The sequence below is a fragment of the Phalacrocorax carbo genome, chromosome 2 (genome assembly GCF_963921805.1).
Source record: "Phalacrocorax carbo chromosome 2, bPhaCar2.1, whole genome shotgun sequence".
Lineage (NCBI taxonomy): Eukaryota > Metazoa > Chordata > Aves > Suliformes > Phalacrocoracidae > Phalacrocorax > Phalacrocorax carbo.
In genome coordinates, this window is record NC_087514.1 from 2,115,197 (window position 1) to 2,185,490 (window position 70,294).

The 70,294-nt window shown below is 47.5% G+C and overlaps 3 protein-coding genes across 3 annotated transcripts; all 3 read left to right on the forward strand.

Moving 5' to 3' along the window:
* The first annotated feature begins 561 nt into the window (after positions 1–561).
* On the forward strand, positions 562–5,520 carry LOC104050085 (lymphocyte antigen 6E-like). Its single transcript, XM_009510887.2, has 3 exons — positions 562–653; positions 4,405–4,524; positions 5,309–5,520. Exons 1-3 carry the CDS (start codon positions 602–604, stop codon positions 5,518–5,520), a joined length of 384 nt encoding a protein of 127 aa, XP_009509182.1. The 5' UTR covers positions 562–601.
* Positions 5,521–19,174: 13,654 nt separating this feature from the next.
* LOC104044407 (lymphocyte antigen 6E) lies at positions 19,175–25,521 on the forward strand. The gene is made up of 3 exons (XM_064441992.1): positions 19,175–19,327; positions 23,444–23,563; positions 24,697–25,521. The coding sequence occupies exons 1-3, from the start codon at positions 19,276–19,278 to the stop codon at positions 24,903–24,905; spliced, it is 381 nt and encodes a 126-aa protein (XP_064298062.1). The 5' UTR covers positions 19,175–19,275; the 3' UTR covers positions 24,906–25,521.
* Positions 25,522–42,797: 17,276 nt separating this feature from the next.
* Positions 42,798–50,497, forward strand: LOC104048853 (ly6/PLAUR domain-containing protein 2). The gene is made up of 3 exons (XM_009509425.2): positions 42,798–42,941; positions 49,080–49,199; positions 50,067–50,497. Exons 1-3 carry the CDS (start codon positions 42,890–42,892, stop codon positions 50,276–50,278), a joined length of 384 nt encoding a protein of 127 aa, XP_009507720.1. The 5' UTR covers positions 42,798–42,889; the 3' UTR covers positions 50,279–50,497.
* Positions 50,498–70,294: the final 19,797 nt, after the last annotated feature.

The following is a 70,294-nucleotide window of genomic DNA, read 5'->3' on the forward strand; positions in this document are numbered from 1 at the left end:
ACAGAGGGATTAACTACAGGTAATGGAAAACTGATAAAGAAATGAAGACTGACATGAAAAATTGAGGAAAATCTTCTGTTTAACTAACCATTAGCTAATTTCATTTCGTTAAAATACACTGATTTTATTGGAGGTAAGCCAGTGCAGGCCAGTTGAGAGTCTGATTTTCTAGTACTGTGGAATACTTAATGAAAATTAATGGTATCAACCCTGGTACATCACACGCTGAGTATCCAAAGGGATTAGTAAAATGCACTGCTAGGAATATCCTCCTGTGCCTCCAGGCTCTGCTATTTCATCAGCTGCTGCTTCTGCTGGGAGGAAGGAAAGGAAAAAACTCAGAGGAGAGCAGATCCTCATTTCCCATCACTCATACAACCAGAAGAGCAGGAAATGTGTTGCTAAAAGGTCTTTTCCCCAAGGTGCCAGCCTGTTCCATGGGCTCCAGCATGGAGAACTCCCACATGCACATTACACACCCTTGGGTTGATTTCATGTCCACCCGCGAGCCATCTGGAACCTGTAAAACTGCTGCCATTCAAAAGGTATATAACCTGCTCTCCAAACATCTTCCCAGTCTGGCTGAGAGGATCTGGTGGAGATGAAGGCTGCTTTAGTCACCTTGCTGGCTGCTGTCCTGTGTGTGGAGCAAGGTGAGCCTCTAATACTGCTACTAGTTAAGATAAGGGTTATAGAGAAGATAGTGAAAACTTTTCACGTGGCAAAAATTTAGAGGGCTGTCACCAACTTTGCAGCATCGCAATGCTGCAGCCATGTTGCCACCAACTTCCTTTGCACCTTGATTAATGATTTTCTGCAGAAATAAGATCCTGATAAACTAATTCTTCTTCCCAGCAGGCAATACTGAGTGATAGAGCTCTAAATGTATGGCACTGGATGCCAGGCTATATCGATGCAGTGGTCTATAGGATCTACCCAAAGGATGGAAGCTGGAAGTGCCAGAAAGCATAACAAAACACACTTTTTATCCATATCAGCTTTTGAGTGTTTTACAGACTTTTTTGTACTGCTGCTTCCTCCATTGTAGCAAGCCATGTAATTTGCCATGTGTCTTGCTTCCTAGGAAATCCACCAGTGAGAATTTTTATAGATTAAATCAGAGGCTGAGGTAAAAGAGCTTTTCTGTGCATATGTCATGTTAGAGGCATCCGTCTCCCAAAGGGAGGTCTGAGGTACTCTGAACGTGTGTCCTTCTTCTGGGACTGATATACATGTGTTGCTACATCGCTACTTGCACATAGAAATAATGACCAGATTGCCAATATTTCTTCCACGCCTGATGGTTTCCCAGAAACCATGATATATATCTAGCAGGGGTTGAGAAAGAGGCATCTAATTAATTCTTGTTCTCTGATGTATCAACTCCCTACTCCTACATTTTCTGGACAGATGGTTCTGCAGCATGCCTGGAAGATCAGAAGCTTTGGCCAGTTTTGGGGAAGGAAAAAGAGTGTTCGGTTCTAAAAACCAGAAATTTTTTTGTGCCCATAATTCCTGAATGCAGTGATACAACGTGGACAGGGGAGAGTAATTATCAAAGTCAATGTCCTCAGTGTTACCCAGGGTGAAGTGAAAAGCTAATAGAGATCCAAGACTCTGATAGCACGCATTCATGGTGGGATACCTAATTGCTGTAGTAGGCTCATGATATTTTATATTGGCATCAGCTTCCAAACGGACTTAAGGGCAGCCTTTCATACAGCTCCTTTCTGTAGCCCAGCCTAGATCAGAGAAGGCTAGTGATTCTAATATCAAGGCTTTCAAATTGAAGAGTAAGAGATGACAGCTTTCTGGCCTAATACAGGGACAGAGGAATACCTGGAGATAACTGTTATTTGATCCTTCTCATGGATCTGGGGTCCCATTCAAGACCCTGATAAGCAAGTTTTGATCAAAACTGTTGATCTCTCAGCCCACCAAAGAGGGTCTTGTTGCCATTTGCATCCATGAACTCACTGTTGCAGGTATACTATGTCCAGAAGAAGTCTTAAAAGGTCATGATCCTTTTTTCTGCTCCAGTGCTGGGCCAAACGAGGAAAATGTTTGTCTAATGTGTCGTTGAAAGTTTTCAACCAAAAAGGTTCCACAGCTTGGAACTGCTCAGATTCTCATCCTTTTAGAAAGCTAGTCTTAATATCTCTTAACATCTCTTTTTGTACAGTTCTCCTGTGTTTTCACAACGGATGTGTAGAACAGTTTATTGTTTTCTTCTTTGCAGATTCTTTTTGATTGCATGAAGAAGGTTACTGTGTCTTTCCTCAGCATTTTCTCAGTTTTAATAAACTAACTAAATGCTTCCAACCTTTTCTACAAGGTCATATTTTCACGATCTCTGACCATTTCTCCTCCCTCTCCTCTGGTCTCTTCAAATGCTTTGCATATTTTTTGAAGTGCCACATACAGATTTGGTCATTGGTGTTCCAGCTGAGGCCTTGCCAGAGTGTAAATGCCACTTTGTATATCTTGCACATGACATTGCTGCCTGTGTTGCTTTGGGTGACGTTTGTTTTTATCACTGTAGTGTGACATGGTTGACTCCTGATGTTTACACAGCAGTCCTTAATTGTAACTCAACCAGTAGTTCCTCATCCTACATTTAAGTGGCTACTTTTTATCTTAGTGTAATATATTTCTCTTTACTAAGCTGCATCCATTCTTTTTTTAATTCTTTTTTTACATCCATCTGTCAAAATCACTTAGAACTCCACTTACAGTGTGTTTTCAGCTATTTTGTCCTTGGCATCATCTGAAAATGTGATGTGCATCCTCTACCCCATCCCTACTGTCACTAGTGATGATACTGTATAGACCTGAGCCCACAGCAGAGCTCTGGAGAACCTTATGAGCAGTTCCATTGCTCCAATTGGTTTGACCAATAATCATTGTGAACTACCCTGGGAGGGGGTGGGGGGGTGGGTTGTCATGTCTGGCTTTGCACCCATTCTGTTGCATTTTCACTAGCTTGTGTTTCCTGGGCTTGCTCATAACAATGTCATTCAAGATTGTGCCAAAAATTTTGGTAAAACCTTATTGCATTTCCTCTACCCTGTACATGAAAATTCAACTTTTTTTTTAGTGATGAACAAAGCAAAAAAGCTACACAGTGTTACGGCTCTCTCAGCATCAACAGTTGGTAACTTCTTGCTTCCCTTCCGTTCCCTTCCCCTTCCTTCCCCTTCCATCAGGAACTTCTCATTTAATGGCCCCTCTGACCTACACTGCCCTTCCACTTTCTTACTGCCAACTTCTTATCGGACAAAACTGCCCTCACAGGAACGTGTCCTCTAGTCGCTTTCTGCCCTTTCCATACTGACAGACTGTCCCTAGACTTTTATCAGGAACTTAGCAAGCATTCTGTGCTGTGTTTGCTTCCCTTTCCAAAAATAGCCGTGTTTGTTTTTAGAGTAACCCATCCCCTCACCTACACACGAAAACACATACTTTGCTCAGGGTGGCTTTGCAAGCTCAGAACCCATCCACTACCATAAAACCTATATATCAATTAATCTGCCTAGCTGGGGAGCGTTCTGCAGAGAATTTGGTGTGGTTTCTCATCCACACTGTGGTTTTGCTCTTCTTCCTTTTTTATCATAACTTTACAGAGGCTTTCCAGAGGTCTACCTACCACCTTCTGATTTTGAAGGCAAGCGGTGTATTCTAGACAGACAAGACAGCTCATCGCTGCCTGCCCTTCCTGCCAGTCATCTTCTCTATCTGTATCGTAAATGTATGAATTTTCCCACCAAATCTGTGTTTACCAGTTAAACCATACTTTTGGTTAAGACTTCCCATTCATTCTCTATCTGTCAGTAGTATGCAGAAGTTGGACAGAGAATCTGACTACTCTCATCAGGCTTCCTAGGACTGAGGTTAGGCCAGTTCAGTTAGTGGCTTTTGACCACGAGAAAGAATATGTGACAGTAGCATCTGAGACAATGAAAGAGAAGTAGGACACTGGGCATTGTCCACATCCTCAAAATGCTCCAGACATCCTCAAATTCTCCCTTGCAAGTCCTGCCTAGGCTTGCTCAGGAGAGGTGGCTGAGCAGTAGTTGGCAATTCACATGGCAGAGCTCTCAGGACAGAGAAGCTATTGCTCAGCAATAATCTCCATCATAAAAGACCCCAAATCCTTGAATTCCACTCACATCTACTGCTGCCAGAGATTGCAAACAGATCGATAACACTTCGCAGTCTGAGACATATGAGACAGAGAGGGATTTAACACTGCTGCCACGGGTCAAGGGATAAAGAAAGACACTGGTCCTTCACACACAAGCATTCATCAGGCTATAACTAAGAAAATGGAGATATCTGGATTGTAGGTATTGTGGTTCCTAAACCGTGTAATGTGCTTTTTCTTCCCCCCTTTTTTCCTCCCAGCTTTCTCATTTATGTGCTATGTTTGCCAAGAACAGGAGACCAACAAAAACTGTTTGACCATTTCCATGTGCACAAAGGAAGACAAATACTGCGTGACTGTCCGTAACAACGTCGGAACAAGTATGTTTCTGAACATGTTTGTGCTGTAGAAGAGCAGTCCCAAGAATGGGATTTCATCCCGGGCGCAGCCACGTATGGAAACAATAGTCCTGATCACGGAAACACTGACCTTGTGGCTCTTGTGGTCACTGCAGTGTTGATACGTGCTTGATGTTGTTACCAGGAGTTAGGGAGGTGCTGAAGGTGCATCTATAAGCACCAGAGACTGAACTCAGGCTTGGGGCTGTGTGCACTGCTTCATGGTTAGCTCCCCCCAGCTTTGCACTGACCGCCCCAGCTAGTTCTTGCTATGGTAATACTCAGTCCCCGGGGCTGTCTTCAAAAGTGTTTGGGCAAAACTGTGCCATGGCTGACCTCCCCGGCTGTGCACAATCCTCAGGTCTGTCCTTGGGGCTGTGCACGCTCAAACACCTCCGTGCGCTCTCAGACCAAATCTCAGGTCACACAATACATGCCCTCTAGTTTTATGCTGTAGGAAAAGTGTCCTGGTGGAAAGCAACCCAGCCTAAGCATTGCTTCAGGCAGCTTGAACTGAAAGCCACCCACACATGCTAATTCCACTTGAGGGACAGATGAAACATGGAGCCCAGAGAACACCAGCATCATGTTGCACCAGTGTGGACATGGCCAAACTGTTAGTAGTCCTGAGCAGAGGACAGATTTGCCTCAGGGACTAGTCCCTGGTCACCTTTTATTCACCAATGCAGATTTAGTCATGGAAACATCTTAAGAGCGATTCTTACATTCTACTCTTTCTTTTTTTTTTCCCCTTCTCCTGCATTAGAGCCCAACAAGCCCAAATATGTCATCTCTAAGATGTGTTCTCCAACGTGTCCAGCAACAAGTCAGCAAAAAAACCAAACCTCTCAGAGGGTTTCTTGCTGTGAGAAACCATTATGCAATGTGAATGGAGTCAGCAGCAAGCAGAGCAGCTCTGGAGTGATGTCCCTGGCTGTCCTAGCCAGCATCACTTACATCTTTGCATCTGGACTGTGACAGCTTAGAAAAAACTCCCCATGATGGCATTGTTGTTGAAATAAAAGTATGTTGCTCTGGGATAATTACTGCTCTCAGAGTTGTGCTTTGTTGCTGAGCTTCCCCTGGGATTTTTGAGAGAGTCTAAGTAAGTTAGGTGCTGAACTCCCATTGATTTCCTAAGCCTACTTGAATCCTAAGTGTCCCCAGACATTCAAGTCACCTAAGAAAACACATAAAAGACAGCCCTTTTGACATATTTGGGCTTCAAATTGTTACAACTCTGAAGAGATCCCTGAATATATATTTTTGTCTCTTTGAGTTTCAAAGCACTGTGAGGAATAACAACCCACCCTGCCTGAAACGCAGGTAATAGCTCAATAGTTATGTCAGCGCAGAGGGGATGTCCAGTATCTTCTGTTCGCAGTAAGTTGGTTATCACACATCACATCAGTCAAGCAGGTCACAAACAAGTAAGCAGAGGTAAAGCTTATTTCTGGCATGTTTTGGACATTCCTCCAGCCTCAGTGGAGAACAATTTCTGGCTCCTCTGGCTCTTTGCTCCTGAAGGGGTATCACATTTTGGAATGAGCATCCTTTATCGCCCAGCTCTGATGTGTTGGCTGAGCTCGGGGAAAAGGAGAGGAGCAAATGTGACTGAGAGAGGAAGGGCAGCAGCAGGGTACCGGCGGGGGGACAGGAGGGAGGAGGGAAGAGCGGGGCAGCATAGTAAGCACTGCGTTGGGAATTGCCTGCACACTGCCTCCTTATGGACCTGGTCCAGCTGGAAAAGAAGATGTCCCCATATCTATTTCCCTCTTTTTTTGCAGGGCCAAACCAACCTGACAGCTGTTGCCAACTCCAGTCATTTAGAGATTGTGAGATGGTTTCTACAAAACCATATTCCTGGCATAGAAACGATTGATTATGCTGGGCTTTGTTTGGTTTTGCAATCCAGGCACTCTGTTCCCTCCTCTCCCTGCGCGAGCTGCAGCTGAGGGGAGACAGAAAAGCACTGTAGGAGGCCTGGGGGTGTCTACAGAGAAGAAGAAGGGCAGGCAGCCAGAGACTAAAACAAACAGCCCCGAGCTTCTTGGTCACAGCTCCTGCTGCAAGCTCACTTTTCTGGAAAACAAAAAAAAAAAACCCAAAAAACAAAAAGAAGAGGAAGAGTTGGCAGCATCACTAGCTCAGCTGTGTTCTGGGGGAAACCAGAGCTCATCCAAACAATTCAAGGGGGTTTTTGTTTTTGTTTTTGTTTTTGGATGAGATGTTGTATTTGATGGCTAAATGACATCTTCGGTTTGTCTGAAGCATTGCCTTGGAAATCTGCTGTGTTTTGGTTGCACATGTGGAAGGATGCACGTTTTTGAGATGTCTCACACTTGCCTGGATGACAAAGCGACTTGTTTCCCAAGGGGACGATCAGCCAAAGATGCCTCATCAACCTCATGGTTTGTACTGTGAACTCTGAAGCCCAGGGCCTGGTTTTAAACATTTTGTTTAATGTACAGGAAGGAAACAGAGGAAATGGAGGTGACGCCCCAGTGCTGGGCAACGACAAGAAGATGCTAACGCCCATTGATCTGAGCCTACTGGTGAGCCATGCCCGGGGATGACAGATGTCAAGAGGACCAAATGTGAACTTGCCAGCAGAACGTAGAATCACAGAATCATTAAGGTTGTAAAAGACCTCTAGGATCATCAAGTCCAACCATCAGCCTAACACTACCAGGTCTCCTAAACCATGCCCTGAAGTGCCGCATCTGCACGTCTTTTAAATGCTGTCAATTTTCTCTCACCAAAGACTACCAAAAGGGGAAGGAAAACTATGATGGAAAAGGGGAAGGGAAAGACTTTTTAAACCAAAAGGGAGGAAGAGATGTCCAGCTGCTAAGGGCAGGGGCTGGCAGCACTGGTAGGGGCTGTGGTGGCCGTGTTGTGTCCCAGTGCCACAAGCACATGCTTGACAAATACCCCACGCAGAGGGAAAATGCTTCTTCCCTGCAATACATCGTGTGCTTTTAAAAAACTCTAGGAAAGTTGGGCTCCGGGCCAAAGCTATTACTGTCTTTACCACCAGGCAAGTTGGCACAGGAAAGGGGAAGCAGAAGGAGCAATTTATACCTCAACCAGTTTCACTGGAATTGAGAAGGCAAAGACCTGGTGGGTGAGACCAGCTGGCAGGGAGGGAACGAGTCAAGGGTTGAGACAGGTCCACTGAGGCTGGTGGCATGTGGAGGACTGAGATGGGCAGAGAGAAGGAGGGAGAACAAACCTCATCCAGACCTTTTTTTAGAGCAGGGTCTGGAGGCAGAAGTGCTCCAAGTGGGCTCAGAGCCCAGCTGAGCCCAGCTGCCACTACTGAGGACTCCCTTTTGTGGCATTCCACTTCTGCACTGGGATCCCCGGCAACTGGACGCTCTTAAAAAAGCTGCTCGCTTCTGCTTACAGGGACTTTCTCCAGCCACCAGATTTCTGCATGCATCGTGCCTCCTTGCAGTCCCTTATTGCCTTCCTAGCTCTTCCTCTCCTCTTCACCATGCCAGTTTAAGTGCTGCCAGCTGACAGCACCCAAACAGGTATTGCCTCCAACAAGATAAAATGGATAGAGGTGTCCCTAGGTCTCTTTTCTTTTCTTGAATTTTCTCGATGCTAGAGCACCTGATCGTACCAGGATTATGCTAATTTATCCTTTGTAGGTGATGTGCCTTAATGTTTTCACTGTGTTTAAAAGGATTTACTGGTTGCATTGCCAGTCATACTACCACCCAGCTGGTTCCTGGACTGAAAGCCCACAGTCATGAATGAGGAGCTGAAGGTCTCAGAAAAGTGAGTAAGGGGATAGGATTTGTGAATGGACTTTGTCAGAGCTGATTCTCTGAGTGGGAAATCACTGAAACTCTTTCAAATAAAGAAGGAAGAGGGATACATAAAAGCTGTCCTTCTTGGTTGGGGATAAGAAATGGGACACATGTTGGTCTGGCTAATGGCAAAGTCATAGATCCCTTTCCACACCAGTACCTGCCTTCCCTGGGCTGGAGGAAGGTGCAGGTAGAAGATCAGGGCTCCTGTGGCCCAGGACAGCCAAGTCTCCTCTTCCTCCATGGGAAGAATCAGTCACATTTGGCTTTTCAAACGAAGCTGCAGTGTGATGTTTGGTTGGTGGCATTCTGCAGGCTTAACTGTGCTTGCTGGGAGAAGACACCCAGGTGATGCTTGGAGGTGCCCCTTCAGTGTAGAATTTGTTTTGCAATCTCACAACTTTGAGCTGCACACCCAGAGTCAGGAGATGCGGTTTTGTTTCCAGCCTGCAGTATCTGCAGAGTAAAAGGGAAGACAGGTGTGGAGACACTAACCACATCTAACACAAGAGCACCAGAGCTGTTTTGCTGCTGCAGATGTTCATGAGATTAACACAGATTAGCCAACTAACACATCAAAAGCAGGAATATTAAAATGCAGCAGGGCACAGGTCTAAGTAAATAAAAGGTGGTGTTTTCAATATGAATATGCACATCAGCGAGGGATATCAGCCAAAATAAGTGGTGTCCAGGCACAGAGGCATTGGGAAAAGAAATCTTTGGCATCTATCACAGCTACCAAACCCAGCCTGTTTCACCTGCTCCTATTTCTTCACAATAGGGAACTCTGGGTATTTCAGAAGACTGGATACCACCAAACTGAGGGTCCATCGTTATAAAGGGGGTGGGGGTGAGGCTTTGGGGCCACACAGAGGAGTCAACCCAGACCCTAGTCTTGGAAAAAGCTCTGAAATAAGTCTTCAAACGATTTGCCATGGTGTAGGGGCTATCAAAGTGATGGGGATGAACAGCAAGAGCTTTGTGACAGATGGGTGTTATTCCCACCTGTGACAAGACGACAAAATCTATAGTTAGGGTGAAAGTGGTACCTGTCACATAGCTTAGTGTTAATAAAGCTTTTGGCACCTTATCACATGACAGTCTCATAAGCAAACTAAGAAAATACAGTCTAGCTAAAATCATGAGCAAATAACTGTCAACAGTCTGCTGTCAAACTTGAATCATCTATTAAACAGGATCCTCTGTGGCTTGCCTTGTCTCTGGTATGATGCAATATTTTAATTACTGGTTTGAATGACAGATTAGAGAATAAATTCATGGAGCTTGCAGCTGACAAACTGGGAGCATCTGCAAATAGGCGAATTCTGTGTGACCCCAATAAATCTAAGCAATAGTCTGAGAAAGAAGATGCAATTTAGGAAGGACAAGCACAAAACTCTACAGGTAGTGTGGACCTATCATCTGTACACATACAAGATGAGGAAATCTCCCTTGCAGCTATCTGGCAGAAAAAGAAGTTCTAGTAAGTGTTATAACAGATCACAAGTTGAACATGTGACAAACTTACGGAAAAAAATTATGAAAAAGAAGGTGACCTTGTTGGAACTTTGCAGTCCATTGAAAAGTCTTACATTTTGCACTGAGAAGTGTAAACTGGTGTGATGGGATAAGATCCTTCCAGTTTCTTCTCCAAAAGAATTGTGTGGGCTGCTCCATTCTCCCTACTTCTTGCTTTAGGTTTCACATAGCAGCAAAGTAGCTTCTAGATAGTACCAAAGAGGTTTCCTAGCATCTAACAGATAGTGAAGAGTTGGAGATTCTTGCTGGGAGAACTGCCTCCAGCATCAGCAGCTTGAGCATCATTATCAAGATGCATCAAAGCATGATAGAAAAATACTGTCCTCAGCATCTCATTGGTGTCTTCAATGGGGCTGGAGAATGAACTCAGTTGCCTCTCCTGATCCTCTCTGTCTCCTTTCTGTCATTCCCAGGTACGTGTTGTGGGTGCTAGTTCCCCTCACTAGAGCAGTATTGTGGGACCTTAGAGACCATCTAGTTCCAATACCCCTGCCATGGGCAGGGATACCTGCCACTAGATCAGGTTGATCAAAGCCAAATATACAGCAATGTAGCAATGTCTAGCAGCAAAGGTGACCCAAAGATCCACTGACATCATGTAGGACTTTTACTCCAAAGGATGTTCAACTCCCAGAACACCCTCAGGTTTCCACAGGGTTCCACCAGGGGTTCCACTATGGTGCCATGGGACGTTAAAGATATAAAGCTACTGGAGAGTGTCCAGAGGAGGCCATGGAGTTGGGGAAGGGTTTAGAGGGGAAACTGTATAAGAAGAAGGTAAAGTCCCTTGGTTTGTTCAGTCTGGAGCAGAGGAGGCCGAGGGCAGCCTCATGGTGCTCTGCAGCTCCCTCCCGAGGGGCGGAGGAGGGGCAGGGCTGGTCTCTTCTCTCTGGTGACCAACGCCAGGCCCCGAGGGAACGGCAGGGAGATGGGCCAGGGGAGGGTTAGGCTGGGCATTAGGGAAAGGTTCTTCCCCCAGAGGGTGGTGGAGCCCTGGAACAGGCTCCCCAGGGAGGCATCACGGCACCAGCCTGGCGATATTCCAGAAGCACTTGGACAAGGCCCTCAGAGACCTGGTGTGGATTTGGGGTGTCCTGTGCAGGGACAGGAGCTGGGCTCGATGGTCCTTGTGGGTCCCTTCCAGCTCAGGACATTCTATGATTCCCAGGATCTCAGTCACCAGTAAAAGCAATAGATATGCTGAGCCAGTCAGCGGAGAGACAGCTCTGCATAGTATGAATGACATATGGTTTTCTCCTCTTTCAGCTGATTTCTCACCTAGGCAAATCCCTAAACACCATACAAAGCACCACCATCATGCATGGGGGTGACAGGGGTTCAATCTTCCTTGTTCCAGGATGGCCAGGAAACACACACGGGCTGTGTCCAGTGCTCATCTGGGACCTCCTTCCAGCTCCAGGGCCTTCTCCAGCATTAGAAGTTGATCAGTAACTAGATAACATGCAGACTTTGCTCCTGGGAACAAGAAACTCTTTTTTGCAGTCTACAGGAAATTAGTGTAATAAAACTCACTGCGAGGTCTTCTGGGAGAAGAAAGCAATTTTATAATACAAAATCTCTAAGCGAGTTGAATTTGCCCTCTCACATTCATCCTCACAGATTTAATTTCATCACTGTCTTACAAGCACCAACATGTGTGTGCCAAGATCTGGCCAGTGTCACTTCTATGCCACAGGTAGCCAAGAGATTACAGCTATGCAGCTCTGAGGTGCATCATGCTCTGAGGTTCTTGGCAGAGCACCACAAACTGATTTTGGACTTGCCTTTTAGAGTCGTTTGAGAGAGGATGCTGTTTTGGCTCCTTTTCCCTTTTATTTTGGCCTTCTTAGGTGAAATTCCTGAATCTCCCACTTAATTTTCTTTATTTGGTTGGTTTCTATTTTTTTTTCTCCCACAATGTTTTTCATCCTCTGGAGACTCTTATCTAATGTCAGTTTGTTCCTCCTCTTCATTTGAATGTAATCAGAAACAGGGTGCTCTAGAGCAGTCAGTACATGCCTTTCCTTGTAACCCTTGCTCTGCTGTTTCTTCTAGGTGCTTTCACACACTTGCACATTCCCACTCCTATGTCTTTGTGGTTTAACACCAGCCAGTGACTAAGCACCACACAGCACCTCACTCACCCCCCTCATCCCCACCCTGGTGGGATGCGGGAGAGAATCAGAAAAGTGAGAAAACTCATGGGTTGAGATAAAGACAGTTTAAGAGGTAAAGCAAAAGCCGCGTGTGCAAGCAAAGCAAAACAAGGAATTCATTCCCTCCTTCCCATGGGCAGGCAGGTGCTCAGCCATCCCCAGGAAAGCAGGGCTCCATCAGGCATAACAGTGACCCAGGGAGACAAACGCCATCACTCTGAATGTCCCCCACTTCCTCCTCCCTCCCTCAGCTTTATATGCTGAGCGTGACCGTCATACGGTATGGAATATCCCTGGGGTCAGGTGGGGTCAGCTGTCCCAGCCGTGTCCCCTCCCAACCCCTTGTGCACCCCCAGCCCACTCGCTGGTGGGGTGGGGTGAGAAGCAGAAAAAGCCTTGAATCTGTGTAAGCCCTGCTCAGCAATAGCGACAACATCCCTGTATTCTCAACACTGTTTCCAGCACAAACCCAAACCACAGCCCCGCACTAGCTACTGTGAAGAAATTTAACTACCCCAGCCAAAACCAGCACAGTCTTTCATACCAAACTCAACAATTCTGCTACATATCTCCACAAGCTCAGCAACTTGCCTACAGCTTCAACATAGTTTGTGCAGCCTCCCCGGAGCCTGGTGATTTCCGTATTTAGAGAGGCACATTTTTGGTGGAAAGGATGGGGAAGGGCCTGAAATTCCTTTTTCCTCCCCACAAAAACCAGGTGATGAGGTCCCTGCTGTGGGAGGGGAGATACCCCCAGGCACAGGAATCTTTGCAAGTCACTGCAGAACCTGCAGATGGTTGAAAAAAGGCCAGGACTGGAAACAAGGCTACACCATGAGTCCAAAGCTCACCTAGGAGACGGAGATCAGACTGGAGATGGACGTACCTACTACGTAGGTCAAGGACCATGCAGAGACAGGGTCACAAGGCCAGAAACAGAGCTGGAGACAAACCACCTACAACATGGGTCCAAGGTCCATCCACGAGACGGTTGGAGACAGTCCTACCTACAGCATAGTCCTGGCTAAGGCTTGGGCTTAAATGTGTGCTCAGGGTATGAGAGCATGAGCTCATTTGTATGGGAGTCAGTTTATAATGCTGGAGCACTCTAGAGCAACTCTTTCTTCAGCAGTAGCGTGGTCGATCCAGACATGGACGTATCTTCCAGCACATTTCAAGCAGCCTGGAGAGATCACAGCAGCAATCAGAGCTTAACTTTTTGCCTGAGTAATGACCCCTGCTTAAAGCTTCACAATTATTTTCCTGTCAAAAGCCGAGAATAAACAAGCAGGACAGGGTGAGTCACGCAGGCTCTGGAAGAAGGAGGTGTGAGAATACCAATTTCTCTAATACTGACTGAGCATGCACCAGCCAGTGAACCACTTTCACTTTAGCAGCCCTGGGAGAGATGGAAAATGGAAACATTGACATCAATCATAGAAGAAAATTCATAAATAACAGCCTGACTGTTACGGCGGTTGTGGTTTAAGTGGGTGGATGAAGGTCCTACCCCAGTAGATACTGCAGCCCAAAGATGTACCTAGTTAGGGACCCACATTTTGAGGAATCTTGGTAGCTAACTGAGAACCACCTCAGGTCTGTCCACGTGAGCTGCAGCAGAGAGTGGCCTGTCAGCATGACGGAGGACAGTGACCTGTTTGGTACTGTAGACAGCAAGAAGGCTCAAAGATGCACCTGTGGCTTGGTTCACCCATGAAAAACCTGTGTCTGGAGCATCCTTGGATGATCCAAGAATGTTCCTGAAGGTCTTCTGGGTGACTCTGACCCAGAGCAACCAAATGGGGCTTCAGGAAGGAAAACGCCCAGGGGTGGGATGACGGGGAAGGGCTGGCATATGAAGTCAGGTGGAGCAGGATGGTATGAGCAGGAGTCCTGGGGGTGGTGCATCATGGCTCCAGTGCTCTTTGCAGTGTAGGAGGCTATGCCAGTACCTGGGGCAGTGAGGGCCTTCATGCCATGGCTGAGTTGCAGCAGGCTGCTCGGGGTGAAGATACTTGCCTATCTGAGAGGAAACACACCTTGCAGCAGGGATGGAGATCTTGGGCTCCTGCTTTTTCAGGCTAGACAGGAGATCATGTCCTCTCAGTCCTCTGCTCTGCACAACTGATACTCCACACTTTACAGTGAGATAGCTGTGGCAGGTCAGACAGGACTCTTCCACAGAACAGTTCCTATCCTCTCCAGCAGAAGTCCGAACACTTCACATCTCCAGAGAACAACGTAACTATTGAAAAGAAAGTATTTTGTCCCCTTCCTGTGGCATCTACGCAAGGTATTTTCAGCAGGTTTTGCTCCGCAAATCAACTGTGTTCCACTAACTGGGGAAAAACCTAATTTGCAAACTCAGCTGGCGTTTAGATGCCTCACAAGACACCCACGTGCACAGCCCTGGCAAGGCTCAGGAAGTCTCACCCAAGCCCTGAAACCAAAATGTTACAGTGAAGGAAACTTTCCACATGCCACCTGGCTCCAAAGAAGCGGAGAAAGCTTTTAGTGGGCCCATGTTCCAAGTTCAAACTCCTAAAGCGCCAATTCAGCACCGAAGCCTTGCAGGCCTCGTAACTCCATCCATCTCTGCTAACCTGCTCCCTTGACCCTTGAAAGGAGCCGCCATAGTCTTACTTTCCTGACTTAAAGCCTAGCCAGTCCTCCCCGGCATACAAACCTTGAAATATTGTCTCTAGCACCGGTCTGCTTTTTGATTCAGCTGCTTCCTTATCTGCTTTTCTCTTAAGCATGTTTTTGTACTTGTGTCCACCATTCCACAGCACAGACCACATTCCTGCTGCTGGGCTCCACCCCTGCTGCCTTTCTTACTTCCATCCTCTTCTTCTGAAGACACACTTTTCTGCCTCGCATTCACGGCATGAAGTTAATGGTTCAACGAAGCTGCCCAACAACCCCCAAACTTGCAAAAGGCTGGATCATTCAGTGCAGTGTTCTGCTGCGCATTGCTCTGATACCGAAAGCCCTGCCATCAGGCAGTTGCTGTGTTGAGCTCTGCAGTCTGCTCTCCCACACCACAGCCTTGGTAAGGAGGTGGGAGACATGGACTTAGACTGGCAAGGGCATCCTTACCTGGCACATATTCCACCATAGCAAATTGGTCCCCAGTTGCTCTGCCCAACTCTTCCGTTTGCAGCATCCCGTAATTAATGCTGTCCCTGCCCAGCCATTTCAGTAGTATTAGCATGACTCCAGCTCGAGATCCCATGGTGAGTTGTGTCCTGTGTCACTCTTAGGTCCTCTCTCTTCCTCCACAGCAGCACATGGGGCCTATCCAGGTAACACTGGAACTGATAATGTTAAATTTGTATGGGGAGGAAATGAGAAAGCTGTAGGCCCTTGTACACTTCTCTTGGGGATCACAGAATCACAGACTGGTGGGGGTTGGAAGGGACCTCTGGAGCTCACCCCGTCCCACCCCCTGCTGGAGCAGGCACCCCCAGAGCAGGGGCACAGGGCCACGTCCAGGCGGGGGGTGAATGTCTCCAGGGAAGGGACCCCACAGCCTCTCTGGGCAGCCTGTGCCCCTGCTCTGGCACCCTCAAGGTAAAGCAGTTTTTCCTCATGTTTAAGTGGAACTTCCTGCATTCCAACTTGTGCCCATTGCCCCTTGTCCTGTCATCGGCTACTATTAAAAAGAGTCCAGTCCCATCGTCCTGACACCCACCCTTTAGATATTCATAGATATTGATGAGATCCCCCCTCAGTCTTCTCTTCTCCAGGCTGAACAAACCCACGTCTCTCAGCCTTTCCTCATAAGGGAGATGCTCCAGCCCCTGATGCCCTTGGCAGCTCTGCGCTGGCCTTGCTCCAGCAGTTCCCTGCCCTTCTTGAACTGCGGGGGCCCAGAACTGGCCACAACACTCCAGATGTGGCCTCTCTAGGGCAGAGTAGAGGGGGAGGATAACCTCCCTCGCCCTGCTGGCCACGCTCCTTTTAATGCACCCCAGGATACCGTTGGCCTTCTTGGCCACAAGGGCCCGGTGCTGGCTCAGGGTCAGCTTGTTGTCCACAAGCGCTCCCAGGCCCTTTGCAGCAGAGCTGCTTTCCAGTCAACTACCTGGAAAGAAAAACATTCTGTGCCTGCAACCCCCCACTTCCCTTTTCTCTCCCATGGCTCATTTTTAGTTGTCATTGCCAGTTATTCAAGCAAGAACTAATTGCAAGAAGTGTGTTTCTGTGGCCTAATATCTTCCACTGGAGTGGGCTGCTGGGACTGTTTCATTCTCTGGTTTACAAATCAAATGCTAAAAAAACTGGGAAGTTTCAGCTTTGTGGTAGCCGGAGCAACCGTAATTCAGATACTCTCACAAGACCTCTGTCTCATACAGACCAAGTTCAGGTTCTGCCCGAAAGAGTCGGTCTGGCTTTTTGTGGCATACATGTGAGCAATCTCATAGCATTTATCTCTGCTTTGGGGTGCAGCACCTGAGATTTAATTTGTGAGTATCAGGAAGGCATAGCATGTTCCTTCAGCTCTCCTGTTCCTTCTGTGTCTGGTACACTCCCCTCACTAAATCTGGCAAGGGATGTCAAGCATAACAAGGAGAGCTTCTTCAAATACACCAGCAGTAAAAGAAAGACTGGGGAAACTGTGGGCCCGCTGCTGAACGATGTGGGTGTCCTGGTGACACAGGATGCAGAGAAGGCAGAGTTATTGAATGCCTTCTTTGCTTCAGTCTTTACTGCCAAGGTTGGCCCTCAGGCATCCCAGCCCCCAGAGGTAAGAGAAAATCTGGAGAAATGAAGACTTACCATCGGTTGGGAAGGATTGGGTCAGAGATCACCTATGCAAACTGCATCCTCACAAATCCACGGGCCCCGATGGGATGCACCCACGAGTGCTGAGGGAGCTGGCGGGTGCTGTTGCCAAGCCAATCTCCAACACCTTTGAAAGGTCATGGAGGACAGGAGAGGTGCCCGAGGACTGCAGGGTCGCCAGTGTCACTCCAGGCTTCAAAAAGGGCAAGAAGGAGGACCTGGGAAACTATAGGCCAGTCAGCCTCACCTCCATCCTTGGAAAGGTGGTGGAGCAGTTCATCCTGGAGGTCATCTCCAGGCATGTAGAGGACAAGAAGGTTATCAGAAGTAGTCAACATGGATTCATCAAGGGGAGAGAAAAGCTTGACCAACCTGATAGCCTTCTATGATGGCGTGACTGGCTGGCTATGATGGTGTGACAAAGGGAGAGCAGTGGATGTTGCCTGTCTTGATTTCAGTAAGGCATTTGACACTGTCTCCCCTAACATCCCCACGGACAAGCTAAGGAAGTGTGGGTTAGGTGAGAGGACAGCGAGGGGGTTTAAGACCTGGCCGAAAGGCAGATCACAGAGGGACCTTGCAGGTGCAAGGTCCTGCCCAAGGGGAGGAACAACCCACGCACCAGCACAGGCTGGGGGCTGAACTACTGGAAAGCGGCTCTGCTGAGAAGGCCCTGGGAGTGCTGGTGGACAACAAGCTGACCCTGAGCCAGCACTGTGCCCTTGTGGCCAAGAAGGCCAATGGCATCCTTGGGTGCATGAAAAGGAGTGTGGCCAGCAGGGTGAGGGACGTCATCCTCCCCCTCTGCTCTGCCCTAGTGGAGCCACATCTGTAGTACTGTGTCCAGTTCTGGGCCCCCGCAGTTCAAGAAGGACAGGGAACTGCTTGAGCAAGTCCAGTGCAGAGCTGCCAAGATGATCAGGGGACTGGAGCACCTCTCTTATGAGGAAAGGCTGAGAGACGTGGGTTTGTTCAGCCTGGAGAAGAGAAGACTGAAGGAGGATCTTATCAATGCTTACAAACACCTAAAGGGTGGGTGTCAAGAGTTTGGGACTGGAATCTTTTCAGTGGTGCCCAATGACAGGACAAGGGTCAACGGGCACAAGTTGGAATGCAGGAAGTTCCACTTAAACATGAGGAAAAACTGCTTTACCTTGAGGGTGCCAGAGCAGGGGCACAGGCTGCCCAGAGAGGCTGTGGGGTCCCTTCCCTGGAGACATTCACCCCCCACCTGGACGCAGCCCTGTGCCCCTGCTCTGGGGGTGCCTGCTCCAGCAGGGGGTTGGAAGAGATGATCTCCACAGGTGCCTTCCTACCCCCACGATTATGTGATTCTGTGACTCTAAATATTCTGACAAGGCAGGAGCTGGAATTTCTTCTGACAGATACATTTGCCAGGAAATGCTGATTCTGCAGAATTAAACCCATCTGTGGCTACACAGTTTGTCAAACCTGCTTGTTTCATGCTGGCTCACCAGCCATCTCCTCCATTCCCAGGCTTCCTTGACAGCCAACTTCACATGGTTCCTCCCCCAATGCCTTCCCTGCTTATCATTTCCTAGACAACTTAGCTATTCCTGTGAGGCCTACTGAACCTGGGACACTCCAACAAACCTTGCTGGCAGACTGCCCTAAACTCTGAAGACTCATCTTGCCAAGCAGCCCAGGCTGACCCATGGCACCCCAGCCGCTCAGCCTTTTACCTTCAAGCTTCCCAATCTTGTATGTCTAATCCCCTTTAGGTAAACAGCTCAGGAAATTGGTGCCCTACATGCTTGGGTCTTGCATGCAGGGGGCTTGTGCATGCAGGGGGTCTTACATGCAGCAGATCCATGCATGAAGGGAGCCCTGCACACTGGGGCTGGCACATGCAGGGCATGTGTGCATACAGGGTGTGCGTGTGTGAATGTATGGAGGGGGTGGGTGTGTGCTCAGGGAATCTGTGAACGAAGATGCATGGAGGAGGGGAGGGAGACATGAACTCAGCAGGCCCTCGTGGGTGAAGGGAATCACAGATGCAGGTGGTTGCACTTAAAGAGGGCTGTATGGGAGTGGGGTCCGGCATGCAGGGAGCCCTCCTGCTGTCTCTTCCCTTAGGGAAATAGAGGGGACCAGAAAGGGGGATGGAAAAAGCCTTTGGGGCAGGGCCAGGGGAGAGCTGGCCCTGCTCCCGCAGGTCTCCTCGCTCCTCAGCAGGCCACGCGTTGACGCGCCGAGACGCAAACCCCCGCTTCCCGGCCCCCGCTCTCCGGAGCGGAGAACCGAAACTAGGCGGTGCCGGGGAGGCGGTGGGGGAAGGCGGCGCGCGGCGCGGGCCGGCCCGCTGGGCGGGGCGGGTGGCCTTTCCCCACCCCCGGCGCTCGGCCCTGCCGCCAGCCCTGCGCGCAGCCCGGCAGCCCTGCGCATCTCGCTGGCCCCGCTGTCGCACCATGAAGGCGCTCCTGTTCGCTGTGCTGGCTGCGGTGCTGTGCGTGGAGAGAGGTAAGGGGGGGCGATCCCCCCTCCTCCCGGCCACCATCACCTCTCCCCGAGGGTCCCCCCAGTCTCTCCCCCCGGCCCTGGGTTTGGGAGTAAATTCGGGAGGTGGTGGTGCTGCGTCTTTCGGGGTGGGCTCTGGAAGTTGGAGGTTTGCAGGGGGGTGGGGTGAGGGTTGCAGAGGGGCTGGGGAGACAGAGCTGAGCCGTGCCGGGGTTTGGCGGGGAGGTGGAGGGGTGTCTTTCCAAGACCTGCCTCACAGCAGTGTCCCTCTTGAAGCAGGAACTTCAGGGCTTCTGCCCTTGTGTGTACAGGTGTGCATCTTCAGCTGTCCATCTAGATATTTTGGAGCTTTTTCCAGTTGCAGCTCGAACAAAGAGCAGGGCCGGCTCCGCTCCCCCATACGGCGCAGCGAGCCGGGATAACGGCGCCGAGACGGGCTGAGATGCAGCTGAGGGGAAGGAGGATGGAGGGGAGATGGAGCCCAGCCCTGGCAATGGCTGATAGAGCAAAGTCTGGGCAGAGCCACTTGTGATCCTGGCTCCTGCTGCCCCCCCAGGATCCTTCGGGGCAGGCTACAGTGGCCAGCGTGTAGGGAGGTGACCCCCAAGGGACCATGCCCTGTGGAGCAGATCTTGGGGCTGCCGTTGAAGCTGGGGAGGATACCTGCGCTTCCTGTTGCTGGGTATTAAACTGCAAGTTGTTGAAGTCGCAGGGTCTGCAATCCCCGCCTTCCCGACGACTCCATTTCTGACTATCCGAACTCCACGGGGCTGTGCAAAACCCCATATTGTTTCCATATGTCGATGCTTGGAGAAGCCAAACAAAGAGCAAACAGGAGAGTTCTGGGCCCTCTGAGCCCCTCCTTAGGAAACATGGGCCCTCCTTGTCTCCTCAGGACACCGGTGAGAAGAAACTAGTTGTTTGCTACCCTTCCTGAGCCCCCCTCCCAGTGGGGTCTGGGAAGCAACTGGCAGTTCAAGCATGGGTCTCCGTCAGAACCCAGCTGGCATGTGTTCAGTTCCAGCTGGGAGGATGGGCTGTCTAGGCCAAGGCAGAAAGGGGTTTCACTTTCCCCCCCCCCCAACTAGAAAAAGAAAAAAAGCTGAAAGCTTTAAAGTAAGTTCTTAGCAGGGCAAAAGAGTTTGTTGCAGGTAGCTTTATCCTTAAACGCTTCCAGCACATCCAAGAAGTCTTTTGCAGAAAAGCTTTACCCCCTGCTCAAAGTGCCCTGAAGATCTGGCATGTGGTGTAAAAGGGTATTGTTGAAGAGCAATGGAAAAGGAAAGAGCGTTTGGCATAGAGACCGAATGGAAGAGCTGCCGAAGCAACAGCATTTTTCACTGGCGCTGCTGAGCTTCAGAGCGGGCTTTTAAAGGCTTTTTTCTTTTTCTTTTTCCTCCATAGTGCTCTTTGCAAGAATAGATTCAACCTCTTATCTGAGGAATTCCCCCAAATGATCCACTCTGTTTTGGGAGCTCTTTGTTCCTCAGAAGAGCTGAGCAGCAAGCAAACAAACACGTAAATTCTTTCCGCGGAAGAACTCTGCATTTTGAACTCTGCATTTTCTAGTTGGTGAAAATGAGGCTTCCCTGTTGCATTGTTCAGTCTTGGGCTTTTTTTTTTTCTTCTATTTATTATTTTGGTAGCCTTGAGTGCCAACTCTTTGGTCTGTCTCCAGCTGCGTAAAATAATTCTGCACCCATCTTGTGCCTTTTGTCTAAAACACTCAGCCTGCTTGCCCTCTTCACTCTGCAGTGATTTAGTTATGTGTCTGCTGGGGCAGAAAGTAGCACTAGTTATGGCTGCATATTTCCTCTCTTAAACTATGTTGAAAGACATGCCTCTCCTGGAAAAAATTTAGTCTATATTCAGACAAAGGATGGTATGTAGGTGTGAAAAAGAGAAACATGGGGACAGGTAGGAGGTGCTGTGATAAGAGCATAGATTTAGTCATGTGGCAGAGAATTTAATGCCTAAAGGCACTTTTATGTGCGCGTACAAATATTTCTGATGTGTTTCTATCTGGAACCTCTAAGCCTTAATGAATAGCGCTGCACCAGTCGACTCGTGCATTCACCATAGTGAGCAGGTGCATATGGAGACATATGTTCTACCATAATGCCCACAGGAAGCCTATAATCCACTTCATTCCTGGTTGCAGATGGTTCCTGTGAAATGGCGTGAGTCAGTTTGCCTCCTCGCTTTGCCCTTAGGGTGGTTGCAAGGAGGAGGGTTTGGGAGAGGTCACCTAAGACTTGAGAGCAGAAGCATGCTGGGGTCAAGGGAGCAGGAGAGAGCTGGGCTTCATTCTGAGGTCCCAGGCTGAGTTTTGGCCAATGGGGCCAAAAATGCCACCCATGGAAATTTTCTGAGGGCTCAGCAAGGGATGATGACAGCCTGTAGGGTCAATGGCTGGCTCCGTCCTCCTCCCTCTCTCCTAGATCCAGAAGCAAGGTCCACTGATGAATCTCTCCTGGGGTTTTTTGACTCAACTGGTGGCCCTGTAATCCTGGGTGCTGTGTGTAGGTTGTGGCTTCTGCGTTGGCATGCTCAGATAACTCTGTTTTGTTGCAAGGATCGTTGTCAGACTGGTGATGGTTGCAGAGTGTATGAGACAGTCCAGGAAATTCTTGCTTAGGGGATTGTGGTGTTGGCTTTGTCTCCAAAGCAGAGTCATCTCACAGTCCTGATGTGACATTCAGGATTTCCCACTAACCCACTTTAATCCTTTTCCCTGAGATTATAGTTTTGTTTTCTTCCCCTGCCTTGGCCATGGCTGCTCAAAAGTAAATTGTCAGAGCACAATTGTTATTTTATCTCAATTTCCCTGTAAAAAGCTTTTATTTTCCTGAGAGAAACAGGACTGAGAAGAACCTCAGGAGGTCATGCAGTCCCATGGCAAAGTAGGACAGCTGATGACCAATATTTGTCCAACTTGTTCTTCTGAATACTCCGTGACAGGGACTGCTGAGCCTCAGCAAGCTCTCCCAGGGCTTCACGGACTTCCCTTCGCTAGGAAGTGGTGGTGTGGGGCTGAAAGAGTTAGGAGGAGGAATGATGCTGCCTTGCACTTCCCATCCTGAATCAGCCCCTGCTCCATTTTGCATCCTGTAAACACAGGAGAGAAAGGCAGCGCCTCATGGAAGGTCTTGCCTTCTGAGTGCTCAAAAAATCAGAGCCTATGAAACATTAGGAGCAGACCTGATCTGTCTGCATATGTAGGTCAACAATTGCAGTGTGGATGTGATGTTTTTGTTTGTGAAATACAGAGAAGATCATTTGTCCACTGCAAAGTGCATATGTCCCTGCTGAGTCAACGGTCCAGGCTCCTTCTGCAATCATTTCCCACCACTGAATGCTATTTTTCCAATCTTTCCTTGTTCTTGGGCAGATCTGAAGGATGAGGGATGGGAGCTAACTGGTGCAGTCCATTCTGCTGGTATAGGGTAGACCATTTTAAGGGACCTGCCATGGAGGAAGGCATGTTGTTTTTGCTATCTTCCTGCTCCACATTAAAAAGGTTGGTTGTGTATGCTGCTTTCATAGTGCTATGACTCCTTGGGTAGGACTTGCAGGTCTCGCTGCTGTGATGGGCTTGCTCTAGCTGAGAAGCTGTTTCTACCATTTGTGCTAGCTCAAGTGTAGCCTGAGCTTTGTGCCCTCCTGCCAAAGGCAGGTCACAGAAAGTTTGAATCCATGGTCAGGCCTGGAGCATTTCCCATCAAATGTCCACAGTAGCTGAGCTAAATAAATCTAAATCTACGGCTTCGGACTGTAGACCTGAACTTTTCTCTGTTATTTAGTTTCTAGTTGGCAGCTGGAGCTTGAACCCACTCTTGGTGCAAAGAGGAGCATGCAATAAAGTGCCAGGCTGACCTGTGGTTGTATTGAGGCTTTAGCTGACAGCTGATCCTGCCAAGAGCTCAAAACGTAGCACTTATGCTTGAACCCTTTACTTGGGCAATTTTGGGGGGCAAAAGCCTATTGCAGATCGATACAGATGGAATAGCAAACGTGTCTGCGGCCAGATGTGGTCCATGCCATGTGTCAGAGATGGGGACCGCCAAGCGGGGAGGTCTCCTCACCAGCCCCTAACTGAGCTGTGCCTTTCCCTTGCAGCCCACACGCTCATCTGCTTTTCGTGCTCGGATGCATCCTCCAACTGGGCCTGCCTGAAGCCTGTCAAGTGTGGGGACAATGAAAAGCACTGTGTGACGACGTATGTCGGAGTGGGAATCGGTGAGTGGTGACAGGACCTTCTTCTGCCCCTCTTGGCTGCTCTCCTGGGTCACCTGCTGAGCTGCAGGAAGGCTTTCCTTCCTTTGGCTGGAAAAAGGGGAAAGTTCTGCTTAGCAGCTGAGTGTCAGACCATCCCAAGGGAATTTTATGAGGGATGTGGTGCCAAATGGAGTCACGTTAAAGCCCATGTGCCTGCATCGACGCTGTGAGTCCGAGGGGAATTTTGGCGTGGGGGTGGGGAGGTTGCTGATGAATAAGTGAAAGCGTGGAGGGTGCTGCAGGCTTCCTTTGTAGGAAAGCTCCAGGGTTGCCCTTCGTGCTTTTGTCCTGTGTTCTGGTTGTCCATCCCTGAGCCCCTCCGTGGATGAGGTGGGATTCCTGGGAAGGGAGGTTTGCAGGTTTCCTCCCTAAGTGCCAGGAAAAATCTGGGGGGCGGGGTCTGTACTTCGTGGCTGCAGCTCCTAAGGAAGCAGGCTGCTCTGGCAGGTCTCCTGGCACCGTTGCAGACACCAGAACCCAGCCTGGCTTGCCTTGCTCTCCCTTGCCGGAGGGAGGAGTGTTGCCTGCTTGAGTTGCACGGTCCGTAACGTGGGCAGGTCGTGCATGCACAAATGGAGGCCCGGAGGTTTTATAATCCTGTTTTCTTAGCACAGTGCTAGTGTTTTCATATTTCCTGCTGCTAAATGTGTGCCGTGCCTCTCTCACAGCTGATGCTCAAAATGCAGCCTCCACTCATGAGTGCCTCCCTGGTGCTCTGTGTGCCCTGTGCTCCCTGTCTCGCTCAAGGAGTCCCAGGGTCAAGCTTGAGTAGGATTTTTAAGATTCTCCACTGGAGCCATAGCGGGGAACTTTGGCTGACAGCCTAGGAGGGGTGTCCCTGGGGTGTTGCATGGTCTTTAGAGGCTGTGTGGGAGGTTGTCGTGGGTGTTCCTTGAGATATGTGGGCTGGCTGAGATTGCTGTTGCAGCCTGACGCCGAGAAGGACTTCATCCTCTTTGTTCCACCAGTGGTGCTTTTGCTATTTCAGTGCTGTTATTTCCTTTGCAGGACAGGTGATCAGAAAGCCAAGAAATATTATAAACCTGTCTCCTTTTTGCTTTTCCTCCTTTCCTCCTGCCCCAATCTCAATTCAGGTGGCAGGTCTGGCCAGTCCATCTCCAAAGGATGCTCTCCCATTTGCCCCAGTGCCGGGATTAACCTCGGCATAGCGGCTGCCTCCGTTTACTGCTGCGACTCCTTCCTCTGCAACATCAGCGGTTCCAGCAACGTGAAAGCCAGCTATGCGGTCCTGGCCTTGGGGGTCCTCGTTAGCTTCATCTACGTCCTCAGGGCTCGCGAGTGATGGGGCTGGCCAAGGAAGAGCCGTCTTCCATGGGCTGTCACAGGTCTAATTAGCCAATATCTTCTCTGTCGCTGTCTGCAAGGAGATCCTCTACTTCTCAGCAGGCTTCCAAGGTGGTTGTTTCCCAGACTTTATGCTCTTCCAGCATTGGAGACCTGGGCGGTTTGGCCAAGCTGTTCTCCTGTGGACATACCCCACTGCATTCTCACACCTCCTTGTCAAAGGTGGATTGTTTTGGAAGGGTTTCTGCTTTTATACCTAATACCTCCCACCCCTCGTTTCTAAGGTTGGTTAAAACAAGGCTGGGACTCGCCGAGAACCGATTAACCCCAGATACCACGCCACCCGGTCAAGTGTTCAGACGTTCCTGCCTCTCACCTCCATGGAGGTGCCTGGCATCGGTGTGCCCCCAGCACATGGGCGGTCCGGGCATTGGGAATGCATGACCCAAAGGGAGACACATTCCTGGCCCCTGCAGCTGCAGTCTCTTTTTATAAAATCATTTTGTTTCTTCTGATCCTGGGCTGACTTTTCTGGAAAACAAATGACGTGTACCTTGTCCCTCCAAGCTCTGTAAGTGCCAGACCTGAATAAACATGCTCCTGTTGTTACCTGAGATGGGACGTGTGCTGTGTGTGTTTCCTTGCTTCAGACAGAGAGATTAGAAACGCTCTTAGAAGAAACCCAAATATTATGCCTGGCACAAGGTCCTTTTACCCTCTCAAGCAGCTTTTGAGTGCTTCTTCTCAGCGTTCCTTCCAGTTCACCTCTGAGCAGCAAGTCCATCTTCTCCCCATCCCTGTCCTTTCTGACAAACGCCCATGGGCCAGCTTGTTTCACCTCTCTTGGGAATTGCGTTTTCCAGGTGCATTTTAATGAAAAATGCCAGTTATTGGGGTCTGAGTCAACCCCGTTACTCTAATGAAGCAAACACACTGGGAACAGGACCTCTAAAAATTAGCCTGCATGTTTCAAAGACTTCATGCCTCGATGTCCCCACTTTGGACTTGTGATGGTGATAGACAATAACATCAGTACCTAAATGTTCCAGGGCAACAAGTCTGTTTGCAAAATTTAGTGAAGTCAGAGGCAAGAATGTCAATACTCGGATCTCTAGGTTCAACGTGCAATACCTGGCTGATGGTGCACATGGACTGCAGAAGGTGACTTCACCACCAAACCTGCCATTCCTGCTGTCCTTCAAATCCCAGGATCTTCCCAGGTCTTTTGGCAGCATTGCTTCTGGAAGTTCCCGGCCATCCCATGGGAGACATGTCCTCCTGCTATCTCTGCATCCTGCTGGTTTCCTACCTGCTTTGCCTACCTGCGGACCTGGTAGATACAAAACAAGTCAAAATTGAGCCTTAAGCTGTCAGGTGAAAGCTTGCTGTCACTTCCATTAACTGATCAGAGGTACACTGGGCTTTTTTTCTTTTCTAGGAGCAAAAACCAGGTGCAGCATTGGCACTCTTTAGCCATGCCCTCCATGTACGTGGTTCTGTTTTGTGTCACCAAACAAAAGCCACTCAAGCTACACGTACTATACAGTCATACCTCTATCCCCATGTAAATGAGTGATAAACAACTTCTTTTGAAAGGTGGTGTGCAGATGTACAGAAATATTTGCAACAAAAGCGGTTACATGTTTTTTCCTCCTCCTTCTCCCCATCTTTTAATTAAAATGACACAGATGCTAATGACAGCCTTTACAACAGGAGGAACTGGTCGTTGGGACATGACCCGCAATTAGGTGATGAGTTTGGTGAGAATGCAACCTTTGTCTCCTTGCTCCTCAGATGTGCCTTCCCTTGGTTAATGCATCCTCCCTCGCCTGCTGGGACCTGCTGGGACCACAGGGCTCGAGGTGCACCACGAAACTCTGCTATGCATGTATAGCACAGGGAAAATTGGGGGAAAAAAATATTAGAAATGGGGTAAATACTCCCTAGCTTCCCTGTGCCTGAGCCTGCCTCCCAAGAGGGTTAGAAACCTTGTTTGCAGGGTTAATTTGTTCCTCGCCACTTGCTGTGAGTAGATGTTTTAGTGAGACCAAGGCGGCACCCAGAGTACTCTACCTTGCAAGTGATGGGGCTGTAACTCTTTTCTGGCCACCTGGTAAAAGGTGTCTTGGTTTTGGACTCCATTACCCCTCACAACACCTCTGCTGTGAGCAAAAAAGCTAAACTTAAAAGCCATCAGCATAACTGTGTCCTAATGCCCGTTCTTGCCTTTGCAAGGCTCTGGAGGACGCTGCACCGGGCAATGCCACGGGCTAAGGCTGTGAGCAGGGTCATGAGACCGGGTCTCCTCCTCCGACGGCCATCTCCTTCCTGTCTCTGCGTTTCAGAGTTTGCTCATGCCGAGGACTCAGTTATGCAAGGGAGCAAGGGCTGGCAGGCAGAACGTTCAGCAGGCTACTTACCCTATACAAATAACAAGTTATATTAATGGTATTGCCAGGGGACAGATCTGAAGGTCACTTTGCACGTGTTCTTGAGCCTATAGATGATTAATAAATTGCGTATGGAGGTATGTTTTTTCCTCTTCGCTCTCTTCTTGTCTTTCTGTCCCCCTCGTGCTATATTCCTATATGCTTAGGATATGGAAGAAGAGATATTTGCAGTTTTTCCTTTCAAATGCATGTGACAAAGATCTCTTTGATAGATATATGTGTATTTGAGAGAGAGGGAGGGTATGACAGCTTGTCAAATGCAAGAGATGTTATTCAACAGTTTAATCCCAAGCATCATATGATCAGTTCTGCCAGCTCTCACAATTTCTGGTCTTACTATAGAGGGGGTTTTTTTGCCCCCAAGTCCCCAGCACCAGAAATCTTGTGAGAACCCCAGATGTAGTAAAGCCCAGGAGTGAAAGGCCTGAAAATGTGCAGCTGTAGTAATTAAAAACATTAATAATACGAAGAAAATAAATAGCAAGAACCCAGCATTTATAGAACATTAAAAGTGGTGGCTTGTTAACTCAAATGCCTGATTTGGAACTTGAGGGCCACAGTAAAACAGCCCTTAAGTGCTTTGAATGTGTTTACTTGGACTGTGGAATTAGAGATTGAAATCTCAGCAGAAAACTCACATCTTCATCTTTTCTGACGAGACGAGAGGTTACGAGGGAAGGCAGCTTTGCTCCGTGCAAGTATAAAATGTCCTGGAACAGTTTTCACTGGAAAATAGGAAGAGCTTAAGTCAAATACCTGCCCATTTTGGAGCACGCTAATGAGAAAATGGTTTCTGTGCTTCCGTCCTGGAAATGGCTGTATTTCAATGGCAGCTGCTGCCATCTACCACTCTACCACTACGCCAACGTCGCAAGGGCTCTCATTTTTGGGTGTTGTTGATACATGCTCAAAGCTTACTGCAGCACCAGCCCTTTCCACCCAGCTTCACTGGGTTTGCTGTTTGCTGAAAAGGAGGACTTAAAGATGAACGAAGTTCTTCCAACTGTTTTTGAGATTTATTTTTTTTTTTTGCAAAAGGGTAAGATTTCTTCATGTGGAAAACACAAACCTGATGTGACGCCCTTGCACAAACAGCCAGAACAAATAAGGGCAGTTGCTTAATCATGACTCAAAGGATCCACATCGTTATTCAAACAATGTCCTTGCTTGGTGTTAATTTACTCAAGTTATGTCTTATTTGTCCCAGAGACACTATTTGGTGGGCCGTGGTCCCACCGCCCCTGTAGGAAGCCTGGTAGCTCTGGTCCGGGTGGCTGTGCCTCCATGCTGGAATGAGGTATAGGCATCCATGCTCTCCTGTCCCTGGGAAAGGCAGATGTGGTGCACATCTGGATGCTTGGAGGCTTAGGGACCAATCACAAGCCCCTTGTTCCTGTAATCCCAGTGCTTTTGCACCCTGAAGCTGGGCTGTGCTTTCACTGTCCTCCCCAGTGGTGAGGTGCTGCGGGTCTCAGCTGTTTGGGATGAAGATGGCTCTGAATCCTTCCTTGATCTTGGAGGAGTTATTTCGCCCCTGGAAAGCTGCTGTCTGAGTATGAAACTGGAATGAGGATAGACACACCCCATTTTCCATTTTGAGAGTGTCCATGGTGCACAGGGAAGGGAAGCCCTGGGTCGGTCCTGCCATCTACTGGCTTTTTCCAGACCTGGTAGAGATGCTTTGAAGCCCAGATCCCAAAAGTCAGAGAGGAACCATTAACACATGAAATCGTGAGTAGGGAGCCAAGGGTGGGGTACCTTTAACCAGATAATTGCATGCAAAGAAGAGAATCAGAAGCATCAGAGGCAGATTGAATATTTTAACTTGACCAGCTTTGCTCTGAGAGTGTAAATTGAGAAATGAAAGGCTTAACAGGCTTCCCAGAACCAACGTTTTCCAGGGGAACAATTTTTCCAACCCAAACCCTACCCTTTCATCAAAACTGAAACAATTCATGAAAATATAATAAGGCCCATAAAGTGTGGCAGAAAAAATATTGACACATTTTATTTCAGCTTTGTTGGATGATCTCATTTCACTGAGGCGGTTACACTGAAATGTTGCTTTTACTAATACATATATGTGAGATTTGTAATTGTGTACTACCTTTATTGTAATGGTATAAGCAGAATAAAGAAACATTGATTCCTTTAAATATATTAACATAAGTGTAGAGTATGTTACATATTGTTTCTTATACTCCAATAAAAATATATGGAATTAATAAAAAAGGTACACTTGGAACAAAATTTTTGGATGGTTTTGCAGCTATTACAGGTATTACCTCTTGCTTTGTGTGAAAAGAAAGTGATTGGGTTGGATTCAAACCCCAGGGCTGGGGTTGCAGGCCGGTCAAAAGGAGGACAGACATAAGGCTGAGCCTACAGACTATAGGGAAGGATAAATCTATACATGCCATCTTAAGGCCATTGGAGTCTCATCCTCATGACGAATAAAGAACAGGGATTGTCTTTGCCTTCAATAGTTGTGCTCATAAATATCATTGACTTGCCCGTGACCCTACTGGGAATGGAGATGGGATTTGTCCTTTGAGCCTGTGCTCTTTCTTGTTGGAGAGGGCGGCTATTTTGGGCACATAATGGCCCCTGTGTGGGTGTCTATGGGCAGCTGCTCCTCTTCCCAAGCTCCCTGGCGCTGCAGTGCTGCAGGGGTTGCTCTGGCCCCTCTCCTGCCCGCAGACAGATGCACGCATGGACACACAGATATGGGGGCTGGTTGCTCTGGAGCCTTCCCCCTGCTCTTCTGAACCAGGGAGGGTTCATGCTGCTTTGCAAAGATGAGTCATTCTGATTCTTGTTTAAAGCTTTATTATTTTGGGGAGCCCAGTTGGATCCCGTAGGAAAAGGAGATTATGTTCCCTGGGGAATGTAAGACAAATGCAGAGTAATGGCAATGGGCTCTCAGGAGTTTCTTAGGAACAGCCACAGGCTGTTTGAAACAAACACTTAAAAGTATCTTTCCTTTTCTCTGGGTAACCCCAACCTGGACTGTCTTCTTCCAGGTAAAGGCTCTTCTCCACTGCTCTCCCTCCTTGCAATCGGTATTTTGCAGCTTCGCCTACAAGTGTTTTTGGGTCAGAAGAGCGTTGACAGGGAGTATTTTCAGGACAGGAGGGCACTGCACAGCAGGTGGGGCAGAAGAAACCTACCCCTAGGAGGCTACACCACCACCCAGCCTAGTGGTCTCATCCTTTCTGTTCACATTGCCTCACTCATGCTCCTGCTACTCCATGGGGACCTGTCTGTCTCTAGACAGGCTCAGGATGGGCTCTCCCACATTTCAGGTGTTCAGAAAGTTCAGGGAAATGGTGTCATTTCTTCACATCTAAAAGGGGACATGATTAATGTTTTGACCCAGGGATAATAGGGCTGCTTCCTTTGTTAAGGTCTATATTTCCAGGCGAGCCTTGTTAAGATATGTAGTAATACCAAATACCTGAGAGTATTTCTAGAAACAAAACAACAGGGGCTATTGCCGGTGTTTCTGTTTCAGTTGGCACTGCAGATGTTTCTCACTGTCATCCCGAGGTCATGGAGATTGTCTCAGGGTAGGAGACACCATGTGCTAGCAAATGGGTCTGAAGCAGAAGAATTCCTGCCTCCATAATCCCTGCCCTTTTCTGTCCCTCTGGACATGCCTTCATTCTAGCCATGGCAAACACAGGTTTTAGAGGAAGGAATAGCTGTGGGGCTGGAGGGGAGTCTCCAGGAAACCGGGTTCATTTGCTAGTTTTCACATGGAGGAGTCAAGAAAAGCGTTTAGGTATATAGTTTGCAAGGGAAAATTTGGTGCTAAAGGAAGAGAGAACAAATTACTGAGTCAAGAGCTCCACCTTCCTGCCAGAGCTAAACCTCTCCACTTTCTTTCCCTGTGGTTCCTTCTCCTCCCAGTTCATGGGTATTGAGATCCACATGAAAGGCCATGGGGGAGGGGAGCAAGGGGGAAGATAGAACCACCAGGCCACAGTGCTGACCTGAGCAGCAGCCTGGATGGGAGGAGGCTAGAAAGATGGGAGGTGCTTTGCATGGCTGTGGGAACATGCACCAATCTTTCTGCTTATCATCTCCCAATAAAAAGAGATTTAAAGCGATGCACAATGTCCCCTGGTCTCCTTGGGTTTGGTGCTCTGGCCCTTCCTGTGACACAGAGACACTTCGCCATCCGAGCTGCCATTAAGGTAATAGCTCTCGTTCTTCGCGTAGGAAGAGTTAAGGTGGCACATCTAAAATGTTACACGTTCAGCATCAAACCCGTGGGGGAAGATGTGTGAGTATCGTGCCTTGCTCTCCTTCTCCATGCCAATTAAGACACACAACAACTGGGTGTATTGTATTTCACACAGATTCTTGTCGTGCCCGCATCGCCAAGAGCAATGTCATGGCTTGTAGTCCCTGAGCGCCAGGTGCTCCTGGCTGTGAGTCTGTCTTCTCATTGCTAAAATTGCGGGGCTGCAGTCATCCATTCTCACATGAGAGTCTTGGTTTCTCACAAGGACACCCTCCCGAGCTCAGACCGGTTAAACCTGCTGGTTGCAGAGCGGCACCCATTTAATATCGCTGTCCAAACTATTAGAGGAAAGATGACAAAAACCAAGTATGAGCACTCAAAAGAAGTGGGGCGGTGGCACCTTGTGTGTGACAACTTTGCAGCGCTCAGGTTCTTCATAAGGGCAAGGTGCAGCTACTCATTGCATGTTGGAGTTCTGCTCATGGATTATTCAAAGCAGCTTAGACAGACTGAAATTTTCACTCTCTTTTGTTTTCACATGGATGTATCTTATCCTAAAGCTGATTGAAACCAAACGGTTATGAAACCTGAATTTTGGAAACGGTGGCAATTAAAACCTACCAAAGTAGTCCTAAAAATGCCTTCCTTGGGAAATAGGCTGGGACGAGGCATCTGCATTTTCTTCTCTTGTCGGAAGGTGGCAGTGACAGGTCCCAGATCTGCTAGTGCCCTCTCAGTAAGATGTCCTGGTATGGGTGTGTTGATGAATCAGGACCATAAACCCCATTTTGCTAAGGAACATGATGCAGAAAGAAGTTTATCTGGAGCTTGGAGATGAGGAAGTAGTGCATTAGCTCAGCATGCTCTTCACTGTATCCCAAGCATGGAGACACCACAGACTTTCTGGTCTCCTGTTGCAGTTTTTTAACACTTGCATGGAGCAATATTTTTCCTTAGATCTGACAGTATTTCACTTCCTGCACTTTGTGGTCTATGGGTGTCCTCAGGGAGAGCCCAGCTCAGCCTTCTCTTTGCCTCTTTTTTGTCAGATGCTGTTAGACCCCCTGAGCCCTCTCTTAGCCTGTTTTCCAGGTTCAACAAACCCAGCTCTCTGATAACCCCTCATGGTGCCTATGGCCAAGCCAAAGCACAATGGCAAACAAGGAAGAACTTGCTGGGGGTGTGAAGTCTGGGGGAAGTCTTGGCTTCGGTGACCATAAGGTGGTGGAGATCAAGATCCTGAGAGAGGGGAACAAGACAAAAAGCAGCATCATAACCCTGGAGTCAGCATGGATTCACAAAGGGAAAATTATGCTTGATAGCCTTCAGTGATGAAGTGACTGGTTTGGTGGATGATGTGAGAGAAGCGGATGTTGTTTATCTTTACCTTATTAAGGATTTCAACCCTGTCTCCCACAACATCCTCATAGATGAGCTGACAACGTATGGGTTATATAAGTGGACAGTGAGGTGGGCTGAAAACTGGTGGAGCCACTGGGCCCAGAGGCTTGTGATCAGTGGCACAAAGTCCAGTTGTGAGGCAAATCACTCATGGGGTACTGCAGGACTCAATACTGTTCATCATCTTCATTAAGGACCTTGACGATGTGTCAGAGCTCACCTACAGTGAGTTTGCAGATGACACAAAACTAGAAGGAGTGGCTCATACACCAGATGGGTGTGCTGCCATTCAGAGGGACCCGGACAGGTTGGAAAAATGGGGGAACCTCAGGAAGTTCAGCAAACAGAAATGTAAAGTCTTGCGTCTGGGGAGGAATAACCCCAGGCACCAGGACAGGCTGTGGGCTGATCAGATAGAAAGCAGCTTTGCAGGGAAGAAACTGAGGGTCATGGTGGACATCAAGTTGCACATGAATCAGCCGTGTTCCTTGGTGGAAAGGAAGGCCACCAGCCTCCTGGGATGCATTAGGCAGAGCATTGCCAGCAGGTCAAGGGGGGTGATCCTTCCCCCTTACTTAGCACTTGTGAGGCCACACCTGAAGTCCTGTGTCCAGTTCTGGGCTCCCCAGTACAGGAGATACGTGGACTGGAAAGGGTCCAATGAAGGGCCACAGAGATAACGAAGGAGCTGGAGCATCTATGCTATGAGGAGAGGCTGAGAGACTGGGGATTTTTCAGTCTGGAAAACAGAAGATTCAAGAAAGTCTATAAATACCTGAAGGGAGGGTGAAAAGAGGACGGAGCCAGACTCTTGTCAGTGGCACCCAGTGCAAGGACAAGAGGCAAAGGGCACAAACTGGAACACAGGAAATTCCATTTAAACATGAAAAAAAATCTTTCTTTATTGTAAGTGTGGTTGAACACTGGGAAAGCCTGCCCAGAGAGGTCATGGAGTTTCCATCTTTGATTATATTCAAACCCAGCTGGACACAATCCTTGGCAACCCGCTCTAGTGACACTACTTTGAGTGGAGGGATTGGACTAGACCATCTCCAGAGGTCCCTGCCAAGCTTAACCATTTTGTGATTTGTGTAAATTTTGCTGCTGGTGTAGCCAGGGGTGTTTGTGCTCCTCTACTTTGTGAGAAGTGTCCATGAACTAGTCTTGTCTCCAACAGACCTTCCTTTGCCTGCTTGCCAGGACCATCAGATGGGCTGAACTGCTCACCTGGCTAGGAAACATCACTACTCGGCTGCTTCCCTCACCTTTACCAGGGACAAATGCTCCAGGAGCTGGAAATTTTTTGGTCAGAATTTTTTTCCTAAAATCCACAAGCTTCTGGAGGCCAAACCTGGGATGTTTCTTGCAGCTGGTGGGAGACAGGCTGAGCCTGTCACCTGGGTTGTGGGGATATCTTCAGGACACTTGGGTTTTCTACTGTTTTGGGCAGACTGCACCTGGAGACACACTCCTCAGCCAGAGACATGGGTATTTCCAGCTTCAGTGCCAAGCACTGCAGCATTAAAGAGAGGCCAAAAGGGCTTGGAGGCAAAGCTGCTTCCTTGCAGTCAGGTAATGTACAGTTTTAAAAGTACTGTCCTTGTTCTTCCCTTCTGGTCAACGAGAAGTGACTCAGATAAGAAAGCACCTCTTGTTCATTGGATTAAGTCCTGAAGGACCATAGGGGATAATTTGACAGCTAAGTGGAGCAAGATCTCAGTTGCCAAGGGGAGCAGCTCTGGTGCTGGCATGATCAGCAGTGGAGCACTCTAGCGTGGTGCACCGGGGGGTTTCCTGACCCTCATGGGGAGCCGAGGGACTCACCAGGAGCCCAAGGCAACAGCAGCAGAGGAGACCTGGGTGGAGCCAGGAGTAATGGCAGCTGGCTTGGCTTCCCATACAAGGAGCCCTTAGTGAACGCTAGTGACCAGGAGCGCCACGAACAGAGTGGGAAAACAGGGTGTGGCACATCAGCAAGGGCGTGGTGTGGTAGTTAGTGCAGAATGGCATGCAGGAAGGGTGCTGAAGCTCTTCCAGCTCAACCAGGGAGCAACGGTATGCAGCCGGCAGAAGACCATGGCCTCTCTAAGCTCTGCACCCACCATGACTGACGCAGCTTCCCAGACAGAGCTCTGGTGGGAACACGCTGCCACCCATATGCCAGTACTGGACGGCAGCAGTGAGCACACCCATGGGAGGTGTGCCCAGGTAGAGGAACTCCTCACTGAGTGACAGAACTCTGGGAGGAGATGCGTAGGTTGAGGAGTATCAGGGAGTCTGAGAGAGAGAGGGAGAGACTACTGGAATCACACCCTACCTTCCCTGGGACAGGTCCCACAGGCAAACAGGACACCTGATACGAGGACTCCCTATCATCTCTCCACCCAGCAGAACACAGTGACTTAAGGGATAAGGGGCAATGGTGACAAGTTCCTGCCTGGCACATTAGGTACGTCTCCTCCATGACCACCCCACCTTCCCAGGTGCCCTTGCATAACAGAGCTCTGCAAGTGGAACCAAACAATAATGAGGATGATGGTTCATCCAGCTTGGAGGTATCACTGACATTAAGTAGGCCTACGCCCTGCATCAAAACCAGAAGAATAAAAGACGGATCGATGTCATGGGATACTCCCTTCTGAAGGGAACAGAAAGAGCAATATGCTGACCAGACCCACTCATAAGGGAAGTCTGCGTCCTCACAGAATCACAGAATGGTTGGGGTTGGAAGGGACCTCTGCAGATCACCTTGTCCAACCCCTAGAGGTACCCCCAGGCCAACCTGGGGTCTGGGTTAAAGACATGAAAAGAAAGCTTCCTATCCTGGTACAGCCCTCAGATTACTCTCCATTATTGATTTTTCAGGTAGGCAGTGATGAAGTTGCAACAAGAAGTCCGAGGGCAATCAAGAGAGACTTCAGGGCCTTGGGACGACTGGTTAAGTGATCAGGAACACAAGTAGTGTTCTCTCCCACCCTTCCAGTGGCAGGGAATGATGAGGGAAGAAACAGGAAAAGCCAGCTGATCAATCCCTGGCTCTGAGCTTGGTGTCACCGGCAGAATTTTGGGTTTTTTGATCATGGGTTGGTTTACCTGGCAGCAGGCCTGCTGGCGACAGATGGGGTATGCTTGTCTCAAAGTGGGAAAAGGATCTTTGCGCAGGAATTAGCAGGGCTCATTGAAAGAGCTTTAAACCAGATTTGAAGGGGGAAAGGGATAAAACTATGCTCGGTAGTGCTAAGCGTGGGGGGCGGCATGCCAGTGTTTGAGGGACAGTGTGAGGAATTGTCACATATAAATTAGGGCATCTCGCTGCAAAAAGGTGGTGGGATCAATAGCCCAACACCAATGCACGCAGCATGGGCTACAAACGGGAGGAGCTGGAAGCCGTTGTGCAGCAGGAAAACTATGATATAGTTGCCATCACGGAAACATGGTGGGATGACTCACACCTATAAACTCTGGCAATAAACTCTTCAGAAGGGGTAGGCAAGGAAGGAGAGGTGGTGATACAGGTAAACCCTGTATGTTAGGAAGCATTTTGATTTTCTAGAACTTCACGATGGTGACAAAAAGGTTGAGTATTTATGGGTAAGAATCAGGGGAAAGGCCAACAAAGCAGATAGCATGATGGGAGTCTGTTGTAGACCACCTAACCAGGATGAAGAGGTAGACAAAATATTCTATAAGCAGCTGGGAGAAGTCTCACAATTTTTAGGCCGTGTTCTTGTGGGGGACTTCAGCTTATCAGATGTCTTCTGGAAATACAATACAACAGACATGAAACAGTCTAGGAGGTTCTTAGTAAAGCCTTTGATACTGTCTCCCACAGCATTCTTCTCAAGAAACTGGCTGCTTGTGGCTTGGACAGGGGTACTCTTGGTTGGGTAAAAAACTGGCTGGATGGCCAAGCCCAAAGAGTTGTGGTGAACAGAACTAAATGCAGTTGGTGGCCAGTCACAAGTAGTGTTCCCCAGGGCTCAGTTTTGGGGCCAGTCTTGCTTAATATCTTTATCAATGATCTGGATGAGGGGATTGAGTGCACCCTCAGTAAGTTTGCAGATGACACCAAGTTGGGCGGGAGTGTTGATCTGTTTGAGGGTGGGAAGGCTCTGCAGAGGATTCTGCACAGGTTGGATTGAGGGGCCAAGGTCAATTGTATGAAGTGTAACAAGGTCAAGTGCCGAGTCCTGCCCTTGGGTCACACCAACCCCAGGCAGCGCCCCAGGCCTGGGGCAGAGGGGCTGGGAAGTGCCCGGCGGAGAAGGCCCTGGGGGTGCTGGCTGACAGCCGGCTGGGCATGAGCCAGCAGTGCCCGGGTGGCCAAGGAGGCCACCAGCCCCCGGGCTTGTGTCAGCACTGGTGTGGCCAGCAGGAGCCGGGCAGAGATGGGGCCCCTGTGCTCGGCCCTGGGGAGGCCCCACCTCGAATGCTGGGCTCAGGTTTGGGCCCCTCGGGACAAGCAGGGCCTTGAGGGGCTGGAGCGTGTCCAGAGAAGGGCAGCGGGGCTGGGGCAGGGTCTGGAGCACAAGTGTGCTGGGGGGCGGCTGAGGGAGCTGGAGGGGTTTAGCCTGGAGAAGAGGGGGCTGAGGGGAGACCTCTGCAGCTCTGCAACTACCTGAAAGAAGGTTGTAGCGAGGTAGGTAATGGTCCCTGTTCCCAAGTAACAAGCAATAGGAAGAGAGGAAATGGCCTCAAGTTGTGTCAGGGAAGGTTTTGACTGGATATTAGGAACAATTTCTTTACCAAAAGGGTTGACAAGCATTGGAACAGGCTGGCCAGGGAAGGAAGATATTTAAAAGACGTGTAGATGTGGTGCTTAGGGATGTGGTTTAGTGGTGGGCTTGACAGTGCTGGGCTAATGGTTGTGCTTGATGATCTTAGAGGTCTTTTCCAACCTAATCAATTCTATGATTCTATGATTCTATTATTTGCATTTCTGCATCATTAACAATGCCTTGGAAAGCTGGTTGGAGCAAAAAAGCGATTACTCCGTCAGTCAGTGAGGGTGGATGGGAAGGGAAAGATACCAGCCTGAAAGCAAAAAGAAAAAATGAAGCTAGAAAAATTTGCTAGGGAAGGAAGACAAATTCTCACTAGTTATAAATGTATGATCAATCCTTTCTATGCACATTATGAGAGAGGGAGAACATGCTTTCATAGTTACTAGCTCCCGTAAGATTCCCCCACAGGACCGGTGTACCTATTTGCTGGCCACTGGCCTAGGCAAGTGATAAATATGAAAATCTTACCCAAAAAGAGTTAAGTGCTACACAGAGATTAGTCAAACTAATAAGCTAGAGATAAGAGGTACCCGCACTGAGCTCAAAGCGAAAAAAAGAAAAAAACAGGTTGAAAAAAACCAAAAAGGTGGGTAAATCGTTACATAAAGGGAACAAGACTTCTTATAGAAACAAATCATCTTGGTCCCTACCTTCCTTTCCTGGCAAATATACAAGGCATGACTAATTCTCAGGCACAGCATACAACACATGCCCGGGGCAGAGGGGATAGCTATAGTGAGGTTCGGTGGAAATTTGGGAAGAGCAGCAGAGCTAATGAAACCCTTCGTACTTGCGGCCTGGTCTGATCTGTCTGTCCCAGATCTTGCACTAACCAGCATCCCTCATGTCTCTGTCCAGTACAAAGATGGAAACCAGTGTGGAGAGAGCTGCCAAGCTTTCTGTACCCATCTGCAGCTCCAATTTATAGCAGACTGACCTGCTACTGGGTATGAAAGTCACAAGTCTCTGCTCTGCAGGCTGCTTTGAACCTATGGCTTGGAAGATTGAGGGGACACGTGCCCTTTCCCCAAGGGAACCTTCCAACATCTTGGTTCCAGGAATCACCCGACCTTTAAATACTTAAAAGGCTTCAGAGAGGGCTGAAGTCTTTTGCAAAGATGTACCAGTATAATGGTTTTAAAGCCAGGCAGAAACATGTTGGATCTTGGCCATACATTGTAGGGAATTGTAGTAAAATCAATTAGTAGGAATAAGGCTGCTGTGACTAATGAGCTAATGAGTGATGCCTGAGTAAGAACGGCTCTAAGAGAGCTGCAGGGTTGGATTCCTGATGCATTATTCACAGGGATAGGCCAGATTCATGCCTGGCACTGTTTATTTTTTACTTTGCTTCTCCAGGTTTCTCCTTAAAGATGTTTTAAAAAGAAAATGGAGGAGGGCAAAAATATCTGTTTAATTTCCCTCTTTTAGGTGTGAAGTGTCTCTCATCTCTGAAGAACTGTGGTTTCTAGGAGAGATAGATGGGGGACATGCGTCAGAGGTAACGTTCATGGTAATTTAATCCCTGGCACTCTGCACACCAGCAGGATTACTAATTAGACTAACCCATCCTTGCCGCTGGCTTCCTTAAGTGGCTTTCATCATTGACAGTATTTTGAAGCTAGTAGAAGAAAACTGAATTGTTTGAATAAATCTCCTCCTTAAGGCTTTCTAATAAAGAGCTTATATTGTAGTTATGATCAACCCTACAACATGCACTAACTTAATGTCTACACTGGGGAAGATGAGGCTAATTTTCCAAGGTCAGCTGGCAAATCATTAACTGAGCTTAGAATAAACCTCTTTTTACCCTATGGCTTTCAGGCCAGCACTTACTCCTGTTGCTTTTAGTAACACATGCACCTCCTATCAAGGTTGCACAAAAATAGCAGAAGAGCACTGATGAAAAAGGAGCATTAACTGGTGGTTAAATCATGTGGAATACAATGCTGGCTGTTTCTGGAGTGGCTACTACCTTGCTCCACGAGCGTAATTAACCTCTCTGCATCTCAGATTCCTTATATATGATATTGAGATAATAATATTTACCCACATTACAGGAGCGTTTTTGGGCTTAACCTTCCTGTAGGTGTACAGCGAAAGCGTAGCACTAGCATATGACCCTGTCACGTCAACACCTCCCCACATCTACCTTTGAATCTAATCATTGCTTTTGCTCATACATTTACCTGCTCTAGAAAGCTGTGTGATTTCTAGGAGATATATGAAGAGCTGATTAAAATCAAGAAAATAGAGAGTTTAAAAAGATAAAGTCACAGAATCACAGAATGGTGGGGGTTGGAAGGGAGCTCTAGAGATCATCTCTTCCAACCCCCCTGCTTGAGCAGGCACACCCAGAGCAGGGGGCACAGGGCCGCGTCCAGGCGGTGGGTGAATGTCTCCAGGGAAGGGACCCCACAGCCTCTCTGGGCAGCCTGTGCCCCTGCTCTGGCACCCGCACAGGGAAGGGGTTTGTCCTCATGTTCAGGTGGAACTTCCCATGTTCCAGCTTGTGCCCGTGGCCCCTTGGCCTGGCGTTGGGCACCGCTGAAAAGAGTCCAGCCCCATTGTCCTGACACTGACCCTTTAGATATTCATAGATATTGATGAGCTCCCCCCTCAGCCTTCTCTTCTCCAGGCTGAACAAACCCAGGTCTCCCAGCCTTTCCTCACAAGGGAGATGCTCCAGTTCCCTGAGCATCTTGGCAGCTCTCCGCTGGACTTGCTCAAGCAGTTCCCTGTCAAGAAGGCTCTGAATCACAGATATATGCACACACATGCAGCCCCCGGTCCCTGACACTCTGCCCTGAAGGTGGATGGGCATATTTTACAACTTGCCTTTGAGACCTCCTCAGCCTGGTAATGAGGCAGTGTGAGCCAGTCTTTTGGGAGGTTATGGGATTTGGAGGCTATTTCCAGCATGGACACAACTGTTGCAGGACTGCTCAGATCAGATGAAGACGCCTCCACCCAGAGGCTGTCTCACCTGGCCAGCTAGGACAGAAAAGAAGTTTGGCACAGGTTTCTCAGGCTGGAAGTAAAACTTTGGCTCAGAACTTTTCCTGTTATTTATGATAACAAAGTTCTCTGAAATGCAGAGTTCTTGTACTAGTTTGCCTTTGAACATACACACTAGAAAATGTCTTTCTTCAAATCCATCTTGTGTGTAGTTGAGGCAGATTTATACAGCTTGTGTCTTTTTATTTTAGTTCTCTGTAGTTAATGGAAAACCCCCAGCACAATGGGCTGCGATTAAGCATGAAAGATTAAAAGGAGGTCAACAAAACACTGTTCCTATTAATTCTTGTTATTTCTTTGGTGACTTGCCAACACTGCAAGACAATTGCAGAGTGTGTGCATAAAAGAGGTGATGCTTAAAGACTCAGATAAGGTCAACTGAAACTATAAGCAAGTAAGGTATGTTTTCACTTCTCCCCCTCCCCCCAAACAACCCTTCAAACTGAAGGAGGACACAGGATTTGTCAGGGTGTTGGCATATATTCTTCCACCCCCAAACTTACAATGTAATGAAGATCACATCTCAGATGCACATGTGAAACCAATTAACTAGCACACATTGTTTGAGGCTACTTAATACCAGAAACCAGAAACCACACCCCTTTCCATGTTTAGTTGGGTTTTTTCCTAAGAACAAAGCAAACACGATCAGTGTATTTCCCCTTTCTTAACAGGATTATAAAATTCTCTGCTGAACATGAGGAGTGCCAAACCAAGAATATATCAAAATGCCTTTCCCTAGGTAATTTTGGGCTGAAAATAACTGCTAAACTTTCATAACCAACATAATGACTCTATAGACAATGGGTCAGAATTCCCAAGGGCGTAGATCACCCAGAATTGTCTGTAAGTGTGGCATGGCTTGCTAAAATGATGAGACCATCACCAGAGTTTTTGGGTGGGAGAGGTAAGGGCTGTGTTGTTTATCCGGTAATAACAGAAGACTGTTCATTTTTAACCTTTCAAGAATTTGAGTGATAGGAGCCCTCAATAAAGTTCGTTCAATGGTGCAATAGATTACAAATGTGGTGGGAGTATCTCCAAGAACCCCTTTGTTTCAACTTTCCCTCCTTTCTTTCCTTGTTAAAAATATGTGTTGGGGAGCACCTGGCATAACCACAGAAAGGTTCTTTACCAGTTTTTGCAATTCCACAATCAAACTTGCCCATCTCACGTTGTAGGAAGATTTACTAGCCTGGGGGTGGCCTGAGGCACAGGACAAGCAGGCAGATGCCTTGGGTAGCAGGGTTTGGGGATGGGAAAGCCAAGGTTTTTGGCAAGCAAAGAAGCTGTGGGCTTGCTGCCGCACTGGGCGAGGGTTGGTTCAGACCAGAGTGGCTTCTCCATACACAGTCCTCCCTGAACAGCCTAAGGTAGTGAGCCCGAGACATTCCCTTGGCCCACACTTTCATGGCCTGGTGCTCCCTCCAACTGTGTCTTGCAGAGGTCAGGAGGAGGAGAGAGGGAGATGCTCCCACCCACAGTCCCCTGAAACCCTGCTCACGGCCTGGGGAGAGGTACTACAGCACCAAAACCCCAACCATGCTGTTTCCAGTAAGGGACTGCAAGTCAGATTCCCACTTCTCCTCCTGGTGGTAAACTCTGGTCCCTGCTGAGGGTTTAAACACAGAGAAGAATGGGGTTCAATGCCTTTTTGTTCACAGCTACAGATGCTTTTTCCCCAGGATTTGTGGAAGCCATCCAGGTCTCTCTACAAAAATGAAGCAATATCAACAAGCTGCAAGGCAAGGCATAGACACTGGAATAATTCAATACCCCTGGGTTTACACATCATACCTAGACGCAAAGAACCCAGCTTAAACAACGTCAGCTATTGTCCATCACGCAAACCCTCATTTTCTTCTCCAAGGAACATGAAAAGAGATGACGGTATGGCAGGAGGTGGGGCCTGCTTTGTAGCTCATTCAATACATTTATAGCTCAATCAGACTCATTTTTCTAGTAGAATTAGGTCTCGGGTTGGAATCCGTCCATGGCAAGCCACCAGGAGGCATCCCATTAAAGCCGGTGGTGAAGAGCAGTGGCAGCCCAGTGACCAGGTGACGAGGGTCCGTGCAAGATGAAGGTGTTTCTGTCTCTTCTGTTTGTTGCCATCGCTTACATGGAGTTCGGTAAGTTCCTGCTCTGACTTATCCAAACTCCTGCAGGAGATGCAGCTTGACGGGATGGGGTGTGTCCCATTCCCTCTGAAGTGCGTGCCTCCTACTTTAATCAGTTTCAGCAAAAATATCTGTCTTTGGAATATTTACAGCCTGTCAGATGTTCAGGATCATCATTGTCTCATTGGGATTGTTAGATCAGGCTCTTTAGGAAGCGTTACAAGGCAAACTGTGATTATATCCTGTCACTTCTTTAATGCAAGTTCCAGCTCTCACTTTTTACTGTTCTTCAATCTAACTCTCATCTTCTGGGTTTTTTTTGTTTTCTTTTTTTAATATATTTCTGTTCCTCTTTTGATATTTAACCCTGAAGCCATCTTGCCAGTTTAACGCAGTGTGTGTAACGGCTCTCTCTAATTATATGTTGCATATGTGGTTTATTAAACTTCAGCCACTAGAAGTGGGAAAACTGGGCTGGGACACTAAGCTGGTGGTCCAGGTACTGCAGAGCTGATGTTTCCAGCTCTGTTTAGTAACCCACTGTGGTTTGCATGAAGTCAAAGAGAGTTTCAGCGGGCCACCTTGGAAAAACAAACAAGTGTGAAGTGTTTTGGGGATTTTCCTCATTTTCAGAAGGGTTTGTGAGTTTGTCAGACAGGGACTAACCCTCCACCATCCTCCCTCCCTCCTTTCTGTCCCTGTTTCACTACCTGCCACCTCGCTGGAGGGGTTAGGCTTAAAGCACACGGTCAAGGTGGGCAGCCAACAGCACCCTGATGTTGGGGGTGACCCATCTGTGATGTGGAGGTACGGAACAAGGCCCATGAGTCCAGTCTGTACAGGGATGCCATACAGACCTTACCCCTCCGTTTCCAGCAGTGAGATTCAGTTGCTTCTGCTCCATTAGCAACTCCACGAAGCCAAACACAGAGGGGTGTTTGGGATATGAGCGTTGCCATTCCCTAGGAAGTAGGGAATCCCCTCATTGCAGGCAGTCCTACATGAATGGTGATGCCATAACCCCTGTTGGTGGAAGGTGACTGCACAGTGGGAAGGACACCCTGGCATAGGCTCCCCATCTCTCGATGCTACCAGCAGAACAACTTCTTGCACAAAAACTTATTTTATACTGATGATCCCAAGCTCAGAGTCCGTGTTAGCCTGGGTGGCCAAGGTAAGTCCAATGAAGGGTAAGTGCAGGAGCTGTGATTGTTAACTGGGATACTTGTATGCTCTGCACTACTCCTCCAGATCCAGGCAGTGTAGGGTCTCTTTTATCCGCTCCTGAGTGGGATTTGGAGCTACGTTAGGATTTTTTTCCTTTTTATTGATTTCCTTCTTATGTAAGGATGTTTTCCTTCCTCCATCTTTGGCTCTGCTCAGCAGATTCAGCAAAAGAGGGACAAGTGGGTGGAGAAAGAAGGGTTTTGGAGGATTTTGGGGGTCAACACAGTTGATGTTTGGAAAGACAGGCCCAGTGCTGGAACAGAAACCCTCTTTTTTGTGTAATACGCTGAATGTCCTGTTACCTCTAAGGCATGTGTCCTGGCTCTGGTCACTAGTAGTTCAAAGCCTTGGGGTTGCGTGTGCTGTGCCAAGATCAATGGGAGCTCCATGTGCTCACCAGAGCTGCCAGGCTGGAGATCAATCATGACTGGTCTCAGGAGCAGGAGATATTTCCTTTCATCATTATACCCTTGTTCATTATGGGGATTTGTGTCTGCTTGTCAGTGGAGAGACAGCAGTTCAGAGAGGAACATCATTAATTAATAGAGGATGTCTTGGAGAGAAGGGGACTCTGCAGTCAGATCTCCTTAAGGGATAGGCAGGAATCTGAAAGGCAGAATGGAGCAGGAAAGTAATGGCGTGGGATACAAATTTGGTCTAGGACTGACTCACCAACCTAATTTTGCCATCCTGCTGGATAAGGCTTTGCAATAGTTGGGCAGCTGGGGAGCAGAAACTCCTGCTGTGACCCAGCGCTGCCACATTTCTCCTTTCTGGTCCTTCCTTACTTCTCTGTACAACTCAGGTAGTATAGTCAGGATGGATGCTTTGATTTGGCAGGCAGACATTGGCAGATTTTGGAGAAGTCATAGTGGCTTTGGCAAGCAGAATTTTCTTCTGCACACCCTTTCCTCTGCAAAGCTGGGATAAAACCATGATATATCTGCAGTTCCTCCAAGCTTTCTTCTGAGCATGGGTGGAATCTGTGTAATTCTGGCATTTCCTGGAGAGACATTCAGAGTTGAGGAATGGAAGATCTGCCAATATCCAAGTGAAGCTAATAAAATCCCTTCTAAGAAATTCCAAGACTTTCTGCTTTTTCATCTCCTCTTTTGCTTTCCGCACTCTAGAAAGAATGTATTATAATTAAATTGAAATATTTTAGCATTTTTATATTTACCTCTTCTTTTAAAGAAGTCTTCTAATACATCTCTATTCCTTGTTATAGTGTAATTTAATTTTTAAGCTACTGCATGTCTTACATATGTGTAAGTTCATAAACTCTTAAAAAGGGACCACTGTATTTTTGTTATCTTCACAAATATCTACCTTTCACAAATAGGCCAGATAGATATTCCAAAGCTTGCTTAAAACTGGGCTTTTAGACCACAGGTCTTTAAGTCTCCAAGTCATGGTGTTTCTTCCGTGCCCTGTGAGATGCCAGCTGACTGTTGCTGCTAAAGAGTGGCCTCATTTGCAAAACTAAAGTTGTTTCATTCCAGCTTTTGGTTATTTTACTGTGTTAAATGCTTCCTATTCTGCTATCTTTTCCATCTCAGAAAGAAATACTCATAGCTGTAGCTGTTATTTAACATATTTAGCTGTGTTTGAACCTGTTAGTCTCTAAGGTTAATGAAAATACTGTTTTTACACCTGTTGGGGACAATGCTCTCTTAATCCGTTGTTCCTTTGTGCTTATCTTTTTATTTTATTTTTTTTCCCAAAGAGTAACACATATGCTGTGGCTCTGACTTGTCCAGTGACAAGTATCATGAAACCTGAGACTGATGACAAAGCTTCCTTCCTATAGATGTGTTTGACAACTGTCAGAATTGATGCAAACAAAACATCAGTTCACAATGAGCAAAACATAATAATAAGGTGAGCTTTGAATAAAAGCAAGATAATCACTGGGTCTGTTTATAAAAGGGCTCTTTCTGGCTCACTATTTAGAGTGAAGTTGCATTATCTGTTTTCATAAGGTGGCTCCCTTGCCTGAGCCTGCTGTTATGACACCCTATTTTAGGTGTGATAAGGTCAGCTGAATTGTTTTCCTTTTTCGTTGGGGTTTAAAGTGATTTTGGCAGAGCTGTCACACAGATTGGATGAGAACTGCTTTCCAGATAGACCAAGGAGGTCTGGTACCAAAATGCATTTCTATGCCTGTAAGGCACACAAATTCGGGTGTCTGGCTGGAGGGTGGAAAGAGGACATAGATCAGGTCTTGGATATCTTGGAAAGTCTACAGAGAGCAAAGTGCCCTGAAAATCTTGTCCAAAAATGTCTTCCTTGGTGATGGGAAATACCGGATGCTATTTTTGCTTGAAATCTTTAGCTTGGAGTGCTCTGGAAATACTGCACCGCAACAATCTGGGTTCTTCAGTGCTTCTCTCTAAAACCTCTTCATCACAAAAGTCTTTAGGCACTGAAAGACTTGGGTTGTGGTTATTCTGCATGTCTAGGAGCTAATTGGCACCTGCAGGCTTGCAAGGGCCTTTGCAGCTCAACAGGGAGGTGATGAAGAGCACCTAGGAACTAGTAAGTGATGAGACAGGGTCAGCTGCCTTGGACTGGATTTGGGGACTTGGGTATCAAAGTCTATTTTTATGGTGTGTTTCTAGAGTGGTACATGTCCCACGAGTTCTCTTATTATGGCCACTATCATCTTTTTAAAATAACTTTTTACACATTCTTCTCATGAAACCAGAATCTCAGCACAGGGGAAGGGTTATGCTTAATTTTTTCTCATGGCTCAGTAGATTTGATGGAGACAGTTCTTTCTCTCCACACTTTCCTACCCAAGAGCTCCCAGTGTTTGGAAAGAGCTGGCAGAGTGGACAGCACCAGATGAAATTCTCCCTGCTGCAACCCACATTCAAATCTGATCTCTCTTTGTATCCAGATCCCTCACCAAGGGGAAGTCACACTTGACCATAGTGATAAATTTCTATGATGAAATGACTGGCCTGGTAGATGAGCAGAGAGCACTGGATATTGTCTACCTGGACTTCAGGAAGGTCTTTAACACGGTCTCCCATAAGATCCCTATAGACAAGTTGTTGGTGTATGGGCTGGATGAGCAGCCGGTGAGGTGGGTTGAAAACTGGCTGAATGGCCAAACCCAGAGGGTGGTGGTCACTGGCACAAAGTCTACCTGAAGGCTAGTAACTTGAGGTGTACCCCAGAGGTCAGTACTGGGTCCAGTTCTGTTTAACATTGTCATTAATGATGTGGATGACGGGGCAGAGCACACCCTCAGCAAGTCTGAGGATGACACACAACTGGGAGAAGTGACTGATATGCCAGAAGGTCATGCTGCCATCCAGAGAGACCTTGCCAGGCTGGAGAAATGGGCTGATGGAACCCTCATGCAATTCAACAAGGGGAAGTGCAAAGTCATACGTGTGGGGAGGAACAACCCCATGCACCAATAAATACTGGGGGCCATCCAGCTGGAAAGCAGCTTGGCCAAAAAGGACCTGGGCGTCCTGATGGACACCAGGTTGAACACGAGCCACCAACTGAAGTACTGCCTGCAGGTCAAGGGAGGCGATCCTTCCTTCCCCTCTACTCAACACTGGTGAGGCCACCCCTAGAGTACTGTGTTCACTGCTGGGCTCCCCAGTAAAAGAGAGATGTGGACGTGGAAAGAGTCCAAAGAAGGGACTTGGAGGAGGAAGACGAGCATCTCCTCTCTAAGGCAAAACTCAGAGAGCTGGGACATCAGAAAACACTTTGTTACTGTAAGGGTGAGTGCGCACTGGCACAGGTTGCCCAGGGAGGTTATGGAGTCTCCATCCTTGGAGATATTAAAAACCCAGCTGGACACAGTCCTAGGCAACTCGCTCTAGGTGGTCCTGCTTGAGCAGGGGGATTGGACCAGATGACCTCCAGAAGTCCCTTCCAAGCTCCACCATTCCGTGGTTCTGTGAGTTTGTAAGTCTCTTTCCGATGCTCTACTAATGCAAAGGCAAGGAGAAAAGCAAATGCAATGTAAGAGCAGAGTTGAGGTAAACCAGCTACAAGTGTGTTTACTTTCCTGTGGGAATAACACAGATTAAAGGAACTTGGGGGTGTGGTTGGCTGGCAAGCAGAATGGTTAGATACCTGGCAGAAAAGTGTGAAGCAGGGCCTGTTGACTAATTGTGATAATCATTAAAATAAAAACAACTTGCTAATTGCAAAATTGAAGTATTGGAATTCTCCTGGGCCCCTGCATGTCTCTGCTGGCACCCGGGACAAGATCTTCAAAGAATTCAGGCACTGAGATGTCACATTTTGAAAATTCTCTCTGCTGGCATCCGGCGACTGCACAGAATAGTCAGCCCTGTCTTAGGCAACCCTATTACCCCCACAGAGGTAAGGGAGAAGTAGGTGGGTCAAGCATCTCCTCACTATTTTCATTGATTTACCCCTGATTTTTTTTTATCACCCTCATCATTTTTGTTGGAGTTGGGATGTCCCAGCACATTCAGTCCATTTTTACTGCATGTTCTAGGGGGCAGATCCAAAAATTAAGCAAAATTACCTTTATACACTCTTGCGGACTACTTAAGACCTGTCTGCAAAAACAAGCCAACCTACCAAACCCCCAGTAACAAAACAAGAGCAGACGACCAACTTTGTGCCCAGACTTTCAGCACCCTGGTGTCGATAGGACTTTCCTGTATCGTGGGGTCTTCTGTGTGTGGCTCTGTTGTGCTTGACTTGTTACAGAGGGTCTGAAACCACATCTGAGGCTCTGCTTTGACCACCAGACTACTGTATTTCTCATTCCCTTTGGCACAGATACCTTTTACTATTCCATTCCTGTCCTCAGTGTGAGTATTTTGGAGAGATACCCTCCCCAGAGGTGCCTGGAGGGGTACGGACAGAATCTGGTGGTCCACACTAAGCCCAACCTCATGTTTTTCCTCCTTGCAGCCCAAACCTTACAATGTTATTCCTGCCTTGAACCTACTGCTGTTGATACGTGCCTGACGATCCAGAACTGCACAAAGAATGAAACCATGTGCAAGACCACTATGTATTCCCTGGAGGACGGTAAGGGCAATTACTCCTTTATCCATATTTTTAACACGAGTCAGTGTTTCTACAGTGAAGACTGCTGGTGTGGGGAGCAGTACCTTTTCTCACTTAAATAATAAGCCTGGAAGAGATCTGTGGGGCAGAGAGCAGTCTCCTGCTGTTGCAGAAAGCAGTCTTCATGTGACTGAATACTTAGTGAGTGCAAGCTCATATTTAATGCTCAGTGTTGAGCATGGTTAGAAAAAACAAGTTGACATGAGCTTGAGGCATGAAGCTAAAAAGTTCTGGCTCTCCAGACGGTTTGCGTGATTCACACAATGGGTGTGGGTTAAATAGTGCTTTCCCAACCTGGGAACTGTTTATGAAAGCTGGGTGGAATAGAGAGGCCAGTAGAGATGAGCCAAACACACTAACGTGGGGAAACCAACTTCTGGTCATTTGGAGGCAAAACAGAAATGCCCTTGAGTTCTCTGGAGCTCTCAGGAAGGCATCGTCAGTCTGACTGGTGACCCTACAAGTCATAACCTCTCCAGAGAAATGCACTGTGAAGATGGAGGCTCTCTCTTTTGCATGGTCCTGCTGAGGAGGTTCTGGTTGTACATGGGAGAGGCAGGAGATCGTGAGTAGAGTCAAAGCAGAGGCAGAAAAAGTGCCTAACTGACCTTTTGTAGGGTAAAGCTGATCCAGGCAGGACACAGAGGATGCAAGGTGCTGTTCAGTGGAAACTGTTTCCTAAATTCCTGGTAGGAAGTAGACCAGTTGTATATGAACTGGAGCTAAGACTTTGGTGGTGAAGGCAGCTAATGTTTCACTAGGGACAAGGAGAGTTCTTCTCCATTCCTCCCATTCCTAACTGTTCCTTCTTTCTTGCTTTTGTTGTAGTTTATCCTTTCATAGGAGTCTCGACCGTCACCAAGATGTGCTCTTCCGTCTGCATCCCATCTGATGTGGATGGGATTGGCATGACGCACCCTGTCTCCTGTTGTTACACTGACTTGTGCAACGTTGATGGTGCAGCTAGTTTGAGGGTCAGTTTTGTGCCAGTTGGGGTGCTAGCAAGTTCCCTTTGTGCCTTCTTCTGGACTAGACTGTGAGGAGCTGATGATCTTTCATGCTGAAGAACCCAATGAAGAAGATAATAAACCCCTGCCAGCCCACTTTTCTGTTTGGATGCCTCATGGACAACCCTCAACAGCTCCCAGAAATTGCTTTTTTACCACCCAACCTTTTTCCATGACCAAGAAAGAAGCAAAACACAGGAAGTCCTGACACAAATTTTTGAATTGACTTTTCAACAAGTCCACAAAATTAACTCTGGTGTTTCTTTGCTGTGCTTGTCTGGTTGGTTTTGAACTACCCAGTCTTCTCAGAGGAAATTCAGTTATGTGGCAGGTCCTCTCCAGCCTACAGTTTTGTGCTGGCTCTTTGTGCTGTCTAGATCTCCTTCTTTGTACACAAGAAATGAAGGACATGGTTCTATGTCCAAAGTATGAGGCAGGAGACTAAACTTCCTATGCCAGCTATCTGATCTGAAAAGGCTAAAATCTCTTGTTTTCTGTACCCTTTTGAGCAGAATAAAAAGAATGTTGTGTTAAAACTGTAGTGATGACTGAAGTTATTTATAGTAAACCTATCCTCTAATAAAGTTTTTGGGTTTATTTTATTTTATTTTATTTTATTTTATTTTATTTTATTTTATTTTATTTTATTTTATTTTATTTTATTTTATTTTATTTTATTTTATTTTATTTTATTTTATTTTATTTATTTTTCCAAACTCCAGTTCCACATCAGTATTGTTTATACAGTGAGAATTAGGTTTCATGATCAGACTTGCAGCAAATGTGTAAGACATTTCCCATTATCCCACACTGGCAGTGACCTTCCATCCATATATCTTCTACCAACCCCACTGGTACAAAACTACCTCTACTGGGAAGACTGGGTGATTTGCGTAATGGTTCAGGCCTGAATTCTACTTTAGTGGAATGACTTTCCCCCTTGCTTCAATCCTCTAAAACATGACCTGCCATTCCTTGTATGTTGGTAAGGGCTCCTGCAATTTTATATTGTCCATCTGTGTTGTGCTGGGTCCTGCCCTTGGGCCACACCAACCCCAGGCAGCGCCCCAGGCCTGGGGCCGAGGGGCTGGGAAGTGCCCGGCGGAGAAGGCCCTGGGGGTGTTGGCTGACAGCCGGCTGGGCATGAGCCAGCAGTGCCCGGGTGGCCAAGGAGGCCACCAGCCCCCAGGCTTGTGTCAGCACTGGTGTGGCCAGCAGGAGCCGGGCAGGGATGGGGCCCCTGTGCTCGGCCCTGGGGAGGCCCCACCTCGAATGCTGGGCTCAGGTTTGGGCCCCTCGGGACAAGAAGGGCCTGGAGGGGCTGGAGCGTGTCCAGAGAAGGGCAGTGGGGCTGGGGCAGGGTCTGGAGCACAAGTGTGCTGGGGGGCGGCTGGGGGGGCTGGAGGGGTTTAGCCTGGAGAAGGGGGGGCTGAGGGGAGCCCTTCTCGCTCTCTGCAGCTGCCTGAGAGGGGCTGGAGTGAGGGGGGGGGTTGGTCCCTGTTCCCAAGTAACAAGCAATAGGAAGAGAGGAAATGGCCTCAAGTTGTGTCAGGGAAGGTTTTGACTGGATATTAGGAACAATTTCTTGACTGCAAGAGTGGTCAGGCATTAGAAGAGGCTGCCCAGAGAGATGGTGGAGGCACCATCCCCGGGGGTGTTCAAAAAATGTGTAGACATGGCACTTCAGGGCATGGTTTAGGAGGCCTGGGGGTGTTGGGTTGACAGTTGAACTTGATGATCTTAGAGGTATTTTCCAACCTTAATAATGCTATGATTCTGTGAAGTTTTCGTGACTCAGCTGCTTGAAGTCCTGAGAAACCTTGGCTGACCTCACAGCTGAGAGCTTTGACCAGGAGCTTGGATTAGTAGACACTTCCAGAGTTCTCCGTTCCAATCTGAGTTTCCTCTTTTCTGATGATGCACCAGCTGAGATCACCAGAGTAGAAACGGTTATTTTTCAGGCATGTTGCAAAGTCTGGCAGATGTTTCTGCAGTGATTTTTCACTTATCCTGCATTTCTTCTTCACTTGTCCTGCATTGCTTCCCATTGCCAGAATGAGATCAAATTTGGAATGAACTGCAATTCTGGATTCACACACAGCTCCCAAGTTGCTCAAATTTAATTCCTTTGCTGGAGCAAGATCGTGTAAGTGGTCAGCGTGCTGCACTGGCATGGCGGCGGCTGGATGAACCACATCCCTGGCTGTGGAAGAACTTTGAAAATGAGCTGCAGGCTTGCAATAGCTGGCAGTGTGTGCTTTGCAGGTTCCTCTACCTGTGAGCCGTGCCCAGAGCTCAGTCCCCAGAGATGCATGATATGTTTTTGGCTTTCTGCTGCACAAAAGCAGTACATGGAAGTTCTCCCTTTTTATCTTCCAGTTCTGGTGGTTGGCAGTCTCAGGTTTTGCTGGCCCAGGAGCTGCATAAGGACCACTGTGAATGATAACCAACAGTGAAACACCACCAAGATGTCTTATTGAACGTTGATTTTATTCACGCTCCCAGCCTTCACAGCACCCTTTTAGGCCTAATGTCACCATTTCATTAAGGGTAGTTTGTTTCTCTTTCAACCACTCTGCCTCACAGTTTCATTCAGACCCCTTGTTCTCATAGATGAGCAGCAGTGAGAATGCTCCCTGTCTACCTTTTCATTTATGTTATACAGCCCTGTGTCCACCCTGGTAGCTCTTTTCCAAGCCAAAAAGATCACTTGTCTAGATCCAGGTATCATTCATGAACCCGTGAGCGCATGAACCCCCCTGTATCACATGGCTCTGTCTCTGACATGATGAGGCAGACATCTACAGGCACCGAGTGCAATACAAAGAGGACCATTAAAAATCCTGAATGAACCCCATGAGGAAAGAGCGGTTTCAAATATTCTCACTAGTCCCAAGACATGCACGAGTGACAAGACGTGAAGTGGGTACCTCATATTCTTGTTGTGTTATTGCTAAGACCTAACACAAGTAAAATGCAAAGGTGATGGGCCGCTTTGTGGCCGCTGGGTTCTGTCATGGCTACCTCTCTGCTTTTCATTGCATCACTGAACGATGTTTGTTACATCCAGAAGTCCAGGGCACTTTACCATAGCTGATAACTTTCTTCTACAATCTGAAGAAGCTGAAGTTTCCCTGAAAGCAAAGTTGGAGCCCAGATATGTGGATAAACATTTCCTCATGTCTGCCCATAGGCACTTGTGACAAACCCTATTTTATCTTCTTTCTCCAGACAAACCCAAAGAGACACCCATTTATTTTGCAGTGTTTTAAATAGAGAGTTTATTAGGCTGTGGTCAAAATACCTGCCTAATCACTCACTTGTTAGTGATAGAGAAAATCTTAGACATTTCCCATGGACTGTCCAGAACTGTATGTATGTCAGCACCTCTGCACATGAGACCAACATGAATATATACTATCAAAACTCAGAAAGAAATACAACTTTCACAGATTTTTCACTGCTCTTTCTCAGATGTAAGTTACTGGGCTCAGACTACCCTGTCGTTACCCTGCACTGGGTGATAAGCAATGTAGTCATGGCCCAGAACATCACAGAATTATTATGTCAAAGAACATTTAAAAACAAATAGATGAGGAACCAGATTATTGTGTTATATCATCATCTTAGGGAACAACAGTAAAAATACCGCTGCAGTCATGAACACTGAGAGTATAAGTCATGGGCAGAGACAGTGAAAATGCTTGAAACCAAGCCATTCCTGGACTTGGGAAGGGGAGCTGAGCAGATCTGGCTGGTGGAGCTACAGTCATATCACCAGAAAGGTGCACAGAAGGAAAACCATTGCTGCCCAATTGCAAGGGATGATGTTATAGCCATGTAGCCCAGTGAACGCAGTAAAAATACTAAATACTAATTAAAAACACTAAATGCTAGTAATAATCACACTCTTTTTATTGAGTTTGCAAGTCCTCAGGGCTGACGCTTGTTGGCCTTGCTTGTGTTGACCTGCCTTCAGCTTTGTTTTCACTTTGCTCAAGAGTAACAGCAGTTTTCCTAATTGGCCATGTGGCTATGCCTAATTGGCTTTACTTCTGTTTGTCTTTGTATGGTGCAGCTGCAAGTTTACATAGATAGCAGTAACAATCTGTTGTATGTAGAACGAGTTATTTACGACTCTGACATAATGATGGGATGTGAAGACATGCAGACCTGGTACAGCAACAGAGACCTGGAGAGGTGGAGCTGCAGGACATGGCACAGAGGAGTGCAGGCATGGGGTGATAAGAGGTTGGGCACTGGCTTGGCATTAGAGACCCCTTGGCTATAAACAACTCACCCACAGTCAGTTAAAGAAATGCAGACCCAGAAGTGGACAAAATTAGCTTTATGGAAAACAAAAAGAACAAAAAGCAAATATCAAACCAATGCACCACATGTGGTAAAGTCAGATGTGAGGTGGACCTGCATTTTCTAACCAAGAAAGAAACAGCAAAATGTTGAAGGGTTTTAGCAACACAATCAAAATGAGAAAATCCCAGTGGATTCTCATTTGAGGAAGATGAATTCATTTCCACCATCATACTCCTCACAATGGGGGATTCAGGATGCAGGTGACTCATGTACCGCCCTGTAAGGTGGGAGGCAGGAACCTTGGTGGAAGAGAGAACATAAAACCAGGAAAATGGGTAGAAACTTGTAAATATGTGTAAAACAATTTTAACTCTATTGTTACCAAACCTTTTTCTGTAATAATAATGGTTATTTTCTTTCTCTTTTTATGTCTGTAAGAAATTGATCTTCACTAACCATAATTCTTTGATTAAACTGTTAAGATTTCATACCTATTTTGTAGAGAGTAGTATAACTGAGAAGAGGGCAGAATTATGGTGTAGACATCTACATTTGAGCCGTTCCTTGTAGCTTCCTTGAGAACCAGTGACAAGACAGAATCACAATTAATTTGACAAGGGCACAATTTATTTGACGTGTTGTTAACATCTATTTTGTGATGGAATAGTCTGGTGGCTGTTCAAGGAGCTTGAATAAATAGTTCTGGTGGAGCCTTCCACATTAAAAATGTCCAAGGTGTGGTGAGATGGGCCTTATCTTCAGTGTCTTTTCATGTTTGTACCAAGCCTGGCATCACAACAAGCCAGAACAAGGAGCATTCGCTGGGTAAGAAAGCAAACTGTGACTGCGCAGAAGTCCTTGGTGGGGATTTCTCCAGCTACGTTGAAGCCACAGAGGCAGGCATGTAGCAAATGGGGCTGAGCACAAAAGGTGACACCTGGGAGAAAACCAGAATGTCCCAACACCCTGACTGTCCTGTGATTTCATTAGAGGTGAGCGGTGAGAATTTTTAATACAGCTGCATGCCTCAGCCCTCCCTTTTACAGTGCACTTGAACCAAGGAGATTGTTTGAGATCCCCACAAGCTAAAAAACATTAGACACAACTGATTGCAGCCACTTCTCAGTGCTCATGCTCCATGACCTTAGCTTGTGCGTCTGTGTAGCTGTCATCGCTTTGACAAGCCACATGCGGGGGAGGCTAATCTTCCCCTCCCTTTGTTGGCCATGGATGCTTCAACTCTTTGATCTCTGGCCAGTTTGTCAGCATGTTTCCCACATTTCATCTATTATGGCAGGGATCACAGCTTTTGGATGAGATCTAGTCTGAAAAGCAGAAAATCTATGTGGGTGAGTCACTGTGCTTTGTAGTTGCACCCCCACACCAAAACAGAGCTCTTAAACCATGGGGCAACCTTCTCTGATTAAACACAAACCTGAACCTCTCTTGCAAGAGGCAGGTAACATGCAAAATTAGTATATAGCATAAAAGCTGTGTGTACCTGGGCTGCTTCTGGAAATGGTGTCTCTGCATATTTAGTTCCCCAACAGTGACAGAAGGTCTCTTTTTTTGTTCATTTTTGCTAAAATGTAATTGCCTCCTCACCCAGCTCACCTCCAGATCCATCTATTTTTTTCTGGTCCTTCTCACTCCTGGGTGCTGTTCGAGGCTTATGGTCTCCAAGGTTTGCCTGAAATTGTTTAGGAATGAGTCTTTTGCTCACTTATGGCCTCTGCTCCTAAGCTCTCCTAATATCTTGGATCTGTTGCCTCATAACCTATCACCATACATCTTCAAGGAAAGTATGGCTTAGCCTTCTCTATACCTTCCCATTGAGTAGCTGTAGGCAGCAATAAGGTCTCCCCTTCCCCTTCTCTCCTCTAGGGTGAAGAAAACCAGTCCTTCAGCCTCTCCTCATACCTCCTGGCCTCCAGCCCCCTGAAAACCTCTACTGGAGTTGCTCTGGTCTCTCAACATCTTTCTAGTACAGGGATACTATAATGTATTTGTTATGATTTTACTAGTATCTCAGCTCCTCAACCAGAAAACTAAATGACATTTTTCCTTCTCATTTGCTTTTCTCTCCTTTAAGCTAGGAGAGTGGCTGGGATAGTGTTAATTTTCCTCCTAGTATCTGGTGTAGTGCTGTGTTTTAGATTTAGCATGAGAGAATACCGATGTTTTAGTTGTTGTTAAGCAGTGCTTGTGCTAAGCCAAGGGCTTTCCAGCTTCCCATGCTCTGCCAGTGAGGAGGTGCACAAGAAGCTGGGAGGGGGCATAGCCAGGACAGCTGACCCCAACTGGCCAAAAGGATGTTCCATATCATATGATGTCATACTCAGTAAATAAAATGGGGAGAGTTGACCGGGAGCAGTGATCGCTGCTCGGGGACTGGCTGGGCATCAGTCAGTGGGTGGTGAGTGGTTGCATCACTTGTTTTTCCTGGGTTTTGTTCCCTTCTCTCTTTTTTGTTGTTTTCCTTATAATTACAATTTATCGTGATGTTTCCATTCTCAAACTGTTCTTATCTTAACCCATAAGTTTACTTTTGCCCTTCCGATTCTGTCTCCCATCCCAACCAAGTGGGGCGGGGGCACTGTGAGCGAGCGGCTGCGTGGTGCTTGGTTGCTGACTGGGGCTAAACCATGACAGTCCTTTTTGGCACCCAAGTGGGACTTGAAGGGTTGAGATAGCACCAGATCTGACCAAAGTATGTTAAAATAAATTTGTTATAAACATTCATTATATTAGTTTAATAGTCGCTGGTCACAATGTTGTTTTACTTGTTCGCATGGTTGTGTTATGTGAATCCTCACTTGCTGTATGCATTCCCTGTGGTGCTGTTTATCACTTCTGGGAGATGGGTCAGGATTATAATTTTGCTGTCGTGTGTAACGTTGGTTTATGATATTACTGGTCAAAAGACTAATTTGGTATTTGTATTTGGTATTGTTGTCAACCCCGTACTTCGGGCGCCATCTCTCGGAAATTATGAATAATGACACTCTTCACCTTTCCTCGGAGAACCAACCTACGGGGATGATGGGGAGGATTATTTCCCCCTTCTTTCACCTTCCCTGTCTCCTTCAGGATCGTTACACCAGGTCTTGAGAATTATGAATATCCTTGGGATGTTCAAGCCAGCATGCTCCTATTGCTATGTCTCCTGAATGTGTTTTAGGTCTTGTTTAGGGTTAAACAACTATTTAAAAAAACAAATCACCTGGAGATCTGCTCCAAGGCTGGCTGGTCACGGGTGGCACGGCATGTGGGAGGATGCAGACAGGTACTTAGATAACTTCTCTCCTCCAATGGTCTGGAATTTCACTCCCAAAAAACTAGAGGATCCTGATGAAGTGATAGAATGCTTGAAAAAGAATGCTGTGGTTATTCCAAAGAGCCACAACTTATTGCACTGTTCTGGGCCCTGGCTAGTATCTACCAAACACTGGTTGGTATTATGTAGCAACCTCAGGGAGAAGAGAGGGAAACCAAGGCAAGAGGCACTGCAGTTACTGCAACCCCCATGACAGGCACCGTGGTTGCTCCATTGCCCGCGACAGATGCTGCAGCTACTCCAACCCCGGTGACAGGCACTGCAGCTAAACCAGAGAACCAACCCCTGCTGGTGTCAGTGACCCCTATACACAAGAAGAAATACTGGAAGCTGAAGTTAACTTATTTTGAGAGGGATGAAGCAGCTCTTCCCAAGAGGGATCAGGAGGAAGAAGCACACTGCCCCACCAGCAAGGAGGCAGACTAAACAGGGCCATCACAAGAACAGGAGAAGGAAGAGAAAGAATTCACTGTTTCCCCCTAAGGAAGAACGTGGGTTCCTCCTCAGCATGGGGGTTCCTCCTTTTCCTTAGAAGGAGAGGAAGAACTCATAAATGAGACGGTAACCACTCAATCTCTATCCCTGAGCGAGCTGTGAGATATGCAAAAGGATTTCGGCTGTGGTCCAGGAGAGCACGTTGTCACCTGACTACGCCAATGCTGGGATAACAGGGACAGTAGCCTGGAATTAGAAGGGAAGGAAGCCAAGAAGCTGGGATGCCTTTCTAGGGAAGGGGGCATTGACAAAGAGATTGGAAAAGGGGCACAAGTCCTCAGCCTCTGGAGGTGACTCCCGTCTGGTGTGAAGGAAAGGTATCACTTCAAGGAAGATGTTATATATTACCCAAGCAAATGGACCACCATGGAGATAGGTATCCAGTACTTGAGGGAATTAACCATGCTGGAGGTGATTTATGATGACCTGGACAACAAACAGCTATCAAAAGATCCAGGTGAAGTCAAGTGGATCTGACCCACGTGGTGGAAGTTTGTACAGAGTGCATCATCATCATATGCCAACTCATTGGCAGTAATAACCAGAAAATATGGAGAGGAACCAACGGTGGATGACACGGCTGGCCAACTCTGGCAATACAAAGGAAATACCTCTTCCTCCCTCATCTCTGCTGTGGGGAAGCTGTCCTGGGAGACCCAGCAACAAAAGGAGGATAGGTCCTACTCCCCACCTGTATGGACCAGTATCTCAGCTATTAGAAGTAAGTGTTCTCCTGCTCAAGAGAGAGCATTGAGGGTACACACCATGGGGCACCCTGTGGTTTTACCTGCGTGACCACAGAAAGGATGTGAGGAAGCGGGATGGAAAATCTACCTTGACCTTAGAGGCATGGGTACATGAGTTGCAAGGAAAAACAGTCACTCAGGGGTGTTCTTCCAGGAAAAACTGCTTCGCCAGTCTCCAGTGGGAGGTTCCCCAGGCACAGTAGAAGGGCTGATCTTACTCCTAATCTTAATGAAGGGACTTCTGATTCATATTTACAGGAAGTGAGTAACAAATACTATGACCAGCACTAGAGGGGCCTACAGCCAGGTGGAGCAAAGGGACAACCAGGTTTACTGGACCATGTGGATCCAATGGCCTGACACATCTGACCCACAGGAGTATAAGGCTTTAGTAGACACCAGTGTACTCTCATACCATCAAGCCATACAGGGGCAGAACCCATCTGTACTGCTGGAGTGACAGGGGGATCCCAAGAGCTAACTGTATTGGAGGCCGAAGTGAGCCTAACTGGGAATGAGTGGCAAAAGCACCCCATAATAACAGGCCCAGAGGCTCCGTGCATCCTTGGCATAGACTACCTCAGGAGAGGGTATTTCAAGGACCCAAAAGGGTACAGGTGGGCTTTTGGTATAGCTGCCTTGGAGATGGAGAGAATTAAACAGCTGTCTGCCAACATCACACCAATTCTCTGATTCCCATCCATAAGCTGATTTGTTAACTGGAGAGCCAAGGAGTGATCAGCAAGACTCGCTCACCCTTTAACAGTCCCATATGGCCAGTGCAGAAGTCTAATGGAGAGTGGAGACTAACAGTAGACTATCGTGGCCTGAACAAAGTCACTCCACCGTTGAGTGCTGCTGTGCCAGACATGCTAGAACTTCAATACGAACTGGAGTCCAAGGCAGCCAAGTGGTATGCCATAACTGATATCGCTAATGCATTCTTCTCCATCCCTCTGGCAGCAGAGTGCAGGCCACAGTTTGCTTTCACATGGAGGGGCATCCAGTACACCTGGAATCGACTGCCCCAGGGGTGGAAACACAGTCCTACCATTTGCCATGGACCGATTTGGACTTCACTGGAACAGGGTGGAGCTCTGGAACACTTGCAATACATCGATGACATCATCATCGTGTGGGGCAACACAGCAGAAGATGTTTTTGGGAAAGGGAAGAAAATATTCCAAATCCTCCTGAAAGCTGGTTTTGCCATAAAACAAAGTAAGGTCAAGGGACCCACACAAGAGATCCAGTTCTTAGGAATCAAATGACAAGATGGACGTCATCAGATCCCAATGGATGTGATCAACAAAACAGCAGCCATGTCTCCACCAACTAGCAAAAAGGAAACACAAGCATTTTTAGGGGTTGTGGGTTTTTGGAGAATGCATATTCCACATTACAGTCTGATCGTAAGCCCTCTCTATCAAGTGACCCGGAAGAAGAATGATTTCAAATGGGGCCCTGAGCAACAACAGGCCTTTGAACAGGTTAAACAAGAAATAGTTCATGCAGTAGCTCTTGGGCCAGTCTGGGCAGGACAAGATGTAAAGAATGTGCTCTACACCGCAGCTGGGGAGAATGGCCCTTCCTGGAGCCTCTGGCAGAAAGCACCAGGGGAGACCCGAGGTCGACCCCTAGGGTTTTGGAGTTGGGGATACAGAGGGTCTGAAGCCCGCTATACTCCAACTGAAAAAGAGATATTGGCAGCATATGAAGGGGTCCGAGCTGCTTCAGAAGTGGTTGGTACCGAGGCACAGCTGCTCCTGGCACCCCGACTGCCGGTGCTGGGCTGGATGTTCAAAGGAAACGTCCCCTCCACACACCATGCAACTGATGCTACGTGGAGTAAATGGGTTGCACTGATCACCCAGCGGGCTCGAGTAGGAAACCCCAGTCGCCCAGGAATCTTGGAAGTGATTATGGACTGGCCAGAAGGCAAAGATTTTGGATTATCACCAGAGGAGGAGGTGACACGTGCTGAAGAAGCCCCACTGTATAACCAACTGCCAGAAAATGAGAAGCAATATGCCCTGTTTACTGATGGGTCCTGTCGCCTTGTGGGAAAGCACCGGAGATGGAAGGCTGCTGTATGGAGTCCTACACGACAAGTAGCAGAAACTGCTGAAGGAGAAGGTGAATCGAGCCAGTTTGCAGAGGTAAAGGCCATCCAGCTGGCCTTAGACATCGCTGAACGGGAAAAGTGGCCAGTGCTCTATCTCTATACTGACTCCTGGATGGTGGCAAATGCCCTGTGGGGCTGGCTGCAGCAGTGGAAGCAAAGCAACTGGCAGCGCAGAGGCAAACCCATCTGGGCTGCGGCACTGTGGCAAGATATTGCTGCCCGGGTAGAGAAACTGGTTGTAAAGGTACGGCATGTGGATGCTCACGTCCCCAAGAGTCGGGCCACTGAAGAGCATCGAAACAACCAGCAGGTGGATCAGGCTGCCAAGATTGAAGGGGCTGAGGTGGATCTGGACTGGCAGCAAAAGGGTGAACTATTTCTAGCTCGGTGGGCCCATGACACCTCAGGCCATCAAGGGAGAGATGCAACATACAGGTGGGCTCGTGATCGAGGGGTGGACTTGACCATGGATGTTATGGCACAGGTTATCCACGAATGTGACACATGCGCTGCAATCAAGCAAGCGAAGCGGGTAAAGCCTCTGTGGAATGGGGGACGATGGCTGAAATATAAATATGGGGAGGCCTGGCACATTGACTATATCACACTCCCACAGACCCGCCAAGGCAAGCGCCATGTGCTTACAATGGTAGAAACAACGACTGGCTGGCTGGAAACATCTCCTGTCCCCCACGCCACTGCCCAGAACGCTCTCCTGGGTCTTGAGAAACAAGTCCTGTGGCGACATGGCACCCCAGAGAGGATTGGGTCAGACAACGGGACTCATTTCCGAAATAGCCTCATAGACACCTGGGCCAAAGAGCACATTCCCTGTCATGCACCAGCCTCTGGGAAAATCGAACGATACCATGGACTTTTAAAGACTACACTGAAAGCAACGGGGGAGGATGGACATTTAAACATTGGGATATACTTTTAGCAAAGGCTGACCTGGTTAGTCAACACGAGGGGATCTGCCAATCGAGCTGGCCCTGCCCAGCCAAAATTTCTACCTACTGTGGAAGGGCATAAAGTCCCTGTAGTGCACATAAAAGAATGTGCTGGGGAAGACAGTCTGGGTTACTCCCACCTTGGGCAAAGGCAAACCCATTCATGGGATTGCTTTTGCTCAAGGACCTGGGTGCACTTGGTGGGTGATGCAGGAGGGTGGGGAAGCCCAATGTGTACCACAAGGGGATTTGATTCTGGGTAAGGATAGCCAAAGATGAACTGTACGATGCTAACGGCTATGTAATACTGTATATCATCACTACTGTGGTTGCCACATGCCATATCAACGGTATTACAGTAAGAATCATCCAGATTATTGAAGAATGAAGTTTGATGAAACCGAGCAAAGTGCAGCTGTGACGGAACAAGGACTGACTTCAGCCTGTAACAGTCCAACACTACACACCATGCCTTCTGACCTGAAAGACTGTTATGACAGATGGAGACCAAAGTCATGGACTAAATGAACTCAACAGGCATTTTAGAGGGACGGTCCATAGATTAGGGGAATGATATCTGTGTGTATATATATCAAAAGGCAGGGAAAATGGTGGTGATTAACTGGAATGTATTGTAAAGTGTGGGACCTGGGCATGATGTAGATGGTGTAGAAGAAGGGGTGGACTCTGTCCTGGTTCCAGCTGAGTTATTTTCCTCCTACCATCTGGCGCACTGCTGTGTTTTAGGTTTAGCATGAGAATAATGTGATAACACCGATGTTTTAGTTGTTGTTAAGCAGTGCTTGTGCTAAGCCAAGGACTTTCCAGCTTCCCATGTTCTGCCAGTGAGGAGGTGCACAAGAAGCTGGGAGGGGGCACAGGCAGGACAGCTGACCCCAACTGGCCAAAAGGATGTTCCATATCATATGATGTCATACTCAGTAAATAAAATGGGGAGAGTTGACCAGGAGCAGTGATCGTTGCTCGGGGACTGGCTGGGCATCAGTCAGTGGGTGGTGAGTGGTTGCATCACTTGTTTTCCTGGGTTTTGTTCCCTTCTCTCATTCTTATTGTTTTCCTTTACATTACAATTAATGAATAATAAATAATTAGTTACTGAGAGTTTTGTTTCATGTAGTTTCCAGTTAGACCATTTTTTTTTCCTATTCCCCAAAAGATTCGGGATTTCCCAATATTTTGGGTGATATTTTGCTTAGTAATTCCTAGAATTATGTTTGGTCTTTGGTTGATATTTCTGAACAGAAGAGTGGAAGTTTTCTATCCTAGTTAAAAGTTCAAAATGAGTAGTTTTGTTTAGAAAATTTTTGAGAGAAAAAAACCTGGGAATTTTCAATTCTGGAAACAATAAAGAAGAGTGTAGCATACCTCATATCTGAGCTCTGTGTAAACACTTCATGGAGCTTCTTTGCCAGCCCTTTGCAACAATGGCAGCAGTGGAAATCAGGCTGTTTATTTTAAAAATGAAAAAAAAAAAAAGCACTATGTAAAATACCCCAGCAAATGTTTTGAAATGCTGGGACAGGACAATGGTTCATTTTACAGATGCAAGGCAAGGAGAACTTCAGGGAGAGAGGGATAACTTGACATGTCCAAAAGCTGTCTGAGGAAATCGGGTAGGACTTTTCTTGGTCAATGGAGAGAGACTGAGACTGGCTTTGCAATATTCATCCATCCCACCCTTTCCTGACGCTCGTGTGGGGCTGGCATGAGTTGCTACCTAATATTTTGTTAATGTGAACGTCTCCCAAAGTTATCTGCATAGTCTTCCTAGCTCAGCTCAGGGATGAATATTTGTAGATCAGTCAGGTTGTAGCCCCTTGTTTCAGCTACCATCCTGAGAACTGCTCCCCTGGGCCTTGGAGCTGTCTAAACTGTGTTTCCCCAGGGAGCAGAAGATACCAGCGAGGACTCTTGATAAACACATCACTGTCCGCAGAGCTAAGCTACTTACAAGACATTTCTTTGAATATATGGTGTTTTCTCCCTTTCCCCAGTGGCACAGCAAAGGGAGTGTGTTGGCTGGGCAGGTGAACGCTCTGTTTGGAAGCCCTCCAGGTAAAACCCAGCTTGTGATAGGCAAAGAAATTGGGAGGCAGCAGACACCTTTGCCAGAAAGCTGCAGGTCTGAGACCTGGCATGGCTGCCCTGAAAAGCATGAGAAGCCCTATGTTGTGCTTCCAATCCTCACAGAGTAGTTTGAATTTATTGTGTTTGCTAATTCTTTCTTAGAGGAGGCATTTCAGGGGGCCAAGGCAATTGTGACCTCCCGCTGAGATTGCAGAGCCTTTCGGTAATATCCGTAGGCGGAGGCATGGGGATTTCCTTTTATGCCCCTGCATAAAGATGCACTCTGCTGCTCCTGACAACATGAACCGAAGTCTGAAGTTTAAGCCATGCTGGTGCTGTCCCCTCTTGGAAGGGCTTCACTTTAATTCTGTGCTGACCACAGAGTTGCGCAGTAGGACCTCATCTCATTTACTGCTTATTTATTATTCATGGTTGTTCTCATTTGCTGTGTTTCTCCATGCACCTTTCTGATCAAGCCTGAGACCCACGATCAGCAATGCAGCTCGACATTACCCTCCTGGAAAAAAAACTAGATAGTTGTACCAAGGGTGAGTGTCACAGTTTGCAAGAAGAGCTGCAGCAGCTCTTTTTTTTTGTATTGTGTATTTGTATTGTGTATTTGTAAAATTCAGGAAGCTCTTTTGAAAACCTATTTAAAAAAAAACAAAACATGACTTATTTCTATCAGAGAAGAATACCCTGGTTATGTAATAAGAATACTATCTTTCACTTAATGGCTATGTAAATATGACTCACGCCCTTAAGGGTAAGGCTGTGTCAATTGTTATGCACTTGCAAATCTGTGCTCCCTATGGCAAATTTACCTTCCCCTTTGCAAACGAACTGTGAAGGACTTGGGTACAATACAGCCGCTGCTCTGTAGTCCTCTGAAGAGGGAGAATAGAGATTATTGCTGACATTTAGAAAGGTATCCAGGTATAAGTGGCAGCAAATAGAGTATAGTGAAAGGCATTTTGAGAGTAAAGAAAACAAGGAGTTACCCCCAGTATGGATCCAGGTCTAGAATTATAAAACAGATAAGGTTGGAAGGGAGCTCTGGGGTCTGTCTAACTCCCCTGGGCAAAGCAGAGCTGGTTTGGGGTCCAATACAGCTAATCTCTTCACTAGCTGCTGTTACTTCACACATGAGGAGACCTCACATGAGCACAGATCTGTCCTCCCCTTCCCCAGCCCCAAGGCAGCAGCATGAGCAGTAGCATTGCTTTGCACAGGCAAACACCCAGGAAACATGTAGATTGAAGTCCTGATTCAAAGCCCATGGTAAATTATATAGGTTGAGACACCTTCCCCAGGCTACAGTAGGATGAGGGTGGGATGGGAACTGAGCCAACCTTCATAGTTGCCCTGAACCATCAGCTCTCCCTTATTTATGGATGAACAATATTTCTTGAAAACAAAACCGTTCTGTTCTTTGGGACATGTTTGCAACCTGCTTCTGATTTTCTTTGGAGGAATTAGTCATTTAAAAGCACTCACAAACCACACAGAGCCTTTGGTTTTTATTTTTTAAAACGGGCTTTTGTCCAGTGTCACATACAAGGATGCATAGGCTTACAGCACGGCTTCTCTGACTATAAAATGGGAAGAATATTTATCACCCAGCTTTGATGCTGAAGTCCTTGCATCTAGATTCAGGCTCCAAGCTCCTCAGAGGGAAAGCTGCTATAGAGCTTCAAAGCCTTGTTTCTGTGATTTGTTAGCTCTGCGATGAGTTCTTACCAGTGCTCCCATTTGATTTATATCCAGGGAGTGCAGGACACTTTCCAGATGAAAAGGTACTAGTTTTCCCAAGAGAATGATCTCACAGAAAGCCTGAAGCTTGGCCAGAAATGTCACAGTCTTCATCCCCCAAAATCAAGGTCTGGATGCCCAGTGCATCCTTGCCCTAGTTATCAGGCTGAAAGAGAATATGCAGCTATTTATAATGGAGACCTACATCTCAGTACCAAAAATAGAATGGAATAAAACCTCTTGAGGAACTGAAAAAACATTAGAAGTAACAGCGCTGCATTTCAGGAGCTGCAGGTATGTCATGGACCTGGTTTGCTTTAAAAGCTGTTTACTACTACACTGGTGGCTAACTCCACTGCGTCTTTCTAGACCTATACTCGTGGCAGGATTTGGCCTAGAATGTGGGAAGATGTTGAGTTTCAAGAAGAGAAGTGATGCTACGAGATGAGGAAGAGGAAAAGTTTGGCCCTGTGCCTCCTCCTGTGAGCAGGAAAAATATGATCCCTCTCCGTGACGGACCTGCCTGGGCTGCAGAGGTGGTTAGTGCACCCATGCAGCAACCTGCTGCTACTGATACCTGTGGCATGGTCAGTCCCTGGGGACTGGGCGCACCCAGAACGTGGCAGAGATATTGAGCCGACAACATGCACTTGCGGCTGAGAAGGCCAACTGTATCCTGGGCTGCATCTAAAGAAATGTGGCCAGCAGGCTGAGGGAGGGGATTCTGCCCCTCTGCTCTGCTCTGGTGAGACCCCACCTGCAGGGCTGCGTCTAGCTCTAGATCCCTCAGCACAGGAAGGACATGGACCTGTTGGAGCGGGTCCAGAGGAGGCCACAGAAACGATCCGAGGGCTGGAGCACCTCTGCTATGACACAGGCTGAGAGAGTTGGGGTTGTTCAGCCTGGAGGAGAGAAGGCTGCGGGGAGACCTTATTGCAGCCTTTCAGTACTTAAAGATGCTAGGATGCTAGGAAAGATGGGGGCAACCTCTTCAGCAAGGCCTGTTGTGACAGGACAAGGGTTGATGGTTTTAAACTAAAGGACGGTAGATTTAGACTGGATATAGAGAAAAATATTTTTACTTTGCGGGTGGTGAAACCCTGGCCCAGGTTGCCCAGAGAGGTGGTCGATGCCCCATCCCTGGAAACATTCAAGGCCAGGTTGGACGGGGCTCTGAGCGACCTGGTCTAGTTGAAGATGTCCCTGCTCACTGTAGGGGGGGTTGGACTGGATGACCTCTAAAGGTCCCTTCCAACCCAAACCATTCTATGATTCTATGATTTCCCAGGGCTCTTTCTACCTGAGCGCTGGGGCTGGGAGGAGGTGACTATGTCACTCCTCCCCAAAAACAAAGCACGAGGATCTGGGAGACAATCAGCTGCAGACTTCTAGGGGGTTGTAAGTAGTGCTTGACAGCTAGCTGGTGTCTCACTAATCTTAGATGCACCTACTCCTCCTTAATAAATCAGTCATGTCGTTACATGTTACTTCAAGGTTTGCATGATTACAGGATACCATAAAACCCATTAACTGTCCCTTGGCCTCCAGGGCTGTCAAGATCACGCCAAAGTAAGCAAGCGAGGTTATTGAGCAACTAGGGACAAACAATAACAGGCGCATCCATCCACCCGTGCATAAAGTCCCACATGCACGTGCTCCCGGTGCCCTGCCCTTTCCAAAACACAGCCAGCCCCACAGCTCCCAGCCCAAATACTGCTGGCAACATGGTTGAGAGGCTGGCGGATGGCTGTGCCCTCTGCGGGATGGATCTCACCACCCTGGCTTAGGTGTCTTGTGAGCCCTCAGCTTGAAGGGAGCCTCCTTCTCCTTCCCTGAGCGCCGCAGTGCTTAAGCACCCAGCTCCTTGCTGGTGGAGTGGAGGATGGTTGAGCTGTACATGGAAACATCCATGGGGCTGGGATGAGCGGAGAAAAGAGAGAGTCTAAATAAAAGACTTGGATAAAACAAATAAGAAGGGTTAAATGGCTGAGTTGCTACCCCCAGACATCTCCAGGAAGAAAAAAATAAAGAAAATTCAAGGCATGAAGATCCATCTACACTTTGCTGCTGCTTATCTTGTCACACAGTACTTTATATAGGAATTAAACGCACTTGTGTGACCAAATGATTGTTCCCTGCTCAGAAAGTTAGTGCTTGACTGCACACACTTGATATTTCTTTCCTACAGACCTCATGGTTTCTTGAAGCAGCAGCCTGTCAGCAATTGCATTTTATTACATGTTGCATGTCTGCCAACCTTTTTCTGAGGAGTTTGAGAGGATTTTGATGAGGGACCCTAAAAGCTGAAGGTCAGCGCTGTGCATGCATCCTCGCAGTGCCAATGGAGGGGAGGTGCTGTGCACATGCCTGTGCTCTGACTAGGTTACAGAAAAGCCTGTTTGTCCCCATTTTTCATTTGGTAAAAACCACTTGCTTTCTCTGCCCCATTCGGGAGAACCAGATCAACAAGAGGACACCAGTGAGACTCTCATTTGTGTGTTTCTGTTGGATAAGTAGTCACAAACTGCCTTCATAAAGGGGTAATATTGTAGCTCAGAGACAGTGTGAAACACCTCTCAGCTCCTTTATCCAACACAGCCGTGCCACAGGAGACCACTGAAACAATAGATCCTCTAAGGATCCTTTTTGTGATTGTCTTCTGGCTCATGAGGTCTTGCACATAGCTTGGATCACCCAGGGTAACCATGGCTTGAAGATGACACAGTTGCAAATAATGAAAATTATTTTGCTTGGAGAGCTGATCTTCCGAGAGCTGATCTTCCAAGAGCAGATCAGAACAGGCTGGCTAGTTTAGTCTAGCAGCACATCTGAGACAGGACCGACTGCCCATAGAAATACCACCTCAAAGCAGGGGAGAAGCAAGAGCAATATTGTATTACAAATGTGGTTTCTGACCATCAGATCAGTGAGGGTCTGGAACAACCTCCAGCCAGCAGAGCCACAAATGTGCATATACTTCAGACAAATTGTTTTCCTTAAAGGAGTGCTAAGAAGAGATAAGGGTAAGGGGTTAAGTCTTATGAGCTTAGGAGACACTTTAAATGTGCTCTTTGAGGTTAGCAGTCAAAGCCCCGTGAGACTTGCTTCCTATGCATGAAGAACCCCAGCTGGCTATTGAGATCTTTGCACAGAGCTGGCTCAGTGAAAGGGGACTGGCAGAAAACCTTATCATGATTAGAGGACATCAGCAGGTAAAAAAAAACACGTCCTAGTTGCATTCTCCAAAGGCAAAGATAAACTAGACCCTTTTCCCAAGCTGGCCATGGCTGGTGGCCAATAGTAGTTTGTTTAAAATCCCCCCTTTCCTGGGATGTCTTGCTATTAACTCTCCTCTCCTCACCAGGATGCCTTTCCTCCTCTGCTGTAAATGCATCAGAATTTGCCACTTTCTCCAGGGTGTTTGTTTCTCTTCCAGATTTGGATGTCATCCCTACATACAGCAACAGCTGTCTTTACACTAAAAACTAAAAACACCTCTTCCCCTGTGTCCTCTCTCCCTAGAGCCAGGAGATGGGCAGCAGCCAGGAAAGATTAAAAACAAATTCTGGCATGTTTTTAGCCCAGCTTTATAAGGAAATGGCTCATCTGTTCGTGGATTTGTGCGTGCACAGGTAACAACATACGGCTGCTGGTTTGAATTTGTCTCCTGACAAGGGTTTGTGAAGTCCCTGTGGGTTTCAGGAAAACAAAAATTCAGATGGAAGAGACTCTACTGGAGCCTTTAGTGGGACTGAAGACAGCTGAACCCTTTTTAAGGCTTTGGAGGATCCATGACGAATTGCTACATCAAAGCACATTGTTAACGAGGCTTTGCTTTTCTGCCACTCACATCGGCTCATGGTGAGCATGTCCTGGTGCCACTGGGAACCTGGAGCCCACTCCCCACTGTCAGTTGGTGCTTCTTGCTGGGAGTGGTGGCACATCCCTCTGCAAGCATCTCCCATCACGGCTGCGTCACAGCCACCCTCTGAAATCCCGCCACTGCCTGGGGGAGTTTCGAGTGGCAAAGTGCCACCCGCCCCCGGGGTTTCACGTAGGCAGGTGCAAAAGCTTTGTGCCTCAGCCTCTGTTTGTGCCTCATCTGGGGAACCAGCCAAGCAGCAGAGGTGAATGCATAGCAGCAGGGCTCAAAGAAGGTGAAAAACTTCTTCCAAGCCTATGGGGGCTCTTCACCCTCCTCCTTTTGTGAGGAGTCCAAAGGTACTGCAATAACAAATGCAC

What these genes read in the sequence shown, in the direction of transcription:
- LOC104048853 (XM_009509425.2), top strand. Translation starts at nt 42,890, where the DNA reads ATGAAGGTGTTTCTGTCTCTTCTGTTTGTTGCCATCGCTTACATGGAG. An exon ending in CATCGCTTACATGGAGTTCG is followed by an intron (nt 42,942 to 49,079) that starts GTAAGTTCCTGC and finishes TCCTCCTTGCAG; the next exon opens with CCCAAACCTTACAATGTTAT. An exon ending in TATGTATTCCCTGGAGGACG is followed by an intron (nt 49,200 to 50,066) that starts GTAAGGGCAATT and finishes CTTTTGTTGTAG; the next exon opens with TTTATCCTTTCATAGGAGTC.
- LOC104044407 (XM_064441992.1), top strand. Translation starts at nt 19,276, where the DNA reads ATGAAGGCGCTCCTGTTCGCTGTGCTGGCTGCGGTGCTGTGCGTGGAG. An exon ending in GGTGCTGTGCGTGGAGAGAG is followed by an intron (nt 19,328 to 23,443) that starts GTAAGGGGGGGC and finishes TTTCCCTTGCAG; the next exon opens with CCCACACGCTCATCTGCTTT. An exon ending in GTATGTCGGAGTGGGAATCG is followed by an intron (nt 23,564 to 24,696) that starts GTGAGTGGTGAC and finishes ATCTCAATTCAG; the next exon opens with GTGGCAGGTCTGGCCAGTCC.
- LOC104050085 (XM_009510887.2), top strand. Translation starts at nt 602, where the DNA reads ATGAAGGCTGCTTTAGTCACCTTGCTGGCTGCTGTCCTGTGTGTGGAG. An exon ending in TGTCCTGTGTGTGGAGCAAG is followed by an intron (nt 654 to 4,404) that starts GTGAGCCTCTAA and finishes TTTTCCTCCCAG; the next exon opens with CTTTCTCATTTATGTGCTAT. An exon ending in CCGTAACAACGTCGGAACAA is followed by an intron (nt 4,525 to 5,308) that starts GTATGTTTCTGA and finishes CTCCTGCATTAG; the next exon opens with AGCCCAACAAGCCCAAATAT.